General features: G+C 37.2%; 2 protein-coding genes across 2 annotated transcripts; one reads left to right on the top strand and one right to left on the bottom strand.

The window, feature by feature from the left end:
- Window positions 1-5344: 5344 nt before the first annotated feature.
- On the bottom strand, window positions 5345-26655 carry LOC115921075 (nicastrin-like). Its single transcript, XM_030978136.1, has 16 exons — window positions 26552-26655; window positions 21566-21694; window positions 20142-20265; window positions 19655-19785; window positions 16893-17032; window positions 15439-15586; window positions 14740-14846; window positions 14062-14223; window positions 12189-12407; window positions 11439-11605; window positions 10644-10740; window positions 9320-9418; window positions 8873-8954; window positions 8499-8662; window positions 6819-7028; window positions 5345-5629 (listed from the first exon to the last, which is right to left on the bottom strand). Exons 1-16 carry the CDS (start codon window positions 26619-26621, stop codon window positions 5537-5539), a joined length of 2142 nt encoding a protein of 713 aa, XP_030833996.1. The 5' UTR covers window positions 26622-26655; the 3' UTR covers window positions 5345-5536.
- Window positions 26656-29751: 3096 nt separating this feature from the next.
- LOC100893873 (ribosomal RNA processing protein 1 homolog A) lies at window positions 29752-46814 on the top strand. The gene is made up of 12 exons (XM_030978137.1): window positions 29752-29928; window positions 31936-32073; window positions 33866-33951; window positions 34386-34447; window positions 34800-34932; window positions 36279-36343; window positions 37194-37330; window positions 37920-38065; window positions 39221-39318; window positions 41839-42856; window positions 43466-43544; window positions 45812-46814. The coding sequence occupies exons 1-12, from the start codon at window positions 29787-29789 to the stop codon at window positions 46000-46002; spliced, it is 2295 nt and encodes a 764-aa protein (XP_030833997.1). The 5' UTR covers window positions 29752-29786; the 3' UTR covers window positions 46003-46814.
- Window positions 46815-72089: the final 25275 nt, after the last annotated feature.

The raw sequence follows: 72089 nt of genomic DNA on the forward strand, positions 1-72089 counted from the left end.
GCACACAGTATACACTACAAGCAAGAAATATCTTTCTCAGTTTATTAATTGAGCGAGCCCCGAATTCATCAGGCAGGTGCAGAGAAGTCCAGCGGGGAGGCCACGGGCTAACGCCCATATACGGCGGGCTGGCTTGCTGGCTCCTGACCGTACGATAACCCTACACCCTGGCGGCACTAAACTAAACACAATCACACAAATAATCCACTCGGTTTCTTACCAAAATAAATGACTTCTGACTTGAATATTCTTTTCAGTTGATAATCCTTTGAACAATTCCCAGTCTCTGCGTCCTGGTTAGCTTGTCCACTGCTTTCAAAACAATACTTCTTATCGTTAAAACGGAAATTAGTAGCTATTCGGATTTCCTCGATACGAAAATCGGCGAACTCAGTTCAACGCCATAGACGGATGTGACGAATCACGTGACTAACGAGCCCTAAAATTTATGAATCACTAATGACGTCATGCTAGACGACGAACAATCAAAATCATCGATTTTCGACCGAAGTTGTAAAGAAAGCTCATGCTATTGTTGTCATCGTGTCTAGTTATGTTTAAGGTAAATATTCCAAACTTTTCGGGCGGAGCAATAATGTGACCTTTCGACCCGGCGAACAAACATGTGAAACAGAAGTTTGTTTGGATCGAAAGGGAAATTCCCGTTACGATGATAGATTATAAGGAAGCTCCTAGTAACAAGGGAACCCCTAAGTGACGTAATTACAACGCAGAGATAAGGTGGTCCTGCCGTCACGGAAACACATGACGAATAATGTGGGGTGTTTTTTCGGGTTGTAAGTAGTATTTTGAGAGCTAAACAAAATAAACATATTTGACACTATGCTCTTCTTTGGCTCACTATACAACCTAAGTATATAGGCCGGGGCATATTATATATTACATGTATATATTTTATAAAGTCTCCTTTTGTTTTGATTTTGAAATACATTTTGTGAATCTTGAATATGTTATTGGTAGAATGAAAATTTATTCTATGAGAAAAATTGAGGATTTCCTTTTCGCCAGTTGAAACATTTAACGTCACAGACAAATTTATATCTCAATACTCATGCCTAACTTATGGAATTTTATATTCCTAAAGTAAACATTGAAATGTAAATATGTTCAAAGTTTATTTATATGCCACAATGTCAATTTAACTTGGAAAGACAATTCTTCTCTCTTTATCTCTGTTCAGGTTCAGGGGGGTGTTTCACAAAGCTCCTAAGTTGAACTTAACTCTAAGTTGGACTTAAAAGTTATGGAGAGCCATTTGTAGCCTTAAAATGAAATACATTCAAAAGCAAAAATTCAAGTATTTTAGACTTTAAATAAATTCCACATCAACAACATGAAATATCCTTGATGATAGAAAATATGAATGATTTAAAAATCAACATTTTATGCCTTCTAAAATAACTTTTGCAAAATATTTCCTAAGATGCTAACGGCTTTCCATAATTGTTAAGTCTAACTTAGAGTCTTTGTGAAACACCCCCCCCCCCAAGTCTGTTTATTGTTTCTCTTTCTCACTGTCAGCTCTCTTTTTGTCTCTCCCCTTCTTTATCTCCATTTTAGTGTATTGGGAAATATAGATAATAATTATTATGATTATTATTATCATAATTATCATCCTTATTGTAATTATCAGCATTATTATCATCATTATTGTAATTGTTATCCTTATTCTTACAATTATTAATATTACCGGTGTGTTGGCTCAGTCAGTAGAGCGTCCGCCTCACAACCGGGAGGTCGCAAGTTCGAACCCCGGCAGCCTCATACCAAAAGACGTTAAAAGACGGTAGTTGCTGCTACCTTGTTTGGCGTTCAACAATAAGGGATAGAGCAACATCGATCTGGCGCTGCTCTGTGGCTGCCGGGCTCACGATCAATTGGGCAAAAAGAATTTCCATTTTCGGTTTAATAAAATTTGGAGTGAACTTTAAGAGATTATCATTATTATTACTATTATTACTAGGAGTAGTATTATCATTATTATCATCATTACAATAATTAGATTCACCGTTCACATTTCTTTCCCACCATATGTATCACTCTCTCATAACTGAAAGGACAACAATAAAAAAGAGAAGAAAAAAAAAACAGAAAGGGGAGAAAGACTCAATTCAGAATCAGTACAAACAAGTGCATTTGTCAATCTACATTTTATTCCTGAAATTCATTACAATATTTATAAAAAACAGGCTTTCCGAATATTAACATTACCTTATCTACTACAGCTCAAATCCAGTGCATATTTCACGGATGAAAATCACGCAGCATGCTTCCAAAACCATTGTGTAGTCAACGTACTAAATTGCTGATGACCATAACATGCAATAATGGGAGTGTTTAGTATGAGCATTGGAATGACTAACAATTTGTTTTTCACCATTTTTTTCAGAAGTGAAGTTTTTTTCTTGAATGGTATGAAATTCAGTCTGGATTTATAACAATAATAGCAATAGATTCAATTTCATTTTCCAAGCATTTTCCTCAAAGTGCATTGATTTGAAGGCACAATACATGTTGCTAACGACTTTACACCGATGACTGGCATTGAGAAATTAGAAGTATGCATCTTATCACTGAATTTGCCTCAACACTTCTCTGAGCTGTATACTAATTAATCTAATAATAATATCTACATCTTTGAAAATAAATAAATTCAGCTACATACACAATCTTTCATCATGATCAAGTGACTTTTGCATAATACAATCTGTATTGAAACAAAGGGAGAAGGAAGTCGAGTCTATTAAAGCCCCACTGTACTACTCATAGCTACTTGCGCCCTCTATATAGCAAACAATACCTAATCGGTGACCATTGGTCCCCCCATGATCCTCTTTTTCTTTTGTTAACTGAGCTGATTTGATGAGATAACCACCAGTCAGTGACCTTGCAGGTGGTCTAATCCTTCCTGTAAACTAGTACAGATGGGCTTTAAAAGCTTCTATATTACATGAAATTGTCTGTTCAGAGTCAGAAGGGTGTTAACTCTTTGATGAAGTAAATAGGTTAAAGCCCTTCTGGCTTTAGAGAGTTGATGTACAGAGGTGATGGCATAATTCAGAATCAGAAATCCCAAGTCCTGGGGCCCATTTCATAAAACATTTTATCTATAACAAATGCTAAATTTCTATGACAAATTCACTCTCGGCCAACCAGATTGCCTTTATTTCAGTAGCTTATAACAGTAGCTTTTAACTTGTTATTGATATCAAGTTTTATGAAACAGGGTCCAGGGACTTACAAAACTTGTAATCAGTGACAAATGACAGTCTTTGCTATAAGCTACTGAAATCCTTGCTTCTGATTGGTCAGATTTGTCAATGATTTTTGGCATTTGTCATTGAAAAAGGGCTTTGTGAAATGGTTTCCTGAACTTTCATGCAAACTCATTTGGTACATTATGCATACTAATTGCAATAAATTCATTTCCTTGGGCCCCAGAAATGGACCGTGGACAATGAAAAAATTGATTGGTTGAAAGAGAATATGTGAACAAATGGTGACGATTAACCTTTCTTACAATGTGAATTTCTTAAGTAAATATTCTTAGGTTGTATGTGACAAGTGAGCATGATGGCAAGGCAAATGTGCCGGGATGAAAATTCACAAATCCAGCAAACACAAGAACAATGATTAATTTGATTAATTTTGATTAATCTTGATAAAGGATAATAAGCATAACTTTACAGTGTATGTGTCCCTTACATGTGTATCATAGATATGTACTTTAATCATGAAATCACTTCAAATGCATTAAAAAAAGTTTTACTTTATTAAAACGGTTGATTGTTGATAGAGTTGAGATAAATGGCCCATAAACCCAAGTTGTAATAATACAACCGCAATACTACTTATAGCGCTGTTGCATGAGAGAATATTTTGCGCTGGGCAAGAGTACACTTCCATCTGAAAATTCTATTCATAATAAAGGTTTAAAATAATAATTGGCAAAGATGAAGAAAAAAACTGGGAAATACAGTTAACTCTGCATAACTCAAAGTCACACTAGATGTCAAATTTCCCCTAACTGAATTAAAATTATTAGTCCAAACTATGCAAAACATGTGTTAATTTCACTTCTTAAATCAAACTTTGCATAAGTCGATCCATTTTTTTGGCGGTGCCAACAGATTCGACTTATGCATAGTTACCTGTAGAAGATTTAAAGATGCCTTAAGTACATGTAGTAGAAATAATACAACATAAACATTTTGAAAATGAATACAGAAATATAAAATTCACAATCTCTTAACATATTTTTTACCTTAAGTAAACTGGAACAGCATATACACAAACAAAACTTAAATAACGTAAGGCAGAAGCAACCATTTGAGTTGCCACTTGATTTCATAATCTCAAAGAAAAATTGATTCACAAGATAAAGAATTCAAAACCAAAAGATTATCAAAACACAGTTTTTTTTCTCCACAGCACAATAGTATTTTGTTTATTTGTTGGCCTTCGATAAAAAAAAAAAAAAGGAGTCATTTGGCAAAGAGGTAATCAGCTTGCTGGACAACCTTCCCATTGGACTAAAGACAGATTTACATAACAATAATAACATAATATGAACTATAAAACCAGAAATTAGGTGACTTATCAATTATTTTTTTTAATGCTGCAATATGGATTATAACAATGTGTTTTGCAAATCGTGCAAGTTCTTGTTGTGGACACGACCATTACCAATATTTGTGAGAGTTCCTGATTTTACAAAGAGAGTGCTTAATTTTTGTTAGCAGGATTGCAATACAAGGATATTTTAGCACAATATGCCTGAAAGTCGATTCTCTAAATTCATAGGCTTTGCATCTTTTATTATTACATGTATATACAACACTATCCCTTGACAATATAAACATATCAGTATGTTATCAGTATGTTATTGCACTCGAAAAAAGAGATCACGGTAATGTAAAAGAAGTGGCGATTTATACAATATTCAAAGGTAGATTCAAGCTTATCAAGCATGATGCAAATCATTATCAAAGGTACAAAATCAATCTAAATGAAGCTCATCTTTCTCTCTCTCTCACTCTTATCTTCACCATCTCAACTAATCATTTTTATTTCTTCTATTTCTCTCTCTCTCTCTCTCTCTTATTATGCTCCTTTGTTTCTCTTTCTCTAATCACGTTTTTCTCTCTTTCTTCCTCTCATTCACCCTCTCTCATTCTCTCCCTTACCTATCTCGCTCTCTCTCTCTCTCTCCCCCTCCCTATCTCTCTCCCTCTCTCTCATTCTCTCCCTGTTACCCCTCTCTCTCGTTCTCTCTTTCATTCAGCCTCTCTCTCTCATTCTCTCTTTTTCTCTTTCTATCTCTCTTTGTATTTCTTTATTTTTACTTTGTAGATACACAAGAGCATTTATTTATAAATTACCTACAAGCACTAATTTGAGTTCAGTGGAACACTTTAAAAGTGTTTGTTGCCTTCAATCATGTGTGGGGATACGAACAGTTCTGAATATACGAAGTTTGGTCCAGATGAGAACGAAGTGGAAGAGACGGTTGTTACTATGGAAACAGATCATCAGATCTCTTACTCAGGAAAAATGCACCACATAAGGAGATTAGGATCACAATCATTCCAACTGAGAATGCTACCACCTGTGAAGAAAAAACAACAAAGATATCATTATTTAATCTCTCTTCATTAAATATCATTTGGCAGAAATTTGTCTTTGGAAGAGATAAGGTAAACTGATAACCAATGGGAGTTTTGGTAATGGAATTATATTTCAGTAAAAACAATCTAATCTTGAATTTTGATCATGGAATCACGTTTTGAAAAAAAATGGCTCAATTTAATTATAATTTTTTTCTCATGCAGGAGGTGGGGTGGGTTGTTCAGACCAGCAAAATTAAAAAAAGAAAAACTTTTCTAAAGACCACAGCCAATCAAATGCAAGGATTCCAGTAACAATGATCATATCTTGTTACTGTCACTGACTTGCTATGTCACTCACCTCCTCTGCCTCACTACCTTCGACCTCTTTTACTCTCTTGCTCTGTTGGCATCCTCATCGTACAAAACTTATTTCATGTAATTTTGGGGGAGATATCTCGGCAAACTCATTTATTTGGGTTTTTATAACTCCCCTTTTTCCATTATTGTTTAATATTTTAATGTACTTATGTATATTTTAGTGAAACATTTTGCATGTTTTGTATGTGTTTTTTGTAATGTGATTTTTATTGAAAATAATAAACTTAATTGAATTGAACTTGACCAAATAGAGTTGTATATTATTAAGCTGTTAACGATTATTTCTTTTTGTAAATTTATTTGTACACTTTGACCAAAGAAATTTTCCCCCTCTAAATCTTGTCTATGAGCCTGTATAAGCTGTTTATTAAAACTGATAAGTGATAATGCAAGTTTGCACACATTTTTGTCCTTTCCCACTTGTATAACCACTGAAGAAGACATCTACAATCAATGAACAGGCATAGTCGTATAGCATCACTGGATTAAAGTAAAGTAAAGTAAAGTAAGTACATTGATAATAAATGAAGAGTTTAATACCAAAAGGAGCTAAATACATTTTTGTAACTTGAGAGAAAAAAGAATTTGTTTACCAGATTCTGTACAGGCGTCTATGGAAAAGTGATATGAGAAGGTGCATTTTTTCACAATTGCTCCCAAAATTTAGGTAAATACTTTTGTTGAAAGACAGGTACTGTGAAGTAAACAATGTTCTGATATCAATAACTAAATTTTCATCAAAAGTGGATTTAGCTCTTTTTGGAAATAAACTCTTCAAATACTTAATGTTAATTTCTATCTATGTCTCACCTCCTGGCTTCTGCTTGGTTTGAGGAAAGCCCTAATGCGGTAAGAACTCCACTGAGACTCCGTCCACGTGGAATATACCGTCGACCCCCAATCTGGAGTCTCGCTGTCGAAGGCTGGCGAGATGGCCGGGGTGAGATGTCGGGAGCTCTTCACGCAAAGCCCGTGGGTGCCGTTGAAATCAGCGCCAGCCATGAAGTCATAGCTGAATATCTGTGAAGGCGATAAAACATGATTTGCATTGTCAGTGGCAGAAACTTGGAGTCTGGAAAAAATCGTGCTTCGCAAGATATCGCGAGCTTTGATGGAGTAAACCACAGCTTTTTACTTTTTGTGATGCCGTATACTGGTAAAGGACTTCGCTTCACGTTTCTGTATCTTATAACTCAGAGCTAAGTGTATACCAGTGGGACCATTGTTGTGGTCAGTTATCACTCATTTATATCTTTGAAGAAAAAAATGTGGCGCTTTTTGAGGCATATCTGAACGGGTCTTACTTCAGTAGCCAGTAAACGCAGATTAACATTATTTATAAGTTGGAATAATAGGGTATCCTTTCTACCTAAAAAAGTATGGGGAAAGCCTTCTACCTAAAAAAGTATGGGGAAAGCCTTCTACAGAAACTCACATTTCTTTTGGTAATCCACAGGCATTAGTTGATGGGTTTTTTAATTTTGTTTTTTAATTTATAATTGTACTTGTTTTCTTGTATTCTTCATTATTACAATACTCCTCTATGTTCCATGAAATGAAATAAAAATGAAAACATGATATGATTCTTCCAGTCCAAGGGGAATCCTAATTAAATCTCCAAAGACAATACATTGTGCATTGTATTTAACAGCAACTTCAAGAAGAAATCTTTCATTTGGCAGTAAACACATATATTACTGTTTATATTATTGTACTTCTTCTTATTGTATTCTTTGTTAATGCTATACTCCTTTATGCTATGTCCAGTTTTCATTACTACGTATCAATTGAATATTCGTAATTAAAGTAATGTTATTTCATTTCCATAAACTTGTAGAAGTACATGTATAACAGTTACAAAGAATACAAGAAAACAAAGTACAAAACAAAACAAAATCATCAGCTAACTAAGCAGTGGCATGAAGGGGGAGGAGCATCATTCTTCCTTGAAAAATAAAACGCAGATATACAATGCTCCTAATATGAGGGAGGTGGAATGAGGTGGTATAAGCATCTTATTTTCTGGTCCTTTTCCCCTCTTCTTTCCATTTTCTCTCTTTTCTTGCTACATATATCTCTTTCTCTCTTAATACCTTTTTTCTCTATTCTTGCTATCTCTTTCTCCCTTTCCCCTCTCTATTTCTCCCTTTTCGCTGTCCTTTTCCTTTTCTCTCTTTTCTTGCTATCTCTTTCTTCTTACTTTTTCAGCACTTGAAAGGGTGGGGAAATAAAACTCAAATATACAATGCTCCGTTCAGGCATCTTCTTTTCTGCTCCTTTTCCCCTTTTCTTTTCATTTTCTCTCTTTTCTTGCTATCTATAAGCGCATAGGGACATGCTATCCTGTAATGTGTTATGCGCTATAAAAGAGCTGAGTATTATTATTACTATTACTTCTTCTTACTTTTTCAGTACTTGACAGGGTGAGGGGAAATACCCCCCCCCCCTCCCCCTCCAATCCCAAGAAAAGGAAACAGAAAGACTACTTACTTGATCATCCTTCTCCCCTATACAGTTCTCCTTTGCGGTATCTTGGGTCATGGGTTCACTGTTCAGTTCTAGGTAGTAAGCCAACAGTTTACCCACCAGTATGGTGACCTGAGATTGCTGGCTATCGACTCCCACGTAATAGTTATACGTGCTGTTAGATATACCTGTGGTGTTATCAGAGAAGAGAGAATATTCAATGAGAATAAGAAAACGCTTCATCAAGAGGGCGGTATACCTGAAAACAGACAACATTATAACAATTCAAGCCCAAATGTCTTCCATGTCTAGAGTACTTCTTAGCACAAAACAAATTTATGATTTATAGATTTAAAGTTTATCCATCACCTGAATAAATAGGTAGAATATGTACTTACTTTTCCATTCTTCCGGGCTGACTGCTTCCCGTACTCGACTGCAGTTAGGTCTCTGATTGAAGCAGTACAAGAGATCATTCACCTAGAAAGAGTGAAAATATCATTTGAATAGAATTGTGATACAACAGAAGGATAAGGCCTGCTCCCACGTGAGGCAGCTACATGGACCTCTTTTGGGAAGAAGTAAAAATGGCAACAAAACAAAAATAAATTCTAATCATATGCCTTATATATCTGTAAATTAAAATAAAGGGTTAAATAAGTGCACGGTGAGATTTTGTGACGAGTATCTCAAAGTGATCTTGAAGTTGAAGCCTCTGTAAAAATTAACTCTTAACAGAGACGATAAGCACATGGACCTCAATTTAGGTGCAAAACCAATCACACACAAAAAAAGCATCTTTCTTTATTTGGTTAAAGTAGTCTTAGAAGTAGGTTGACACTTACCAAATTTACATCAGCCGTTATGTTATCAGCATCTGTAGCACCTGGTCTGGCATACAGGTATAGACCCCTTGCAATGGTCGTGGCTAGGTTTGCGAGGGTCTGCAGAATTGGGATTTAAGTGAAAAATGACGGTAATTCACAGCATTTCAATAGTGCCATGTATGTAAAAACATTCATAAGAGCAAGATGAGGGATACCGGTTGTTTTCAACCAGTGAGCCTGAAAAGAAACTCTGACTAGTTGGAAAGACGATTTGCCCAGGTTCTGCAAATACCATAAAGCAACAAAAGCGTATCAAGTAGCACATGTCCTGTATATTCAGAACATGACATTGGAGGTGCAAAATGATGACTTTATCTTCTTAGATATCAATACAATTTCAATGTTCAGGGACCTGTTTCACAAAACCTTTTTTCAATGACAAATGACAAATATCAGTGACAAATCTGCTGATAACCAATCAGAAGCAAGGATTTCAGTAGCTTATAACAAAAACTGTCATTTCTCACTGATGACAAATTTTGTGAAATGGGGCCGTGAAACCAGGACATTTTAAGATGACAATCTTTTGGCCTAAATAGCAGATGCGCTTATTTTTCTTCTAACCGTCTATCCTTTTTATTCTCTTCACTTTGTGCAGGTACTGAAAGCAACGATAATATAATAATAGTCACATTATAACCATTGATTATAACTGAAGAATGACAGCAGAGGCCCTGGCTTCAATTAGGGCCCCGTTTAAAACAACTTGACGTCAATAACAAGTTACAATAACTGTTATAAGCTATTGAAATCATGGCATTTGATTGGCTGAGAGCAAATTTGTGATCGAAATTTTTGATTTGATATTGATAACAAGTTTTATGAGACAGGGTCCTGATAAATGTTCCAGTCGATCTAATAGACACAGGAAGTTGTAAGTAGGTTTCCTTATAGTCTTGCAGCTACAAATGAAGTGATATCATTGCAATGAGATCAAGGGAGTATTTTCACAAAGACTAAGGTCGACTTTAAGTTGGACTTAACTATGGCAGGCCATTCATAACTGGTTGCTCTCACCATTGGTCTCTCAAGTATGATATTTAGATACCAAAATTTCCTTCAATTATGCACTATAAAAAATGTAAATTCTGTTGATTTGTGACCATGATTTGTACGTCCCTTGAGAGACCAATGCCAGTAAATGGTGAGAGCAAACAGTGGCATGAACAGCCTGCCATAGTTAAGTCCAACTTAGAAGTCGATCTTAGTCTTTGTGAAACACCCCCTAGAAACAAATAAATGTACGTGTAAGAGTGAGACAGACAGGGTAAATGAGACTTACTTGTGCAACTGGGAATATGGGTAAAAATTCAGTGCTATTATACTGGGTATAGTTGATCCCCCATACTTCAGCAATATCCAGTCGACTGTTGTAATATCTAGAAAACAAGAACAAGAAATGACAAACAAGTTAAAGAACATCTATTCAATATTAAAGTGTTATAAAGCAACTCATTAGTAGAGTATCTCTCTGGTTTTCAGATTCTAAGACAGATATCTAATCACAGAATGTGGAGCAACAGGGTATGAAACGCTGAAACGGATGGCTCAAGACCGAGGAACTTGGAGAGACACTTGATATAGAATTTTGATTGGGTCACTGAACCTGTTATAAACTGACAGATCACTATTGATGAAGACAGATAGTGAGGGTTTAATGAAAGAGAGGAGAACAGCTCATGCACTAGCAGAATGCAAACTGGGCACTTTAAAGAGAAGGTTGAGTTCTGAGAGGTGAAAAATAATTTGTGAGCGTTATCATTGTTATTATGCAAGTGTGGAAGAACATCACTCTACCCATAATGCAAGACACATAAAGAAGCAATATTTCATCGTGTACAATAATTGCATTCTAGTGGCTTTGTCCTCTATTGACATATTTCAACATCCCTAGTTATGCCTGTACAAACTACATGTGCCTCATTACTTAGTTAAACATTTGAGCTGTAAACCATTTCAGTCTAATAAAAGCCACTATGTGAACTGTGAAGTATGTTTCCTACTACTTAGTTGCTGGTATACTTGTCTTTCTGACAACAGCATGCTAGAACACTGCTTAGAACTTAGTCAAACTTACTTATTTGCATATTCCCTCTCATGATCTGTGATGACAACTCCCGGTATGTCTGTCCCGTTTCTCAAGAACTGCTGGAATGAGGCTGGAGGAAGTGGTTGGTCCAGAGACACGTTGTTCATTGTGACGTTGACTGCGGAGGATCTCAGGAGCTGCATAAGTCTCTCCGTCTAAAAGAAGACAGCAAGGTCATTTCAATTAGCTAGTGTGGAAAATCTTGCACTGACTGGAGTGATCGAGGGGAAAAGGAGTAGGGGTAGAAGGAGGATTCGGTGGATGAGTAGCTTAAAGAGTGGGATTTCTGAAAGTGGAATTGATCTCAGGGAAATTGAATTACTTCATAGAATATGGGACAGAGAGTTGTGGCATTCCATGGTCGCCAACGTCTCAGGACACGGCACTTAAAGAGGAAGAAGTGTGAGGTTCCTTCGTCAAGCCATTTAATGCTGGCTTGGATGGGATGGACATTTTTTTTCTACCCTGGCAAGGTAGTTAGGTCCTTTGACATGACATCGATCTACACATTAGCCTCTCTCAACCCAGGGGCACTTTTGGTTACCCAGTACATGCTTATTTTTTTACTCTGTAAAGCACATAGAGAAACTTTTCGTTTATTGTGCGCTTAAAAAATGAATCTTCATTATTATTATAATTAATCAGTAAAGTGCCTTATGAGAAAACGTCAGTGACCTTGCAGGGAGGTCTAATCCCCATGGCCAAACTCATCGGAAAGAGTCTTGAAGAGTCACTCACCCCCTGTTGTGTAGTTGAGTCTGACTGTGACAGGGGGTCGATGTGCATGTAGAAATGATCTCCCTCCGACAAGGCCAGCTGTCGTACCTCTAGGACCGCTGCGACGGTCGACAGGTTGACTTTGGATGGCTGTGTCTTCGTATCGTCAAGCTTGTACGGGAATATCCCTTTGTTCATGTCGTACACCATACGTGATGATCCGATGTAATCGTAGCTTTCCTGTAGAACATACCAGTACATTAATTTGGTGAATAATGTAGTGGTGGTTATTTTACCTGACTGCTAAGAAAGCATAAATGCTTGTTAGTAAGCAGCCAGAGGACCTACAGCTCAAGGTCCTCTCCGAGAGACCTGGTAATGAGGATTAATGCCTTACCAAAGGGCACTAGCGCATCGTCTTGGGTTCGAACCCGGTCCCCGGATTACGAGACCACTGCTCTACCGACTGAGCTATCGCGCTTCATAGAGCTCAAGATGATGTAATACAGTTACGCAAGGACAGTCTTGATAGGTACTCTTGAAAGTTGCAATGTAACAAATTCAGTAAAATATCTTATGGCAGCAAATCTGAAGGGTAAAGACAGATATCATCAATGCAGTCATATTTGCCGGTGTGATTTCTCCCCTATAATAATCCTTTTAAACAAGGGAAACGCTCTCGGCGGTCTCGCCTGCATAACGCAATTCAATATGATAAACCAGAACGTCAATGACGTAGCGCTCATCCGCATCTCGCAACAACAAATATCGTAAATTTTATGTGGTACACTTTTGAACTGGTCAAAAAATAAAAAAATTTGATGCCCTGGAAGGGACATAATTTCATTTCATTTGCATAAAGTACCATAAATAATCAATAGAGCAAAATCTCACAATTCTGTGTAGAAGTTTAGTGTTCCAAATTTAGCTCTACCAGATAAGGCAAACCAAATCAAAATCGGTCGAGAAATGAAGGAGAAGAAGCCTTTTTTGTGATTTCAAATAAATTTGCATAAATTAGCATAATTAATTAATGAAAAACAATTTCAAAATTCTGTGTAGAAGTTTAGTGTACCAAAGTTAGCTCTACGATATAAAGCAAACCAAATCAAAATCGGTCGAGAAATGAAGGAGAAGAAGCCTTTTTTATGATTTCGAATAAATTTGCATAAATTAGCATAGATAATGAATTTCACGATTCTGTGTAGAAATTTTAAATCCCCCTCCTAGCCCTATCATATGAAACAATCAGAATCAAAATCGGTTGAAAAATAACGAAAAGAAGCATTTTGAATATCTTTATGTGGTGCCACAACAAAGTCTAAGTTTGTTGACCTTAAATGACCTTTGACCTTGACTTTGTGATCTGAAATTCTACTCACATGATTGGGGGTACTTGATTACCCTATAGTCAAAGTTTCATTGACTAAGAACTTATACTTTATAAATTATACCAATAATTCAAAAACTTAACCTAAGGTTAAGTTTTTGATGTTGACGCCGTCGCCGTCGCCGCCGCCGTCACCGGAAAAGCGGCGCCTATGTCTCGCTTTTTGCTACGCAGGCGAGACAAAAATCAGATTAAATGCACTGCAACAAATATTCTTTATCAACAGTACCCTTTCATCATTTGTTTTTAAAGGCATGCAATGACACGTTCACATTTTCAAGCCCGTTGACCACAATTTTATGAGAAATGAACGAATATTTTAAGAGTAGCAGAGTAACTTTCTAGATGATTTAATCATAGAATGCGGAGCAACAGGGTATGAAATGGTGAAACGGATGGCTCAAGACCGAGGTACTTTGAGAGAGACTTGATATAGAATTCTGATTGGGTCACTGAATATGTGATAAACTGACAAATCACTATTGATGATGAGAGTAGACTTACCCCTTGGAAGAAAGTGAACATGATGTTCGTCATGGCCTGTTTGGTTGTAAGAGGCAGTGCTCCTATGGCCTGGGCCGCAGCGAGCAGGGCCACAAAACCAGATACTGTGTTCTCTGCACCCTGTGTAGGCAACGCCTGGTAGAATAGGTCAGCTATATCCAACTATATGGTGAGAAATAAAGGGAGGAAGGTTAAAGGAAGATACTGTAGTAATTCGTTTTCATGTGCAGTAGGTCATAATTGGTTGACACCAGACTTGGTGGAAGTACCATTAATGGGTGTACAAGTCTTGCACACAGCAAACCCATCATGTACAAGTCTTGCACACAGCAAACCCATCATGAACAACTCATGAAAAGTTCCAAGTTGTGAATGTTTCCGATTACATGTACACAAACATACAAGCAGAGAAAGGGTTATGCTTCAAGGAATTAAAGCCTGTCTGTACTAGTTTGGCCAGGGGGGATTAGACCTCCCTGCAAGGTCACTGACAGGTGGTTATCTCATCAAATCAGCTCTCAATTAACATAAGAAAAAGGGGATCATGGGGGACCAACACGCACCGATTAGGCATTGCTTGCTATTTAGAGGGCACAAGTAGCTATAAGTAGTGCAGTGGGGCTTTAAATGTAGTTGTTGCCGAGGCATCCAAAATCGACAAAAAGGTTCGATTCTCACCTGAGCTGCGGCTATGATCATTGATTTATCAGGGGGAGGTGTCGATTTATTGGTTGGTAGAAGAGTGGCCCAGACGTTCCAGTCTCCTAACGGATCACAGTAAACACCTGCAAGAATAAAACAATACCAAGGTTTAGCAAGTCTGTGTATAGGGTTTAGCGTTCCCCAAGGCATTACATTTGATACAGACATTAATAGTGTAAACTGCTCAAAGGACACAGGAAGGGAGGATATCTATAACCAGGGCAGCGTTTCATGAAACCGTTATAAATACAAGTTCACCGACATCCCATTGAAACGTGTGTTAAACTTAATACACGCATTTCAATGAGGTGTCGGTGAACTTGTACTTACGGCAGTTTCGTGAAACACTGCCCAGGTTGTCTTTGCATGCTAGGGAGAAAGTTTTATTGGAATAAATGTATTAAAATAATATTAAAAAACATCAACAATATCAACAACTTAAATGCAGTGAAATCACAGTTTACCCCCTGAACTGAGTGATCCAAATCAATCAGGTTTGCAGCCCACTATCTCTTATGTACATATTTACAATTGATATTTACAGAATAGGGCCCTGTATTATTGAAGGAACCTGTACATAAACACCTCCTGCATATAAAGACCGCTTGTCTTATCACCCTTGGAACAGTCTTTATATACAGGTTTGACTGTCTACAGTTGAAAAATGCCACCTACTTGATTCCAGGTTTGTCATCCTCTGTGTTCTCCACATGCAGGTGGGTGTGTCCTTTGCTCCGAACATGAAGTCGTACATCTCACCGGCGCACTGTGGGAAGGGTTGTTCTTTGTCCTCCGCGTCACGATGGTTGTGCTCCTCGTAACACTGGACATAAAACAAAGTATAAATCATTATATACCTCTCTTTAGAAATCTAGCCATCTGATGGTCGAAATTGCAGTCGTGATTTTAACCATTCCCCTCGTACCCGCCTACCAGTCACTATTCTTTTTAAAAATGCTGTCATGCTGCGATCCCCATTGGTTTACGTGTTTAAATTGTCTTTGTGCGAGCGCGGACACCATGCAGTGCTTTTTGTCTGCGATTCCCAAATGATTGAAATTTTCAGTCATTTTTCCAGCGAAGATTAACAGACAGTTTCTCAGATTTTCTGTGATGTTTTAACCAAACTTTACTCAAGAAAAGGATAAGGTGAGAATTCTTAGTAGATTTCTGTTTCAATTCGGCATATAAAAGACGTATCGACTGCTTTAATATTCGAGGTCTGGCTCTCAAAGCAGTCGATATCTCTATGATATTGTGAGGAGTGATTTTGTGCAGTGAGTCTCTAAGAGGTGCTGTGGTCTAGTGGATAAGTCTCCAGACTGTGAACTACAAGGCAAGGGGTTCAAATCCCAGGTGGTACTAATGTCCTTTGGCCAGATATTAATCTACATTTGCCACACTCAACTAAGTGTAGTTAAAGTGGGTACCTGGTAGGATTCATTCTTTGTATGCACTGAGCGCTACAGTTGCCAGAGCTAATTCTGGGGTAACATTATCCAAATACGGTAATAGCATTACCGTATTTGCCGGCGTAAAGGCCACAGTATTTTTATAAAACTTTATATCAATTAAAAATTATGACAAATGAACTATAAGCTACTGAAATCCTGGCATCTGACTGACTGGGAGCAAATCTGTCATAGAAATTTATCATTTGTTATTAATAGCAAGCTAAATGAGCCAGGGCCCAGCTCCAACAATATTGAATCATCAAAACAATGCTACTTTACACGTAAAACTTACTACTAATATTGTTACTAACATCATTGTGATGCTAAATATATTACTAATTGCGGATGAAGTATCAAAAATAATATCGCTAGTGATATTCGTTTGTCTCGCAATGTATGGTCAATAAGGGATCTAAAAGATCACGACGTTTCGTGCGCCGCTGCAACACTTCATCAGGTGATAAAGTATATTGTAAGCAAGCGTGTTATATACTCTACGGGTGGACCGACAGTCAAATAATTTGATCAATCATTCAAACAATAACGGATAAAGCACACAGGTGCTCAACCAACCGGTGCTGGCCAGCTGGACGGGGATTGTCATGACGGCGTATCATACGCATCCAAAATTCTGGGATATCGATCCCGTTGTCTCTGTTGAAATTATGTACTTACATCTTTTACAGTTTGAACATCTTCTGGATCAATGAGAGCAAAGATAGGAATGCCCAAATCCATGAAGGTCATCCCGTTCCCTACACTGTTCCAAGTGACCTTCTTACAGTTAGAATACTCCGGGTTCCCTGCATACATCCCTAGAGAGAAACAAACAACAGAAATACTGCTTTGATGTTTTTATGTAAACATTTATTCATTTTTATATATTTTTCCAATTTGCTATGTTTTCTTTAAATATGTATATATATATATATATTTTTTTTTTAATGCTTTATTATATGATTGTATGTTTGATGTAAACTTTAGACTTTTTGACAAGTCTTGAATAAAACTCATTTGATTTGAAATGAATTGAATTGAATAAATAAATCTTTTTATCAAAAATTTCAAACCTGTCAACTTTCAACCGCAAAAATGATCTCAAAGTATATTGAGGAATACAGTGTAACTTTGCGCACTTGAAAACATGATGATAACAGTACCTATTTTCAGAAAAATGCATCTGTGCCATAAGTATTCAAATAAAGAAAGAAATCTGCAGTACATGCACATAAGGATAGCATGAAGGCAAAAATGTTGTAAGTAAATATATTCAAATACTATTTAATAGAAGAAGAAAAAAGGAAGAAGCAAAAAAATAAGAAGGAATGATTGTCTGCTAATCAATAGCCTATGTGGTCTTTATAGGCAGGTGGTCTTTATGTACATGTACAGGGACCTTCAGTACATGTTTCAATGAAAAAGCATTTTCAAGGGAAACAAAAAATGTGGTATCTGTAGACAGGTGGTCTTTCTATACAAGGTTTGACTATATATTACAGATTACTTATCTCTAGATGACTTCAGGACAACCAAAAAATTACTTTTTTTTTTACGAGGGCTCTTTTCAGATTTTCCCTTAAAAAAATAGCCCCCCTTAATTATTTTGCGGTGGCTATTTTGGAGCTCAGGGGGCTTTTTTTTTTTAAAGGTTGTATTTTTTTTAAACGCGGTTTTACCTAATTAAATTCCAAGCAAAGGCAAATATAGATACAATTGTAGCGTACATATGTCATGTAGAGTATTGCAGACATTCAGATACCCATGATTTATTCACTTTGTGTTAAACGTGTGGCTTTATGATTTACATATACATGTAACTAAAACTTGTCAAAAGGAGTGTTTTGTTTAACTGTTCGTTTTTTATATCCTAAGAAAATATTATCACTGACACGCGGGCTAGGAATTAATTTTTTTATGGGGGCTACTTTTCCCCATTGCCTAAAAAAAAACCAAGGGGCTACTTCCTTAAAGCCATATTGTAAGCTGTAACAATAAGTTGTGTTTTTCCTTAGCCATCATACTACTAGCAACCAAATTGGTAGGTAATATGTTATTTAGTCTTTTTTTCTGTCCCAAATTTAATTGTTATCATGGACAATGCAATCCCATTAAAAAAAAATGTAGACCAACTCCCTTTAAAATTGCGTTATTTAGACCATTTATAACCATTAAATGTGAGTAAATATTTTTACTGTTGTCCCACATACCGATGTAGGGTCTATTTGTTATGCCGAAACATGCAAAATCATGGCCTTATTTTTTTTTTATAGACTCTAATTCTAAAGGCCAAGCCAAAGCTAGTTTCATTTCGTAGACAGAAATTGATGTCATCATCACTCATGACAATTGGCCTGGCATCGATCGTATATAAATAATTTAATTTAATTAAACAGTTGTAAGAAAGATTCTGAGGAGTAGGAACATCCTTTATATATTTATTTACGGTTTTTTTTATAACAAAATTCAATTTCTGTGTACGAAACTTGCTTTATACCGATTTTACAGGAAAAAATCCGGCATTGATTTTGCACGTTTCGTTATTACAAATATATCAGTATGTGGGACAACAGTAAAAATATACTCGCATTTAATGGTTTTAACTTATAAATAACACAATTTTAGACGGAATAACATTTTTTTTAATGGGATTGCATTGTCCATGATAAAAATTAGGGCCAGAAAAAAGACTAAATAAACATATTACGTACCAATTTGGTCGCTAGCAGTTGAGCTCTCGTCACTCGCAAATACTTATTTGCTTCATACAAGGAGCGTGCGGGCGCGCGCTGGAGCTGAGCTAGTACGTTTCTGTGTATTGTGAACGTGTGCGAACTGCGTATGCATTCATGCTGTGCACGAAACTACATCGGGGCCGGTGGCCTGTCCGGCCGCCGGGAGCTTAGGCGCAGGCAGGCGGATACCGCTGTAGATCTAGCTACAGTAGGTACGACCGCCGATCCGCTGCAACTCACAAAACTTTTAAAATGTTGATGGAAGTTTCTAGTTTTGGAGTTGGTAGTTGGAACGGAGATTTCACTCAGACACATCAATAAATTGGTTTATTAATTCATAGGGAATATCAATTTATGGCGGGGGCGATTTTTCAAGATATATTGATTTTTTTTCGCCCTCGTCTTGATTTTTACCGTGGCGATTTCAGAGGTTTAGGGGGCGAATCGCCCGTCGCCACCGTGTATTTTTTTCGTTGCTTCAGGAGGCGCGATAGCTCAGTTGGTAGAGCAGTGGTCTCGTAATCCGGCAACCTGGGTTCGAAACCAAGGCGATGCGCTAGTGCCCTTTGGTAAGGCATTAATCCTCATTACAAGGTCTTTCGGAGAGGACCTAAAGCCGTTGGTCCTCTGGTTGCTTAATACTAACAAGCATTTATGCTTTTTTAGCAGTCAGGTAAAAAAAACACTGCTACACTACACACTTACCATAGTTATCATTAGGACATGACTTGTCTGGTGAGAATGGTGTTGTTTGATTGATCATAGACATTGGGTCCGAGTGGTCCACCATGATACCATTAACCTTCTTAGAATCCAACAGTCTCTGCACATTATCTCTGAAAATAAACAATTAAAGTTTCATCTCTAATTAGGTATTTGTAGATGGTTGGGTTAAAAAATTGATAGAAGATGAGCGAAAAGAGGTGTAAAGTGTATTCATTGAATATCATGTGAAATTGGGACATGCTGTATAGCATGTGGACCATAGTGTGGTATCTATCACCGTCCTTTCACGGTTTCTGCATGATCCACCATGATACCGTTCTCTGAAAATGAACAAGGAATAAATCAGTGTTTTCTTTATCTGATGATGTTTGATGGGACCTGTTTGCTATCAACAAGTTACAATTCACTGATGACAAGTTTTGTGAAACCAGGGCCATTGATAGAACAAAGAGTGTCTTCCACTTACAATGTAAACATTTGAGGTGACATCACTGCTATGTATGGAGAGTAGGTACCATTTTTAAGCAACCAGTCCAGATCAGCTACTTTCTCTATGAGGTGAAGCACTCCATTGTTCCCATTGAATTCACCTGTAATAGAGAAAGGATGACATCAAACGATAATAGAGCGCTTTCACAACACGGGAGAATTACAGCGATACAGCTCTTCCGTCCTGTTTAGGGAACAAATGCTTTAATGGCCCTGTACAGTCGTGAAAATCAACAGGACGGAGAAAATTCTGGTTCGCCCATGCGCAGATTGTTTTTTTGCTCGCGTTACCGTCGTCTTTGCCTTCTGTCGTGTTTGCGAAAACGCGCTAATTATAGGATGAATTGAAAACGGTATTGTAAAGACACAACTGCTCAAATATGTTAGGTGCATGGCTATACAGTGTGTCCCAGAAAAAACAAAACGAAGAGAGAAGACGAAAGACTTGATGCATGGCTGATCGTCAACAAAACGGAGTTAAGTCTTTCGTCAACTCCGTTTGTTGCTATAAGGCAGGCAGCCAGTGAAAAACAAATTTGTTTAACCAAATTATGGAAATGCAAGCATTACTTTAAACAAACAGAACTGTGTTATTCCTGGTTCATTATTCCTGGCTCATTTTTCCTGATCGAGGTGTCGTATGAAAGGGCAGAAAATGAACTTTCTAGAAATGTGATTTTCTCTTTGAAATTCAGATATCACCCGCTAAAAAACTTTTTGGTACCCTCTCTTCGAATTGTTTTTAATCAATCATGCGTGGAAAACGCATCATATGAGTTGTATCAAATGAAAGAGGAGGATCTAAGCTTTGGAAATATGTGTCATTTATTAATTATAATTGTGATTAAGTTATGATAAAACATCGATAATTCTCGGTTTCGTTTTTTCTGGGACGCACTGAACATTACAATATTAAAAGGCAATTCAACATTCAACAACTTGAATTGGCTGATAACAGATACATCACAGATACAGGTTGGTGGCAGACCGAAATATATTTGACAAAATAATATATTGCATGAACATTTTAAAGTTTAGAATGGAGGTCATTACATTGCACGTACATGTACATGTACTTCAATCACATATTGGTTGATATGTTGATTACCATGTAACTTATAATGTGACCAGGATCAAATCTCCAATTTGCTGTCATCTAAAATATCAAATATTTCCACTCCTCTCCCGAGTTCATTTTCCCTCTACAGCATTAATCAATACTTGAACTTGATACCAGTAGTGCATTGTTGTACTGTATGTCCCCTAAATATCAAAAGGGCCTACTCAATAGTGAACATCAGAAAAAAGATGTTTTAACCATTTTGTGTGATGATGAATTGAATGGGGGAGTTGTAAAAAAAAAAGGGTACTTCCAAGCAAAAGGCCTGTAGATATACTTACTGGTGCATCCAATCTGATGAGTGGCATTGAATCTCCTAACACAGGGGCCAAAGTTCTTGATATCATAATAGATCATATTATGGGTTTTTCTGCTCGTTGTTTGTTGAGCGCCATGGATATGGTCCACAACTGTTGGGAGAAAAGAGAATTGATAACATGAGGCATGATTGCAATAACTGCAATCCAGTAGTATTGCTACCAGCCATACTTAAACCGTTACAGATACTGATTTGGTCAACATGTCATGGAGATAATAACAATAATAAAAATAGTGGCCTGTGGCCTCATGTCACACATTGCAGACGCAGTTAGTGACTCTGACAAATAACAAACATGCAATTTCTTCTTCTTCTTTTCTTCTTCCCTTCCCTTCCCCCTTATTCTTGTTCTTCTTCTTTTTCTTCCTTCTTGTTCTTCTTCTTTTTCTTCTTGTTCTTCCTTCTTGTTCTTCTTCTTTTTCTTCATGTTATTCCTTCTTGTTCTTCTTCTTTTTCTTCTTGTTGTTCCTTCTTGTTCTCCTTTTTCTTCTTGTTCCTTCTTGTTCTTCTTCTTTTTCTTCTTGTTCTTCCTTCTTGTTCTTCTTCTTTTTCTTCTTGTTCTTCCTTCTTGTTCTTCTTCTTTTTCTTCTTGTTCTTCCTTCTTGTTCTTCTTCTTTTTCTTCTTGTTCTTCCTTCTTGTTCTTCTTCTTTTTCTTCTTGTTCTTCCTTCTTGTTCTTCTTCTTTTTCTTCTTGTTCTTCCTTCTTGTTCTTCTTCTTTTTCTTCTTGTTCTTCCTTCTTGTTCTTCTTCTTTTTCTTCTTGTTCTTCCTTCTTGTTCTTCTTCTTTTTCTTCTTGTTCTTCCTTCTTGTTCTTCTCCTTTTTCTTCTTGTTCTTCCTTCTTGTTCTTCTTCTTTTTCTTCTTGTTCTTCCTTCTTGTTCTTCTTCTTTTTCTTCTTGTTCTTCCTTCTTGTTCTTCTCCTTTTTCTTCTTGTTCTTCCTTCTTGTTCTTGTTCTTCTTGTTCTTCCTTCTTGTTCTTGTTCTTTTTCTTCTTGTTCTTCCTTCTTGTTCTTCTTCTTTTTCTTCTTGTTCTTCCTTCTTGTTCTTCTTCTTTTTCTTCTTGTTCTTCCTTCTTGTTCTTCTTCTTTTTCTTCTTGTTCTTCCTTCTTGTTCTTCTTCTTTTTCTTCTTGTTGTTCCTTCTTGTTCTTCTTCTTGTTCTTCCTTCTTGTTCTTCTTCTTTTTCTTCTTGTTCTTCCTTCTTGTTCTTGTTCTTCTTGTTCTTCCTTCTTGTTCTTCTTCTTTTTCTTCTTGTTCTTCCTTCTTGTTCTTCTCCTTTTTCTTCTTGTTCTTCCTTCTTGTTCTTCTTCTTTTTCTTCTTGTTCTTCCTTCTTGTTCTTCCTTCTTGTTCTTCTTCTTTTTCTTCTTGTTCTTCCTTCTTGTTCTTCTTCTTTTTCTTGTTCTTCCTTCTTGTTCTTCTTCTTTTTCTTCTTGTTCTTCCTTCTTGTTCTTCTTCTTTTTCTTCTTGTTCTTCCTTCTTGTTCTTCTTCTTTTTCTTCTTGTTCTTCCTTCTTGTTCTTCTTCTTTTTCTTCTTGTTCTTCCTTCTTGTTCTTCTTCTTTTTCTTCTTGTTCTTCCTTCTTGTTCTTCTTCTTTTTCTTCTTGTTCTTCCTTCTTGTTCTTCTTCTTTTTCTTCTTGTTGTTCCTTCTTGTTCTTCTTCTTTTTCTTCTTGTTCTTCCTTCTTGTTCTTCCTTCTTGTTCTTCTTCTTTTTCTTCTTGTTCTTCCTTCTTGTTCTTCTTCTTTTTCTTCTTCTTGTTCTTCTCTTGTTCTTCCTTCTTGTTCTTCTTCTTTTTCTTCTTGTTCTTCCTTCTTGTTCTTCCTTCTTGTTCTTCTTCTTTTTCTTCTTGTTCTTCCTTCTTGTTCTTCTTCTTTTTCTTCTTGTTCTTCCTTCTTGTTCTTCTTCTTTTTCTTCTTGTTCTTCCTTCTTGTTCTTCTTCTTTTTCTTCTTGTTCTTCCTTCTTGTTCTTCTTCTTTTTCTTCTTGTTCTTCCTTCTTGTTCTTCTTCTTTTTCTTCTTGTTCTTCCTTCTTGTTCTTCTTCTTTTTCTTCTTGTTGTTCCTTCTTGTTCTTCTTCTTTTTCTTCTTGTTGTTCCTTCTTGTTCTTCCTTCTTGTTCTTCTTCTTTTTCTTCTTGTTCTTCCTTCTTGTTCTTCTTGTTCTTCCTTCTTGTTCTTCTTCTTTTTCTTCTTGTTCTTCCTTCTTGTTCTTCTTCTTTTTCTTCTTCTTGTTCTTCTCTTGTTCTTCCTTCTTGTTTTTCTTCTCAGGAGTGGTTTTAGAACTTTGAAGAATACTTTTTGTGGGGATGGGGGGGGGGGGCTTGGGATTTTTGCATTTACTTTCTGCATGTGCATACCTGCCAACATTTGATAATAACAATTAGGAATTTTTAGCACGGTATGCCTTCAAAAATAAGAAATCGCACTTGCAGCGGCAGTGAAACTGGCAATACTCGGTAAATCTGTACGAAAAAGCGATTAAAAATTTGCTGCTTGATCATGCAGCCATTCAACGCACGCAATACATGAACTCTCAAATCGCGGCACATGATAAAAAAAGCTTAATTTGTCTTCGAAATTTTGGAAAAATCTGAATAATCAGAATTTTCAGGTCCTAAAGATCCAGAAAATCTGAATATTCTGGATTATTTGAAGGGTTAGCAGGTATGCATGTGCCTTGCAACTACATGAGCATGGGCTTGAGCCCCCTCCCCCCACTACCCTAGTAGAACTGCTACTTTTTCAGCCATCATTGTTTCAGTCAGTGTTCTTCTTTTTCTCATGACCGATACTTCTTGAACTTGACGTTTTTCTTCTTCCTCCTCAAGTATTACCCCTCTTCATCCACATTTCTTTCTTTTTATTTCAACTCAAACTTCAGGCTTAGCTCATTCTTACGTGTTACGTTCCTTTGGCAGTAGGAGCGCTGGTCCGAGAATAAGGATCGTCTGCATAAACGAGGACAGATGTGTCCTCCAAAATAAGGACCGTCCGCATTTCACAGACATTTCATATTTTTGATTGGCGCGTTGGCGATGCGAAAAACGCATTCTGCAATGGTTTTCTTGATGCATTTTACATTAACTTTGAACAGAGACTTTTACATTATGAGCGATAAATCCTTGGGAAGACGGACAACTCATAAAAGTAGACGGTAAACAGTCTAGCCTCTAGTCTAGGGTTATTTTCTTATGTGGAATCCATTTTCGCATCGCCAGTGGGCGAATTCGGTAACCCAAAACCTGCAGAGCACTGATGAAAAAAAAAAGTCTGCGAAAATGCAGACGATCCTTATTTTTTAGGACGCATTTTGTCCGCATTTATGAGGATGATCCTCATTCTCGGACCAGCGCCCCTTCACTTCGAAGTCGCAGCAGAAGTCTTCTCAATTTCAATTTGAAATAATCTACTGTAAATAGGCACATTCATGGGGCACTAGAGGGCGCTTCGGTCGCGTACGAAAATCTGAATGGCCTTGCTGCGGTGGGTCGGCAATAATCAGCCCAAAACTTGGATATGGGAGGTTGGAAGGATATATCTTTTTTATAATGTTATCCGGTCTTACCCTTAACCATCCTATGTTTAATCTATGTAGGAATAACATGCGAGTATGATAAGAGAAACATCGGGACCATTACTGAAGTAACTTTTAAAATATTAGCCTAGAAATGACCACCAAACGACAAATCTTCATAAAATCTGAGTTATAAACAATTCACATCTAGGTACACTAATACAAATACGATTTTCTGAAAATTCAGGTACGATTTTTTACGTTTCTTTCAAGTATATTTCTGCGCATTGCAGCGCCAATATTCTTCACTGCTTCAAAATCACCCTTGATTTTTTTTTTTTGCAACAAATTTGATACGAGGTCCGCGAGTGTTCCCCGTTCCTTGCGTGTTGAAAGTTTGGTAATACATAGTTTGCATTGACTTGCGCACGAAAAAATGGTCAAAAACAAAATGTCAAATGAAGAAATAAACAAGCTTTTGTATAGTTACATGTATAAGAGTTCTACCGAGGTTTCTTTGTCAATTTAATTTATTATATAGTCTCAATTAGAATTTAGAATTATCTCACTGAAAAGTTAAGAAACCGACGATGTTCCCGATCGTAGTTAGGTCTATTTTCATTTTGCCAGCAGCCTATCTAGCGTTGTTTGGGCAAAAAGCTAGGCCGCTGCCTTCCCACCGCGAACCTTTCCGAGTCCCGCTAAAATGGCGCGCTGCGGAGCTCCGAAGCTGCGTTGGTATCGCTGCAAACTCTCAGCCGGCTAGCTCCCCACGACGGACCATTCGCGGTATGGTGAGAGTGTGTGTGTGAGGTATGATTTTGGATTCGAGAACGCACGTAACGCAACCGTGCGCGTCATTTAGAGCTGTCGAATGTGTACGACCAATTTTACATGTACGATTTTTAGTACAGATACTTGGTCAGTTTTCTTCTTATAGACCTATCTTTGGTTTTACAACATTTAAAAATATAATTTCTTCAAATCTGCTCCTGACTCGGTTCAGACTAATTGTCTGATGTGTTTTCAAGTCAATTTTTTTAATATATTTTTTGCATGAATTTGCCTACTGTAAATCTAAGAATAAGATAATGTAGAACAGACAAACAAAAAGGGCTAGGGCCTACATACATCACGTTTTGCGACAAAGATTATCATGATCAAAAACATTTGTACGCGTGGGCCTACATGTAATGTAATGGTGTATCCAAGTGCAAGTTGCACATGCATGCAGCTGCATAAACTATAGCGTTGGCATAGCCGTGGCGTTTGGCAATGGCAGCAATAGGCGATCTGTGTTGAACGAATGAAACATGATTCGCTCCTGCTCATCAACACAAATTTAAGACTAGAACTACACGAAATTCGCATCAATAACAAATAGATAAGGAGTGTCATACAGAACTTAGCCATCTAGACATATTTCACCTCAAAAGACTTACCAGAATGGACGAAAAGAAGGGTAAATATTAATGACCGGATATGAGTTTCAAGTGCCATGATAGCTGCCATTTTGGATAGACTCGTTTAAGTTTTGTTGTCATCATCTTAACTCACTTCCGGGTAAGCAGGCTCGCCGTACTCGTGGGGGGGGTACTCAGACTTGGTTTGGACGGAGTGTGCCGCTCAAGCTTTGAAACTCCTTCACAATTGGGGGCATTTTTCTCGAAAACAAGACGAATTTTTCACAATTTTGGGGTGTTTTTCGGGTGTTTTGCAAAATTTGGAAATTTTGAAAACACGGAATCATTTTTAATCGTATTTTTGTTAAAAGTAGGAGTCCAAGGGTGTATCCGTGGTTCGGGGGGGGGGGGGGGTGATAGGTGCCAAAATATTTTCGGCAATGGATCAAAGCAACCAAGAGGTAGAAGCATGTGGCAAGTTGCAATTAAAACGTAAAAATTATATCACCAGAAATGATATTAAAGTAATAATTTATTAATTGTTATTGATAACGTGCATTACCTTTTTGTTTTTGCTATGTTTGATTATTCAATATAAATGTCAGCATTTCACATTCTCTCCCTCCCCCCTCTCCTCTCTTCTATTTTTCTTTTTCTTTACACCAAATACCATTTCCCCTATATACAGGCGCGTAGCCACGGGGGGGGGGGGGGCACGTGCCCCCTAAAATTTCTAAGTTCGGTTGAACTTTTTTAGACCCCCCTTTTTTTTTTACCTCGATCGATTACATGTATGTGCCCCCCCCCCCCAAACGTCGAACTCTGGCTACGCACCTGCCTATATATATATATATAACTTTCTTCTTTCTCTGTTTTTCTCTGTTTTGTTGTTTTTCTCGTTCCAGTTTGCTTTTTTCCTCTCGATCCTTTTGTATATATTTTCATCCTCTCCTTTTCAAATTTCAAGCTATCCCTTTTGTAAATATTTCCCCCATATTTAATCATGTGTAGTTTTGATAACTTTGAAACATTTTAAAAAGTGAAACTTTGATGGATTATGTTATATGGGAACCTTGCTCTTACAAGCCCAGCATTTCTATAGGTCTCCACTTTCTTTCATTTGGATTATATATCGACTTAAAATTGCACTTAAATTGTTTTTTCTTATGCTGTTTTTTGTTCTATTATTATATGTAAAAATGTTGTGAAATAAATAAATAAAATGATCCTTGAACCTTGAACCTTGAAGTTATTAACTTTTTCAAGTCACCCTCAATAAAGATAGCATTTCAGATAATATAAGAGTGGTAATAAAATTAATAACATGCTAAATGTTAGTCCTGACTCTTGCCTGCAGTGTAGGCCTACCAGACTGATATCATCTATTCTTAAACGAAATTTAGACATTACCACAAAAAAATCCAATGGTGAGGGATATAAACTTGTGAAAGTATTATGTTATCAGTTGGCGAATGCATTAATAAGCAACCGGGAAAGGTTCATGTAGACAGAAAATTCTTTATTTTCTGGTGATATTATAGAAACATACACTTTATAAATATTGATATCTCCAAACAACATTCATCGTGAAAAAACCCATTCCAATATCTGTGTAAGGAGATCTAAAAAAAACATAGTTCTCATTAGTAACTAAAAAACATATTGCTTTTGGTTCTTCATTTGACTCTCTTCCTTCTTTAATTAAACCAACTGAATCCTCTCTGCGGGAAACTCAATTAAAATAAACAGAATATCACTGATGCAAAATTTGGTTCTCAAAATGACAGAAAATTTCCACTCCTGATCTCATACAAACTGTCTGTTCCAGGGGCGGCCGAGCGACTTCCAAAGTGGGGGGGGGGGGGGGCACTAAGAATAAAGGGCACCTACAAAGGGAAATCTCTAAGCGAAAATATGCAATTTTTTAGACATTGGTATATACCCTAACATTACAATATTTGCTTCACTTTATACACCATTGCTTAATCATCATGCTTTGCAGTTGGGTGTGATGGTCTTGAGATTTGTGAAGTCGCAGTGCGAAAAATACAAAGAGTAATTGTCAGAGGTGAAAATAGAGCACTTCTTACACCTTCAAAAAGAGGCACTCACCAGGGGAAACAAAAATCAGCCATGAAAATAGGGAATGGGCATTTGTCGACCGAAAATTTTGATAGGGACATTTATAAAAGGTGAAAAAGGGGCATTTATGAAAAGAGAATAGGTCATCCCCTATTAGAAACGAAAGTGGGCACGTATCATTGTTAAATGGAAAATTATCAGAGGTGAAAAGAGGCACTTATCACACCTGAAAAGGGGCATTGACCACATATGAAAAGGGCCACTTATGTGAATGAAAAAGGGGCACTAAGAAAAATGTTTACTAGATGAAAGAAAATGATTTTAAAGGGGCATTTATAGGAGGTGAAGGGGGCACTTATCTGAAGTGAAAAAGGGTAACTTCCCGTGCCTGAACAGAGATGAAAAGGGACACTTTTCATAGGGGCCTTTAATTATGAGAAGGGGAGAGGGTCTCTTTTTGTTAATGGTGGCACTTATTACATATAAGCTAGGAAAAGGGGCAATTATTAGAAAGGAAAAGGCCGGGGCACACGTGAAAATAAAAGGTGTGCGACTAATTATCCGAGTTAAAAAAAATGGGTAGTTATTAATCATAGAGGAAGGGCAGAGGTAAAGGGGCCACTTATCAAAATTTAAAAGGGGCCCTTCTCGTACCTGCAAAGGGGCACTTAGGCACTTAGGCCTACTATAGAGATTACTATAGAGTATAGGGAATATGGAAAATGGACACAATAATAATTGTTGCAAAGGGAACTTGTCGAAGGAAAAGGAGCACGTGTCAAAATAAAAGGGGCACTTATCAGAGGTGAAAAGGGTAGGGCGCTTTTACAAAGTAATAGAGACACTTTACCTTTGTAAAAAGGGTCACTTCTTATTTCTTATAAATTTAAAGGGAACTTTTTCTATGTAAAAAGGGGCACTAGCTTTTGGGGTACGAGAAAAACTCCCCCCCCCCCTGCCCACCCCGCGGAAGGCAACCTCTGATTGAGCCAATTAAAGGCCCAGAACCGCTAGCGCTAGAGTAATTATACTAAGCTTAAAAGGGACAATAAGAAAAGATGATATTTTTTGAGCTTTTGTTCTTTGTCTGCACGCGCACGTTTACGAAGTTGCCTTGCATGGATCGAATCTATCGGATTATTATAGCTGTTCACTTTACGTCTGAATTGTAAGACTAGACTATATATTCAAGATGGCAGCGCCATGTGGGCAGTCACAGTACGGTGTAGAAATACATTTTGCTCAAAGATTGGCATCGAATGTAACAAAAATACGTGACAGGGCAGTAAAACGGTTAAGACACTGGATAGCTGCAAGATCGCAAAAGGATGGAAGTAAGTATCGAGTGTTTGAAGGATATTTTATCAAATAGATAATTGACACGATTTCTTACACGGTCCCGTTCATGCTTTTTCATGTAGGTGGATGCACACATAGCAGCAATAGTATACTTTTTGACTTTTGTGTATTAAAAACTGTTTAGACGACCTCTATTGATTCTCAACATTTCAAACACCACTGTACAATACTCGGCGCTAATTCAGAATCATATCCATACTTTGACCCATGGCATAACTCTGGCGTGGAGCTAACCTAGCACGTTATGATTTAAAATTTGTTATGTTTTTTACCTGTTTCGTGTCAATTTTGTTATCTTTTTAGAGTATTTTTCCTAAAAACAAAGACTTATATAATATCAGGGCTGTCGACCCTCCCGCATTTGGAGGGAGTCTCACGATCACTCCACCATGCTCGTTCTCCCGCCGTCCCACCAGCTCGTAGCGGGAGGCTCCCGCCACCACGGCACGCCCTAATAAATTTCTCATGGGATTCACAGCAAACTGCTGCACCGACGGTGGGGCGGGCACGCGCCTGTGTTAAGTTAGCGACTGTAATCTAAGCAATTCATCATTACGGTTGCTAAATTAACACACGCATGCACGCGCCTGCACCACACCCCAGTGTCGGTACAGTATGCAATTGTATTGTGCAGCAGTTTGCCATGAATCCTGTGAGAAAGTGTATTATAAGTCTTTGTTTTCAGGAAAAATACTCCAAAAAAGATAGGAAAATTGACATGAAACAGGTAGAAACATAACAAATCATGACCATTATTTGAACAATTAGTGAAGATTTTGTTGATTTTTTAATGTTTTAGTAGGGTATCTCCACACCGGTGTTACGGGTCAAAGTCTGGATAGACTTCTGAACTAGCGACGGTCATTCTTTAATAAAACTGACATTTGTTGACATTCTCCATACACAGACGGTAACCTGTACACCTTGTACCATGGGGAGGGATTAAGCCAATTCTGTACCAATTTGGCTGCAGAATTTTCTCCCCCAATTTTCTTTATTTACCGGTAGATCTAATTTTCTTATTTATAAATCAGATAAACGAAAAATATATTTATTTTTTCCTATGTACAATTATCTATTTTGATTACCTTTTTCCACATGAGAAATTTACGGATGTACTTTATATGAGTTATCCAATTTGTATTGAAACGGTACGTTCATGCATTCAAACGGTCGAACTGGAAATCTATGACATGACCCTTCCGATATATTTCCAGGTCGACTTACAAAGATAAAGCCAATGGCCAATCAGAGCACTCGTTTTAATATTGGATTTATGACTATTCATATATCACTGGCTCAAGTTGGGCTGACTCGTACGTAGCTATTGGACGTTTGAAAAGAAAAAAATGATTATAATTTATTAATCAAACCAAGATGGCTAAAAACAAATCATGTTGACTACAAGACTTTCTCAGATTTATCATTAATTTAGGATGTAAATGAGCAAGCTATCGTAAGTCAAAGTAGATATCTCCCTGTTATTTTTGATTTTTAATTAGTGTAATATTGCAGCCAAAGTGGATATATGAAGACGTAAAGAGTGAAAAACTTGATGCATATCTCATTCAGCGCGGTCTGGCCGAACCGAACCATTCCTTCCACACAGTCCACATAGGACTAACTTCAGTCTATGAGGTCAGTGGAGCCAGATGCAATCTCAGCGGAACAAATGTCGATATCAGATACTGAAGCTTTCGGTCTAGTTTGGGTCCTGAAATCTCAGCGTGCGGGGTATTCTGCAGTTGTTCCGTATTTTAACAGATGATAGTCTAGACTAGGATCAAGACCGTACTCCCTAGGTCTATTTGTGATTTTTACATTTTTGTTGGTTGTTTAAAGTTACACAAGTTTACCCTTCTCCCCCTCCTCGAGGTTGTTGTATTGTTTTTACTCATATTGTTAAAGTTATACTCACAACTATTATTGTTATTGTAATCTTAAAATCTAACCATCTTAATCTATTTATACGTTCTTTTCAGATATTGGTAATGAGGAATTGATGAAGCTATGGAAAGGTCTCTTCTACTGTATGTGGATGTGTGACAAACCAGTCATCCAAGAGGAGCTAGCAGATCAAATATCAGATATGGCCCACTGCTTCAGACGTCCAGAAGAAGGTAAAGGTCAAAGGTCAAATTGTCTTGCCTCAGGCAGAAGGTTGTTGGTCCGTGCGCATGCCACAAAGCAAATTTCCAATAATCACTGCCAAGGATTTGACTGCACTGTCTGTAGTCTGTAAATGTATCATTTTTTAAGAGGGATTTCTCATTTTATTAGCTAATAAAGAAGAGAAAATATAATGTAACTCTCAAATTTCAGTAGACTTGTACCACAAAGTAACCCTGTAAGTTGGGGCTCTGATCGGATCGGAAGATCGGAGCGACACCCTCGCACCTTTGATCGGTATCGGATCGGAAGAGCGACAAAAAAAATCGGCCGATTTTTTTTTTTTTTTTTTTTTTTTTTTTTTTAATGACGAAAATTTTCAAGTTTTTGGCTATCAAATGCTTAAAAAACTTCATGGCTGGGATTATTTTGTCATTTAGAGTTGTTGTAGACCATGTTTGTTGATATTTTGTGCCTTTTCATGACTTTGAAATTAATAATGTTGGTCTAAGAGCAGAGGCAAAACATGCGGGCCGCCATCTTGGATTATTAATGTAGGTATTTTTTTTTTTTTAATGACGAAAATTTTCAAGTTTTTGGCTATCAAATGCTTAAAAAAAATTCATGGCTGGGATTATTTTGTCATTTAGAGTTGTTGTAGACCAGGTTTGTTGATATTTTGTGCCTTTTCATGACCTTGAAATTAATAATTATTGGTCTAAAAGCAGAGGCAAAACATGTGGGCCGCCATCTTGGATTATAATGCATACCTACATTATAATCCAAGATCCAATCGCATGTTTTGCCTCTGCTCTTAGACCAATAATTATTAATTTCAAAGTCATGAAAAGGCACAAAATATCAACAAACATGGTCTACAACAACTCCAAATGACAAAATAATCCCAGCCATGAATTTTTTTTGAGCATTTGATAGCCAAAAACTTGAAAATTTTCGTCATAAAAAAAAAAAAAAAAAAAAATTGCCGATTTTTTCCGATCTTTTTAATTGATCGGCGATCGGAAATTATTGTCCGATCACCCCTGATCGGATCGGTATCGGCGGCCGATCCGATGATCGTTTACAGGGTTACCACAAAGTACTAATGACCTTCTGCTTAAAGGCATCGTTTAACAATGTTTAATCTGAGATGCATAGCCCTACGTGTTATCAGTGTCTGTGATATGGTGTGATATTGAAACCCTATAAAAAATTGTGCTTCAAAATGATCATAAAGTGCCTCAAAAAATTCAAAATCTTCGAATGACCAGATTTACCATACTCATTTTCCCCAATAGACTGTAGTGTTTTAAAAACCGTTAGGAAAACAGAAAAATGAAATTTTGATTTCCAATCCTAAATATCTTGATAATCAGACAGGCGATCGGCTTGTAAAAGTCATGGGGTTCCTGACTGTCCTAAAGGTTTATAATTATCATTGCAGCATGAGCTAAATCCAGAATTTTGTTTCAGAATCTGAGACAAAGTTACCGGATCCTTTTAAAGTGACTCGGTAACATGGCCTCAGATTTTTTTCATTATACATTTAATGTAAATTGCTTATTTGTTTCCCCCATGGGATTATACAATGCCTACTCATGGACAATTTCCAACACTAACCAAATTTCTCACTTTTACCTTTCACCATTATAATCCCTAAATCTTAACCTAACAACCCAATTGTAACCATAACCAGAACCCTATACTTATGATGAAATAAAGCCCAGAGCAATTTTTGCGGGACAAAAGTCGCATCACCGTCTAATTATAAGCTATAATTGAGAATTTTCCCTCGTTTTTCAGCTTGCCTCTTCTTTGAAACATTCCTTGCTACCATGCGTCGGGAGTGGATGGGCATCGATCATCTTCGCATGGACAAGTATCTCATGGTAACAGAATTGAAACAAATTATTCTTACTGTAAAGTACCCATGATAATGTTTGCAAAATATGAAATGTGGTTATATAATAGTAATTGTGAATGAAATAGGACAACTGTAATCACTTTGCTTGGAAACGAATGGCACTGTAAAAGGATGGAATGAAATTGAAAACAAATGATTGGGCAATATAAAACAAATGAAAGTTTACAAGCTCTGCAACATTTTATTAGTTATTTCAGTTTGGAAATACATAAACTGCTACATAATTTACAGAAAGCAGGGGAAATTAAGAACAATAAATATGAAAAGTATGATCTTTTTGTACAAAGCCAAAGTGTCTTTGAAAAGGGAAATGTAAACATACTTGAACACTATAATTATCTTCTAAAAGTCTTGTCTTAATTATTCATCATATATTTTTTTTATCCCAAACATGGACAGCTTATAAGACGCAGTTTCCGTCAGATGCTGGTCGTACTTCACAACAATGAATGGGAAGAAGAGTAAGTTTCAAGTTCTCTACGAAGAATAGAAAACATGTTTTGTAATGCTAGAAATAATTTGCATTTAAAAAAATACTTTATCTTAAAATTGTTTACATTTTGCTTCATGAATATTCTGTATATTAATTATCTGTCGTTCAGAAACGCATATGCCCAGATTATTGGAATATACATGTATATGTTATCTATATACACATGTGTAATTCAGTTCATTTCATTTAAATTAAAGCATGTTTGTTATTATTTGGTTTCTCTGTAATCTTAGAACACCAACATATTTATATTTAATTTATATTTAATCAAGATTATTATTATTATTACAAATCCTCCTCATATTCAATTCACGTTACAGATTGGTGAAGTGTTTTCTGACTTCCTTAAGTCGCTGTGCCCTGAATCCTACCACCGATGCATGTCCAGATGGTCTGAGATACCAGCTTGCTAATGTCTACTTAGATGAGCTTGCAAGGGAAGGCACAGAAGATGTAAGTCTATATAGGAAGGTCTACACATTCTCTGTTCCATGTCTGTGATTCTTTGGTGTTTGGTGCTTGGTATTTTTTGTTTGGTGTTTGGTGTTTGGTGTTCGGTGTGGAGTCTTGACAGTTTGCATGTCCTGATGGTCTGAGATACCAGCTTGCTAATGTCTACTTAGATAAGCTCGCAAGGGAAGGCACAGAAGATGTAAGTTTACATAGGAAGCTCTACACATTATCTGTTACATTTTTGTGTTTCTTTGTTGCTTGGTGTCTTTTGTTTTGTGTTTGGTGTTCAGTGTGCAGTCTGGACAGTTTGCATGTCCAGAGGGGTGTTTCACAAAGACAAGATCGACTTTAAGTTGGACTTAACTATGGCAGGCATTTCATGCCACTAGTTCCTCTAACCATTCCTGGCATTGGTTTCTCAAGGGATGTACAAATCGTGGTCACAAATCTACAGAATTTACCTTTTTTGATAGTTCATTATTGAAGGGGAAAATCTTATCTAAAGATCATAATTGAAAGACCAATAGTGAGAGCAACCAGTGGCATGAATGGTCTGTCATTGGTAAGTCCAACTTAAAGTCGATCTTAGTCTTTGTGAAACACTCCCCTGATGTTATAAGGTACCAGCTAGCTAACATCTATGGGTACTTAGACGAGCTCGCAAGGGAAGGCACAAAAGATGTAAGTTTGCAGAGCAATACATGCAGGTCTATGCCTTCTCTGAACATCTTTATTATATACGTAGGCCTATATGTTTGTTTGGTGTCTTGTATCTATTTTGGTGTACAAAGTGGTTAGTGTTTGGTGTCGGTGTACTGTCTTGTGTCGGTGTATAATGAATAGTTTTTGCCTTTTTTGGTGCTCCGAAGAGTATTTGATCACCATGATGGTTGTGACATTACCAACCTTGTAATGTCTACTTAAGTGTTTTCACAGCGGAAAGCACGGAATATGTTAGTTTACAGTGGGGAATTTGTCTTTATGATTACTACGTACACTACACGTATTCTACATGATCAAAGAAATCTTTTTGTAAGATATTGGGATATTTAAACTACATGTACATGTTGAGGGGTCAAGGACACAAAGACGTAACTCCATTTTATGAAATGAAGTGATTTATGTGTCACTGAGCCCTTGGGCCTTATATTAGGAGTTAAGCCTATGTTTCACTAGCCATTGGGTGGAGTTCAGTCTTTGTGTTTCCTGGAAAGCCCACATTTTCAGAACATTTTGGTATCAAATACTCATTTAGGCAAAATATGGAGTTATGTCTTTGTGTCACTGAACCCTTGATGTACTAGATCCCAAAGTAAATTTGATCTGATTTCTTCCATCCTTTGCAGCTGAGTCCACAGCAGGCCTCTACTTTCTTATTCCCTTTTGCGGAGTTGGTCACCAAAACTCTCAAGTAAGTTTATATATTTTCTTCAATTTATAATCAGTAGTATATGAAGTGATGTAATCAATGTTTGTTGGAAAGGAGAAAGATTCCCTTTCGTTTTTTGTACGAAGGGAATTTAAAAACTTTTCAACCTTGGTTACAGTATGAAGCTTTACTGTCTCCCTTTTTATGGATCCTTCAATAAGCTTCTGTAAAAGTAGAAATATTCAAGGGTACAATAATTTTTCGCAGATTTCGCGCTAAGATCGGCAAGCACAAATTTTAGAACTCACAAAAATATAATCATGACTTCTTATGCGTGTTTTGAACGGGCTAAATTGCATGCAACGCCAATTAAGAACATGCAAATATGTTTTGGGGTCGCTCAGCGCGAAAAATTAATAGCGCAAAAATAACAGTGTTTACAGTATACTGTATAGTGGTATTGGTAGTGCCTGCATGGTACAAATAATCTGTAGTTAGGAGTAGACTGAGAGCCTTAATTGTCAAGAAAGCAAGCAACCATTCATCCCTTAATCGATTTCACATCATTGATGGTGTGTCAGGTTATTTGTGTATATATCACATTCCTATGTGTATTTCTCTTTGATTTTCTGATCTTGACATGTTCATTGATTTTTAGTTAATATATATTTTTTTAAATCTGTATTTGTTTTTAATGCAAGCAGATCGCTATGATTAACAGCTCTCGTGCTGATCAGGGTGTTCCATCCCACAAGTGGTCAATAAATTAATAAAATAAATTAGTAAAATCCAAGAACTGTGTACTTGTTTGATGGCACATAATATAAAGACTGGATTTTTCTATCTCATTTTTCATCTCATTTTTCTATCTCAATTTTCTTGTGCATTGCAGTAAGAAGCTGCGTGATGTGATGCTTCAAGATATCTTCCAGGACGTGGTTGAAAGGTCAGACGTAGGAGAGGCGGGAGAAGAAGAAGAGGATGAAGGGATAGCATCGGATGAGGATAGAACGAAGAGTTCCAAGAATGGTGAGAAGGAATTTGTTTACATTATCTCCCCTCCCCCTCCACCGAAAAAAAAGAAAGAAAAAAAAAGCACACTAAAAATACAGGAGAGTCTTAAAGACAGGAGATTTTTAAAGTTAGATTAACAAAGTAACAAAGTGAAGGTACAGTTTTTATGAGTGTCCTCGGTACCCACCCGGCCACACACCTACATATATACACATGCTTGCACAACGTCCACACACTGATTATTCCAAAATATTCTTTGGATAAGCAATCACATCACAACTAAAGCATTGTCAATATTCATTGCATGGACTTGGGTAGAGATGTAACTTGTTGTCTGTGATAGAGGAGGCACGATAGCTCAGTTGGTAGAGCAGTAGTCAGGTAATCTGGTGACCAGGGTTCGAAACCAAGGCGATGCGCTAGTGCCCTTTGGTAAGGCATTAATCCTCACTACCAGGTCTTTCGGAGAGGACCTAAAGCCGTCAGTCCTCTGGTTGCTTACTGCATGCATTTATGCTTTCTTAGCCGTCAGATAAAATAGCCACCACTAAATCATTTTCAATTTTCAAATTTTCAAATGTGTGTGTTCTAAAATTCTTGACAGCTGAAAAGCAGAGAAAGAGGAAGAGGAAAGGAAAGGCTGACGAGGAGGATGATGAGGAAGAAGAGGAGGAGGAGGAGGAGAAAGAAGATGATGTCGATATCTTGGCAAAAGTCATGTTTCCGGAGGAGATGGTACCACCTCTTCAGGTAAATCATACTCTTTCAGATTCTCAGAAGTTCAAAAAGTATAAACAATACACCCTTTCACAGTTACAAGAATGTCCATGCGCTGACATTGGCGCCATTTTAAATTATGAGTAAACAAAGTTTTTTACTCGTAATTTAAAATAGTGCCCGTGTCAATATGACGTGAGAGCATAGCGCAGGCAGTAACGCAACAATAAAAATGGCGGCCTTAATCATGAAACGGTGCATTTTGTAACATGTTCGCTGCCAGTGCATGTGTCACAAGAAATTAAATAAAAGGCTTGAATTTTTCTAACATTTTGAACATCTTTGTAGCATGAGGGAATTTTTGTCGTTGAAATAGAGTGTACAATCTTGAACATGAATGAGTTGGGGGAGGTATAGCGATTTAAGCTAGTGCTGCTGAATAAACTCATCTATCTTGGTTTAGGTTTTTAAGTTGGTGTGCGTTGCATGGAGCTTTTCTCTCCCCTGGAAATCCATGTTCAGCACCTGGGCCCTGTTTCATAAAACTGATTATCAATAACAAGAAACAATAACCGTTATAAGCTACTGAAATAGTGACATTTGATTGGCTGAGAGCAGATTTGTCATAGAAATTTATCATCTGTTATTGATTACAAGTTTTATGAAACAGGGTCCTGGATAGAGAGGAACAGCTGAAATTAAATCCCCTGTTACAGGACATTAAGAACATGTGTAGGAATTGAAACCATCAACTGATTGTAAGATAACAAGCCTTATGTGAATCTGATACTTAATAGACCATTTTCGTCATGTAACCATATTTAATGGAAAGGTCTTTGTGAAGTGCCTCAATACTTATACAAATATTTCATTCACCTGTAATGAATAATTGTATTTCAATAGTCAGAATGCCAAATGCTGTTAGGTAGGGCAAGCTATTGCAACAACTAATATATACAGTTCACATTCTGACTATTGAAATATAATTACTTGTAACAGATGAATGAAGTAATTCGTACCGGGGCACCGCACAAAGATTTATGCATTAGTGAGTGTTCTGTCTACCCATGTCCTGTGTACTCCCCCCAATAGCCATTTAAAAGTAGGTGTTTGAGCTACTGTGATACAGATTAGAACATAATTGGTTAATTTAAAGTGCTCTTTTTGTATTTGTCTCTGGTGTTTTAGTACGACTATGGGATGATTGCAGACAAGTTGTTTGATCTAGCCAGTGAGAAGAACATTCCAACACGCAACAGAAAACCAATCTATAGAATGGTTGAAAGGTAAGTTTTAATTTCTATGATTATACAATGTGGTGGTGGTTAGTTTATCTGACTGCTAAGAGTGTTAGTAAGCAACCAGACGGCCGACGGCTTTAGGTCCTCTCTGAGGGACTTGGTAATGAGGATTAAATGCCGTACCAAAGGGCACTAGTGCATCGACTTGGTTTCGAACCCGGGACACCGGATTACGAGACAACTGCTCTACCGACTGAGCTATCGCGCCTCATTACAATCACACCTGCTCTAGTGACCACCTGTATAGAAAGACCACCAGTCTACAAAGAACACATTTTTTGTTTCCCTTGAAAAAGGTTTCTCATTAAAACATGTACTAAAGGAACCTGTACTTAAATACCACCTGCCTATAAAGACCACTTTTCTTGTCTATCTTGGGTGGTCTTTACAGAGAGTTTGCACTGCACTTAACTTACTGAGCCCGAGTATACACTGTAGTCTATTTTGCATCCTACTGGAATATTCTTCTCTATTAGATTGTGCAATACAGTCAAATCTTTGTTAGTGGCCACCTCTCTAGACAGGCCACCTGTCGACAGTGTCCACTTTCTGTGTTTCCTTCGGTTGACCTTTATACATACCTGCCAACCCTCCCGCATTTTCCGGGATATTCCGCATTTCTGGAATTTTAGGACCTTAAAATGCGGGAGATTCCGCATTTTGGAAATTTAAGCCAAATTGGGCTTGTATTACCATTTGCCGCGATTTGTGTGAGAGCTCTCGTATAGTATACTGTGTGTGTGTTGATGGCCGCGGAAGCTCATTTGGCTTGTAATGACGGTTTTGCAGCGTATTTGTGCCACTGATCTATAGTGTAGAGATCAGCATTATGTGTGTGTGTGTGTAGCATCTGGCCTGGCATGTACTCTCCATACACGTACACACACACACACATGCATACAAGCGATGCACAAGAACATGCACGCTTGACGTGCGATAAATTTTGAGCGAACGGGTTAGCTTCGACGTGTGATCGTGAATGGTTACTAAACTTGCATAAGTTTGTCAGTTTTACTTATAATGTCTTCCAATCCCAAGGAATACGCTTGCTTGATGGATTCATGGAGTTTACCGTACCATACTAACTTTTCAATTGTCTAATCCAGTATTTGGAAGGAGTGTGTCGGGACTATGGTATACAGAGTGAACGCACGCTGCAGTGCGGTACCGGAGGTGAGTCAGTGCCAGTGGAGTGGGGCAGCGATGGCGAGGCGTACCGTACATGTACTGTGTATAGTTTGATCGATGCATGTCAAATGTTGCCGTAACTGAGCTGTGTTGGACAATCGCTACACCGAATTGAATTCAGCGTACCTGCCAACCCTTCCGAATAATCCAGAATATTCCATTTTTCTGGATATTTAGGACCCCAAAATCCGGAATATTCTGTTTTTTTCCAATTTTTTTTAATTTAATTTTTTTTTTTTTTTTTTTGGGTGTTGCTTAAGCCAAATTGAGCTTGTTTTATCCTTTGACGCGATGTTAGAGTTAACGTATTGCGTGCGTTGAAGGGCTGCATGATTAAATTCGCTTTTTTTGCACAGATTTACCGCGCGTTGCCAGTTACACTGCCGCTAGCTGCATGTGCGAACGCCTGTTAAGTGTACAGATTTCTTATTTTCGAAGACATACCGCGCTAAAAATTCTTAATTCTCATTTTCAAATGTTGGCAGGTATGCTTTATAGACAGGCTTGACTGTATGCCTGTACGCAATATATTCTATGATTTTGGAGCACATGTCATTAAATTGTGTTTGATGTAGTAGGATTTATGAACACTTACCTCTTTTTGGAGGAGGTGCGATGACTCAACGGTAGAGCAGTGGTCTCCTATTAAACCTGGATGTCCTGGGTTTGAAACCAAATCAAAACGCTAGACCCCTTTGGTAAGGCATTAATCCTCATTATCACGTCCCTCGGAGAGGACTTGAAACCATCTGTCCCCTAGTTGCTTACTGACAAGCTTGCACATGCTTTCTTAGCAGTCAGGTAAAACAAATATAACTGAATCTGCCCCCCCCCCCCCCATACATTCACTTCAAAAATTTTGAGGATGAATGACCCCTTCCCAAGCAGGTTTCACTGCTCTACCACTGAACCATACATTGATTGTATGTGCTGATTAGACGCAATAAACTTCAAGGTAACCCCAGCTTGAAGTTAATGTACAGCGACTGCTTGCCCTGTTTGTAGTTTACAATTTTGATACAATAATCAATAATCAGGTTTCATATAGCTAGCAGGACTGCATCTTTTTCATTTCTTGATTGTGTATTAATTCTTAGTAGTTTGTTCATTGCCTAGGTTTAAACGTTTGAGGACATGTTCGATATCCTTTGATGTGTCTGTATGATGTTTAACTGTGATTCACTCCTTTTTGTTGTTGTTGTAGATTCCAAATCTTAACTAGGAAGCTGGCTTAAGATGGCTCTCTTAAGAGTCTAATGTGAAATAGTCTTAACCATAGATATATATTTTTCTCTTCTTTGTTGTTTGATTTGTCAGATTCCAAAGCTTAGCCAAGGGGGTGTACCCGATGCCTGATCTCCTGAAGCAGATTCGGGAGGAGAAGGACAACCAATACCTCAAGGATGAACTACCTTGGTGGAAGAAACTACAGGAGAGGGAGAAAAAGAAGAACAGGAGGAGGAAAAGGAGGAGAGGAAAGAAAGGTGGAAACGATGAAGATGGCGAAGATGATAGTGAAGATGATGGTGATGATGGATCTGAGGATGAGAAGGAGGAAGAAGAGGAAGAGGTGGTTCCGAAGAAGAAAAAGAAGGTACAGCAGGAGGAAGGAGATGAGACGGAGACGGTCAGCAAGAAGAAGAAGAAGAAGAAGCAGAAAAAGACAACCTCGATTGAAGAACAGACAGAGGAAAAAGCAGCCACTGTTGAACAAACAACTGATGTTGACAATGAATTCACAGAGTTAAAATCCGCCAAAGCAAACGGAAAGAAAAAGAAAGGAAAAAAGAGAGGAGATACCGATGACGAAGCACTTGTAGAAGAATCTGTCCAATCAGAAGCCGCCGTTCCTGAAGGGGATGTTGAAGCGGAAACCTTCCCTAGTCCTACGGGGGCAGGCAAGAGAAAAAAAAAGAAGAAGGGAAAAGCAAAAATGAGTGATGAATCATCTGAAGATGCTAAAAGCAACAGGGACAGTGATTCTGGTTTGAGCGTAAATGAATCAAGCACGGAAATAGTTGGAGATTCCCCAGGTGACGTGGATGGTGCGACTGTAGAGGGCGCTGCACCTGTCGAGCCACAAACTCCTAGGACAAAATCTAAAAAGAAAGGGAAAAAGAAGAAATCCCCAACAGGCGATGACACTAATGATACCAATAAAATGGAGTTGAACACTGTTGATGTTGCGTCGAAAGGGTCAAAGGTCAAATCATCTCAACAGGAGGGGTCGCCCAAACCATTTGCAGCTTTCGAGAAGGTCTCTACTCCTCCAGCGTACGTGAAGAAGTCCAAGAAGATGATGGAACCCAGTACACTACCAAGAGCAAAGGCACATGTGAGTAACTGGCATTGCACTGCTACATACATGCCTTAAGGCGATGATAATACTTTCTAGGTGCCTTCAATATCCCCTGGGATGGATATTTGCGCAATGTAAATGTAGCTGTTATTATCATTATCCATTTAAAATTGTAGGCCTAGACTATTCCTTCTATTGGTTCTAATTACAGGATAAATGCTTGTTGTAGATCAGTGACTGTAACATAAATGATGATGTAGAACCGTGATGAAACCCAGTTCTTACCGCTGACTCATATATGTCTTTCTTTTTTTAAATTAAATTCAATTTTGGTTTATTGTAAATAAAAAAATGCTAAATATAAAGTCTGGAGACTCCTACGATTAAGTCTACAAATTATAAATACATACATGTTGAAGAATATAAGAAATCAATACTTTTAGCAATATTTATATTAATTACTGATTCTAATTAACTAAACAATTAATATCAAATAATCATAAAATGATACATGTAATTATTCAGTTATAACATTTAAATAGTAAAAATATGTGTTGTCTCCATTTTCTAAATGTCATATGCCATTTTTTCACTTTTTACACTTTCAAATAAATATTCATTATTTTCTTATTTTATGATATGTAGAGCCGTGTTGAAACCCAGTTCTCACCGCCGATGACAAGGAAGAGGGTAAAGATCGCGCTATCCATGAACCAATTCCAAGGTGAGTTTACCAAATACTTTTTATTTCTAAGAGCTATCTAAATCACTTGAATTCAGAACGATTTTCACTGTCAACGTGTCAATGTATAATCTTTCTCAATGTTGACACTGTGTTGATAACAGTTTTGATTATTTCATTTTTATGCCTCCGCCACCGAAGGTGGTGCCGGAGGCATCATGTTTTCGGGTTGTCCGTCCGTACGTCCGTCCGTCCGTACGTCCGTCCGTCCGTCCGTCCGTCCGTACGTCCGTCCGTCCGTACGTCCGTCCCGTTTGACCGTTATCACAATATCTCAAGAACCATTTAAGATTTAAACTTAAGACTCGGGAATAGTATTTATCACCATAGGAAGACGATCTGATTAGATTTTGGAGTACGTAGGTCAAAGGTCACAGGTCACAGAGGTCAACTTATGAAATTCCTTGTATTGAGTTTGTTAGCGCGATATCTCAAGAACCATTTGAGATTTAAACTTCAAACTTAAGGATAGTATGTATCACCATAGGAAGACGATCTGATTAGATTTTGGAGCACGTATGTCAAAGGTCAAGGGTCACAGAGGTCAACTTATGAAATTCCATACATTGAGATTGTTATCATGATATCTCAAGAACCACTGGAGATTTAAACTTCAAACTTAGTGATAGTGTGTATCACTATAGGAAAACAATCTGATTAGATTTTGGAGCACGTATGTCAAAGGTCAAGGGTCACAGAGGTCAACTTATGAAATTCCATACATTGAGATTGTTATGATATCTCAAGAACCACTGGAGATTTAAACTTCAAACTTAGTGATAGTGTGTATCACTATAGGAAAACAATCTGATTAGATTTTGGAGCACGTAGGTCAAAGGTCAAGGGTCACAGAGGTCAACTTATGAAATTCCATACATTGAGATTGTTATCATGATATCTCAAGAACCATTTGAGATTTAAACTTCAAACTTAAGGATAGTATGTATCACCATAGGAAGACGATCTGATTAGATTTTGGAGCACGTAGGTCAAAGGTCAAGGGTCACAGAGGTCAACTTATGAAATTCCATACATTGAGATTGTTATCATAATATCTCAAGAACCACTGGAGATTTAAACTTCAAACTTAAGGATAGTATATATATCACCATAGGAAAACGATCAGATTAGATTTTGGAGTACATGTATGTCAAAGGTCATAGAGGTCAACTTGAAAATTTCAGACTACATGTATAGGACTTGTCATGATATGTCAAGAACCACTTGAAATATGTTCCGTTACTTAACCCGTACTTAACTGGGCTATTTTGAGCACCTCCCTGACTGGGGGGGGGGGGGGGGGAGGGGCCGATTGCCTCGAAATTTGGCACGCGTCTTGAGAAATTGCGCAAAGCAAGAGACCTCACTATTATTTAAATTGCTCTATGGCGGAGGCATCATTTTCGACTGCGCGCAGTCAAAATTCCATCTAGTTTTCTTCTTCGTTTTAAGTATCGTCAATTAAAGATGCACTGTAATTTCATTTGACGTCTGTTTGTTGGTTAATTTAATTTGTTACTAAGCCATTGCAATTGGTAATACTCTAAGAGGGCTGAAAAACCATACATTTTTGTGACAAGACTCTTTTGCAATTCGTTACTAATAACCAATGAATCTAGAAACTTGAAAACAATCCAATGCTGTTACCAATTGATTTGTGGCATGAATCGTGTGAAAATCTTCACAACTCACAGAACTTATTTAATGATAATAAGAAGAAGAAATAATGTCTCTAAGTGCTTTACACATGTTATTACCCTGGTCATCGGTTTCATCCGCGTACAATGTGCACCATCTCCACTCCCTGGGGAGTATTCCTACCATATGGTCACCATGAGGGCGTATGGCAATTACTTACACAAAGACTTTTGTCCCCATTTAATGATAATAATTTAAGGCATTTCTATAGCGCCGTCTATCTAGAAATTCTATTCCGAGGCGCATTAATTATTACCCCGGCTTTAGCCTAGCTGCCATTATAGCGCTCTGGCATTTCAAAGAATTAATTCCTGCCAGGTACCCATTTACGTCACCTGGATTGAGTGGCGCAAATGAAGTTTAATAAAATGCCGAAAGACATTAGTGCCGTATCGGGGATCGAACCACGACCTTTGAATTGCAAGTCAAGTGCTTAAACCACTCAACCATGACACTTCTGAAGTTTGCTGTGTGCGAAAGTTTGTTATTTTACAGTAGCTTGCTCCTTGTGTGCAGATCATGTAATTTCTTTCTCTTTCTCTTCTCTTTAGCTGCGAGTGAATACAAGCAGAGGATCAAAATGAGTCCCGGTGTGCCTTTCGATGGATCTAAGAAACCAGCATTCTCTGTCCTGAAGCAGACACCCCCAAGGTCAGAGGTCAAGAGTGCAAAGGTCAAAGGGTCATCAAAGAAGTCTGGAAAGGTAGAGAAGAAGAGGGCAAGGGCAACAGACTTCTTCTAATCTATCTGATTTGGATGGAATTTTGTTCTTGATATTCTACTAGGAAGTCCATTTTTGTTAGAAGAACTGTTGATTGCATAATTCATATTGCAGTCTAATCGAGGGCCTTACTAGCCCCCTTGTGCACTGAATATTGAGGAAGAAATTATGACTAAAGTATTAAAATATTCTCTCTTTTAGATTAGAAAATACTGTTGTCAAGAAATATAGCATTTGTAATTCTTTTTAGTTTCAAAATTTCACCCAATTTATTTTGTGACCCAAGTTTTTATGGCTAGTATTTTGCCAATTTGCAATCATGAGACCCTTATTTTTAATCAGAAAGTATCAGCCATAGTTCTGCAAAATATAAATGATAAAGATAATGACTTGTCTTCCATTACTTTTTTATTTTGTAGAATCATGTAGTTTGAAACCTTATTTGTTTTTATTTTATGTTCTAATGAATACACTTCCTAAAGCACTCTTGTTTTGACTGAATGATTGCAACCGATGGTCTTCTTTGAGGTATACCAAAACGAATTGTCATGGTAATCAATAATAATCAAATTAATTTCACCGTTCGATGATACGATGCAACAAGGATCGTTTCAAAAAGCAAAGGAGATTTGATTGATAGATTTTAAGTGGTGCTAGTCTTTGAAGTTTGAGCCTGAAGCCATGCATTATACTGAGTCCAACTTTTCAACGCCTAATCCATGGTATTTTGACATTATCATGTTATATACTGAACCCTTTTGCATTAAAAAAAAAGTTCTGTGAAGATGAGTGTCCTTTACTCTTCATTTATTCATATTCCACATATTATTCAAGCTTATGATAAGTATTTACATTAATTTGAAGAGAAAGAAATGCAGAGCATCATGACAATATTGAGAATGAGAACAATAGAGTAATGGGAAAATGTGGATTGGTCTACTGAGAAGCTTATAACTTTTTTTAGAAGCCCAGACTATTGAAGAAAAAAAGAAGAGAAAGTTGTCATAGACCTTATATGATTTAGCTACCGGTAAGTAAATTAACAAAAATAATAGAAAATAAAACAACAAATGCCACGATATATGTGTACAACAGATGCAATTAACAGAACAGTTGACACACAATAATTGTTTTTATGTAGAGTCAAAAATTTGAAAAAAGAAGAAGTTTAGAGTCAATTATACCAGTAGGAATTCACTATTACCTGAGTAATAATTGATACGAATTATGTTCTTTTATAAGTGATTTAATAAGTTAAAATATGATCTGTGAATAACATAATCTGTACAGAGCTAGAAGGGCATTAAGCCTGTGTTCAATTATAGGACTGATGTTCTTCTGGCTCCAAACAATATGGCAGTTTAGGGCTTCGATGTAATGGCGAATAAAGAGTTAAGAGCCAGTCGCATATCACCCGTAATGATAATTACACAATAACTACTGTATGTTCACTGTATTGTTTGTATACAAAGTAGTGGATCAAAGAAACTCAAATCATTACTTAAAATCAGTGAGTACCACAGGCATTCAATACTGTTTTTACAGATAGCACAAAGCACAGTTTTGAGTGATCACGCTTCAGTGTCTCTGTAGGCTTGTCCTCATTAGCTCCAGATTGCCAAATAACCCGCTATTTGAGCTATCCTGATCGCAAATTATCCAGTTAATTTGCGTCTTCATCAGCCCAAAGTTGCAATTAGCGGGATATTTGGTCGAGATAATCATCCCAAGATATCTTGAGCTAGTTTGCAAAATATCCCGCTAGTTGTCCGCTGCGTCTTCACCAGCCTGAAGACTCGCACCATGCGCGAACGCCGAGCAAAATATCTTGAGCCAATTTCTTGAGCTTGAGTTTCAAGTTTCGAGCTCAAGTCTTGAGCTGATGAAGACCGATCTGTAACTTTGGGATTATTTCCCAAATCAGAAATAGTGGGGTATTTGGCAATCTCGAGCTGATGAAGACAGGCCTTGTGAGGCTCTTTCGCACCTTCCAAGAATCCAATGTCACTCTGTGAACTCACCTTACAACATTTTGTAAAATTGTTAACCAACTACAATGTACACCTTTTATGAATAAACAACTGAAACATGGAATAAAACCTGGATGGACTGTATTATATTGTACAGTAAAACCTCGGTTTAATAGGCTCTGATATAATGAGGTATCTATCATAACAAGGTGATTTTGCTGGTCCCAGTTCTTTATATTCTTTTGGTTTTTTTACTCTGATATATCAAGATTCCTGATATAACAAGGTAATTTCCTTAGTCCCAAAGACCTTGTTATAGCGAGTTTCCACTGTATTGTTTATAGCTGATATTTCGTCTAGAGCCAGAGGCCATTACCGATAAGTCTGTGTAAAATGATATTTCTTAACTCCAAACAGACAGTTTTTTTCATGTGTTATATAGAAACAACTCTGTATTTAAAAAAATGCATATTAGTAGAACTTTACATTTCTCTCACTTAACTGGGAAATGAATTTAAAGAAATGCAAAAGGCGAAATCTATGAGGCTTGTGTTTGAACAGGGATGGTATATGGTTCAGAATCTTGAAATGCAAAGACAGTGGAAGGTATCTTGAGGAGAACAGAAAGAGTCAGGGTACAAAAGATGTGTGATGTGAAACTATGACAAAAAGAACACAAAGGTTCGGTCTGGAAGAGACTATGGTGGAAGTGGTAAAGAGTTTTGGATCGATCGAGGTGGATGGGTCATGTGTTGAGAAGGGGAGATGATGGACCTGTGAAAAGAGAAGTGAATTAAGATGGATGGGTCATGTGTTGAGAAGGGAAGATGATGGACCTGTGAAAAGAGCTTAGGATCTTGAAGATATGGATGGCAAAAGAGGGAAAGGAAAACCGAAGATATCATGAAAAGATATGGTGAAGAAACAAAGCAGCGAGTAAGGATGGTCTAAATGAGGAGGATGCTCGAGACAAGAAGTTGAGGGAGGGATTTTCATCATGGCGCGAAAGTCGATGACCCCTCGTAAGAGGGAAAATGCTGACTTTAATAAATGATGATGATGATGAAGAGTTGCTTAGTAAATACATGTAATGCCATTACATATAGTGCAATTACATGTAGTACGAGACACATGCAGTACTTGGAAGAGTATATACTTCGAGAGGTCCGTGACACAATGACGTAACTCCATTTTGGCCATTTCGAGAAAAAGTGGTTTATGTGTCACTGAGCACTTGGGCCTTAAGTCTATGTTTCACTAGCAATTGACTTCAATGGGATGTTGGGTGGAGTTAAATTTTTGTGTGTTCTGGAAAGCCCACATGTTTCTGAACATTTTGATATCAAATAATCATTTTGGAAAAATATGGAGTTACGCCTTTGTGTCACTGAACACTCAACTTGTAGAAGTACTTCTCCACTATGGCAGGGACAGTATAACGTGTTATACCCAGGGCCTAGGGCACCTTCAGTACTAGCTGATACAAGCATAGTAAAATAATATAAAGTGCCACATAAGTGCTTTACATGCCCTTTTGACAATAGTATACATCAATATTCATCCAATGGGACAAGAGCGAGGAACTTAAAGAACTATATACATATGTATATATGCTTAATGATATCCAATTCCCATCCATTTCCGCAGCATTTCAGCTTCACCAATTTCAGCTTGCCAACCACTTTCAAATATACTTTTCAGAATTGTTTGTGGTGATACAAAAAAAAAATCAAGGGATTCCAGATAAGGAGTGCAATAGCTAGAACTAAGTCCTGGAACCACATTACACGAAAAGAAACTGTCCATGCTCGTTAGGTCGATTACAGGTGGTCAACATAATTAAGATGTATGAAAGGTTGATGGCATGGCCCTGGGAAGCGGGGGTGCTGGGGGTGCTGCAGCACCCCCGGAATTTTTCCAGGAGGGGCATAGCACCCCCTGCAAATTTTTTCGGTATGATATATATTAACTGTACATATACGAAATTATAACGTTTCTTTCACAAAATCATATACAATTACCCCTCGAAGCTTTTATTAAATTTTTTTTAATACAAAAATAAAGAAATTGTGGTAATTGGTGACCAAAAATGACAGACCTTACCCCACCCCAATACCGATCGACCAAGTTTTCAAATTATGGAGATATTTTGCGAGAAAAAAGAAATTACCTCCCCCCCCCCCCCGCTTATTCAACGGCTGGCTGAGTCGTTGCGAGATTTTCGGGACCAAAACAAAAAAAAACAAAAAAAATGTCCTCTTACCCCCCCCCCCCCCCCCCCCCCCCCCCCCGCTTATTCAACGGCTGGCTGAGTCGTTGCGAGATTTTTGGGACCAAAAAAAAAAAAAAAAAAAATTCCTCTTACCTGTGCTTTACGTCCAAGATAATACCTTATTGTACACTTAAAAATACAAAACAATATCGATACCTTATTCTACACTTAAGATACATAACAATATTAACAACAACAATACTTATCTGAAAGTAATCTACGAAACATGGTTTAATTGAATGCATCATTGAATTATTCAACTGTCCATGTTCATCTGTAACTGCACAACGCCAAATTCAAGAGTAACCCATTAGCAGACACCGAGGGGCAAATAAGTTTTGTATAACTTTATGCCTACTTCCAAGGTATGATATCCTCCAAGGTATGAAAAGACATATTTTGAGTTGTTTCTTGTAGAGTTCAGGGTTATTCTGAGAACGAAGAGCACTTGGTAGAGATACAAGAGACCTTTCACCGTACGTCATAATATTGTTCTATAGCTGCCGTGGTACTTGCAGAAGTTGTTGTGTGGAGGACCTAAGTAATCTTAATGGGTTATTGTTATGAGGATATTAGTTCAGAAATGTAGTGAATCTTGCTATGCTCTATAATGTCACAGTACTCTATTTAAAAAAGGGGCAAATTGTCATGGACTAGATCAAACATGAAAGTAGATATTGATAAATCATGTAAATTATGCACATTTAGAATTTGCAATCTTTTAAATAATGGATCTGTAGGAGTTCTCCATTTACTAAATATTAAAGCACGAACCGCCGCCTGTGAATACAATATGTATTTTAGGATATCTTATAAGTGCTACCCACACCTCTTTTCCGTAAGAAATGTGTGTTTTTATAAATGCTCTATGAAATAATATCAGAGTACGGCTAGGAATGAAATGTCGCAATCTAAATAGCAATCAACTAATTTCTCAATCACTGATTTACACAACGAATATGAATATTCCAAGACAAATGTCTATCAATGTAAACTCCAACAAAAGTGACAACATCAACCTCTTTAATATCCTCGCCAGCGATTTTCAGCTAGTTTACCATTCATACCTATTTCCCCCTCCTACTACTTATCAACATTTCATTGAATTAATTGTGAGTTTGTTAGCAATGCACCACTCATGTATCTTCTGTGTGCTGTTGTTCACTTCCTTTACATCAATTTCACCCTGGTCAGCAGGAAAAGTATGAAATAGGTTGGAATCATCGGCAAATACCGGCAGCCGAAAATTGAAATAATCAGTAACAGTTGGCAAACCATTAATATAGATCAAAAGCAGCGTTGGCCCTAATAATGATCCTTGTGGAACACAACATCTTATCAACTTTCATTCAGATAACGTTTGACCACTCTGAACAAACTGAAATCAGTTACTGAGATAATCCTTAAACCATTCAAGAGGTAACCCTTGGATGCCATAACCAGATAGTTTATCTAGTAATATATTATGATTAATTGTGTCAAATGTTTTTAAAAATCGATGAAGATACCAAGAGTTACTTTCCCCTGATCTATAGATTTCAAAGATGAATTTATCAAGTTGATTAGTGATAATTGAGTACTATATTTGTTCTGGAACCCATATTTATGGTAGTAGAATTATTTTTCTAGAAATCGTTTTTATCTGATATTTATAGTTTTTTTCAAAAACTTTACCTATGACAGGTAGAACCGATATTGATCTATAGTTACCTGGATCTTCTTTTGGCCCTTTTTTGTGAAGAGGAGTGACCTTTGCAATCTTTATTTCATCTGGAACATTGCCAGTTTCTAATGACACGTTTAATATGTATGTCAGTGGATATGAAATATATGGAGCACTATCTTTAATTAATTGCACTGGAATGTTATCGTGGCCACAAGCCATCCTGGTATCAAGTAGCAAAACTCGACTTTTAACTGCAGTTATAGATTTTCAAAATAGATATTGCTCTTTATTCTGCCCCCCCCCCCGAAATACCCATATGCTATACATGTATCTTCATTCGGCAATTAATTTGCTACATTCGGTCCAAAAATTACAAGTCATTAAATTCAGTAACATTACCCCCGGACTTTGAATCACATGGTTGGCAGTTTGAGTCTGACTTCAGCAGTAATATCTGTTGTCAAGTCGTTAATATACATGTGCCACTCTCCACCCAGGTGATAATTGTGTAACCGGTAGGATTGGCAATCGTACAGGTGCTTGTAAAATGGTGCCTTGTCGGAATATTCCCCGGGAAGCGTCATTTTTTTCTGCGGCACAGATTGGGGCTTTAAACAAAAAAGAGGTCTTGCTTTAACCCTAACCCTTACCCTTACCCTAAACTTCCCCATAGGCTCAACATGCACCTAACCCAATCTGTGCCGCAGAAAAAAATAACGCCCGAGAAGCCGAGCGTGTGGATTAGCAACTGAATCTGATGACCATGGTAATAATAATTGATATGTTAAGCGCTTAGAAATGTAGTATTAATCGCTGTACAAATGTTTTTCTCATTATTATTATTATTTTCATTATTATTGTACAGCAGACTTTCGGTCTCTTGCACGTACGCTCTTCGTCCTCATCAAATCCTTAGCGGTTATTGTCATCTGCAATTTCAACAGGTGATGGTCATGGCATTTCAAATTGTCCTGGGGTTCATTTATTGATCGTGTAAAATGTAGGCGCAATTGAGACCGATTAGGCTTTAATTATTGCCTCCACAACAAGCAGCTTTAATCTTCAATATCACTTTCAGCGAAGCAATCCGAAAAGGCTTGTTGGCAATACACAAGATTATAGGGTTCCAGATTGCATTACATAATATGAGAGAAGCACTTATATATTGAAGCCTATTTGCAGTATGATTTCTGGTCAAAAAGCTGACAGAAGGCACTAGCCATGCGATGATATATGAGATGCTAATGGCGCCGATGGATCTCAGACCCATTAGTGCACTAGCAGCAACGGCTTGCTGATTTCCTTGAGGGTTGTTCTGATCGGGTTGTCCATTGTGTTGAAGGAAATTACGTCGTATTTGGGCGATCTTTCTGGCCTGTTGTCTGGACTTGTATAAAATACCACTGCTGGTGATGACGATGACTATTAGACCCACCAAATAGCAGATTCGAAGCTAAATCTGATATTTTGTTTCTTCCTGAAGAACCATGTGGACATGAACTTTGCCGTAAGATAGTATCCATGCCTAGAAAATAAGCCACCATTATCAAGACAAACGCACTCAGAATTCCCACCAATAAAGCAAAATATAGTCTCCTTGACGTCACTGAGCGTATATGATGGAAAGGCCACATGATCATCCAGAATCGATTGATGTTCACGAAGACTATAATAACGACATAAATATAGATTACAAACAGAGTATAGAGATATACCAGTATGCATCCTGTAGCAATTCGTAATATAATTATTATAGACAAGCTTGCCCGACCTGCAGCAGTGTTGATGTCGCTTATAGCAAGACGTACGTGGTAAAGGTATTTGTCATGACCGATAGAGCAACAACTAGAATTGACATGGATACATATACTGGATGATCCAGTTTCGCTTCAAACATATGACCGGGATCATACGAGGCCGTTAAGTTTGTAGGCGGAGAAAGAGTAGAACCAAGTGAAGATATATTGGTCATAGTTACGAATCAGTGTGAGATGCGAAAGAGAATTTAAAGATAACTGAAGTCTAAATCCGGATTGAAAAAAAACGAAGTAAAGCACATTTGCATCTGAAACTTGTAGCAAATTGTAAAATGAATTTTGCTTGACAAGATGCGTTCGAGTATATCTACACGTTATGAGCCCCTGTTTAACAAAAAGATGCTGGGAATATCTTATCGACAAGTAATTTCTTGCAGTCCATTCTGTTTCCTTGCACGTAGGACAGATCTTGCCGTGTTTGGTTTGGGAGTTTCTCTTCCCTATATGGACACTTCACCAAATTATGTTCAGTTCTTTCATGCCGCGGTCTTGAATGAAGATACATACTGGCAAAATGTCAACTTTAATTAGCTTTACATATTTACAGCAGACCCATCTGCCAGGGATGAAAACTGAATTGATTTTAATCTTGCCAAATACATCAGCTTTCCTAAGCTTTGATTGACCCAAATTAATGAAGAGCGAAAAAGTCTAATTTCAAGAGCAAAGCACACAAGTCAAAGAGGAAAAAAGGAGAAGAGTTTTATATTTTAGTATGGATTTTGCAATATCCTGAACACATGTCTATTGAAAGTTTTTGGTAACGATTCAGAGCAAACAAAACGGATTAGTTAATGCAACATTTTTTTCAGTTGTAACTTTGTTTGTGGCTATCCATCTCTTGCCTATAAGATTGGCGTAGCTAGGTAGGGTGAATCGAAACATTGAACAAGGAATTGTGGGTCTGGAAAGAGAGAATGAAAGAAAGAGAGAGAAAGAGAGAGATAGAATGTCTCATTAAGTAGAGATTATAATGACATGCGGTAAAACCAGGGAGGTGAGACTATGCCCTGGTAAAACAGTGCCTCCGAGTTATAGGAGGGTATGGGACGGAGCCGTATGACTTGCTTTAGTCACTATCTTTACCCTTTTCTTTCCCAGTGCCTAATTCACTCGGCCATGACTACCACCTAGTAAATCACAATAATAATGATTATAATAAAAATGATAATAATGATAATAATAATGATTATAAGGATAATGATATTAATGATGATAATAATAACTATGATGGTCATTTTAAATAATAACAAAACTGAACATTTGTATTGGGCCTAATGTCTCTCAACATTTACACTCCTGGCGCAACTGTGAGAAGATGACATATTCATAGGCGAACATCTATATATTAATTTAAGCAAAGAAAGAAAATAAACATAATTTTATCATACTTCACGACATAATTTCGCAATGAAAGAGTTAAAACGTCATATTGACCATAACAGCAACTTAAAATCCGCTTAATATAAAGGTCCGAAGTTAACTCCACTACCACCAGGGGAGCAGACCGTGTGCGCTATCAAGTGTGGTTTAGCAATGGACTCTAATAACCAGGGTAATGATAACAGCAATAATAAAGTGCTTTAAAACATAGCGTTAAACGTTATACAAGTCTGATTATAAATATTATCATTAATATTATTATTGTACAGCAGACGTTCGGTATCCTGCAAGTACGCTCTCTGCTCATCGTTTTTTTTGTCATATGCTACTTCAAAGGGAGATGAACATGGCAATTAAAATTGGATAAGGGTTCTTTAATTTATTAGAAGTCTTTTCGATCGTGTTATATATGTAGGCTCAATTTAGAACGATAAAGCTTTAATCACAGCTTCCACAACAAGCAGCTTTGATCTTCAATATCACTTTCAGAGAAGCAATCCGAAAACGCTTGTTGGCAATACACAAGATTATAGGGTTCCAGATTGTATTACAAGATATGAGAGAAAAACTAATAATTTGAAGCCAATTTCTAGCATCTATTCTTGTCCATAAGCCGACAAAAGGTAATATCCACACGATGATATATGAGATGGTAATGGCGCTGACGGTTCTGAGACCCTTCAGTGCACTTGCAGCAATGGCTTGATGATTTCCTTGAGGGTTGTTCTGATCGGGTTGTCCACTGTGTTGAAGGGCATTATGTCGTATTTGGGCAATCTTTCTGGCCTGTTGTCTAGACTTGTATAGAATACCACTGCTGGTGAAGGGAATTACAATTAGGCCCAGCCACATCGGCGCACTAAGTAGCAGATTCGAAGCTAAATCTGATATTTTGTTTCTTACTAGAGAACCATCCATACATACAATTTGCTGTATGCTAGTAGCCACACCTAGATGATAAACCACAATAATCAAGACAACCGTACTCAGTATGCTCACCAATAAAGCAAAATAGAGTCTCCTTGACGTCACTGAGCGCATATGATGGAAGGGCCACATGATCATCCAGAAGCGATTGATATTCACGAATACTATAATAACGATGGATATATAGATTACAAACACAGTGTAAAGATATATTAGTATACATCCTTTTGTAATTTGTAATATTCCTTTTATAGTGAAGCTTGCCTGACTTACAGCAGCGTTGATGTCACTTATAGCAAGTGCTTTGTAAAGGAGACTTTCAGTTTCGTGTAAAGAGTCAGTTCTGTTCAACACGTACATGGTGAAGATATTTGTCATGACCGATAGAGGAACAGCTAAAATCGACATGTATATAAAAACAGGATAATTCAGTTCTGCTTCAGACATTTTACCGAAATCATAAGAGGCCGTTACGTTTACAGGCGGAGAAAGAGTAGTTCCAAGTGAAGATATAGTGGCCATCGTCATGAATCAGTTAATGATGCTAAGTTACAGCTTAGCGAAGTTCAGTCTATAAATTCCGGATGGGAAAGACGAAGTAGAGTATCTTTTTATCTGAAACTTTGATGCGTACTCGTAGCAATTTCCCAGTGGGTGAAGGATTTAAGCTTGACAAGGGGATTTTGTGTTTATCTAAACGCTATGAGCCCTTGATAAAAATAACATGCTGTGAATCTCTGATCGACGAGTACTTTCTTGATGTCCATTCTGTTTCCTGGCATGTAGGACAGCTAGCAACGAAGGTCTTTCCGTGTTTGGTTTGGGAGGTTCTCTGTCTCTGGCCACTTCATTAGATTATATTACTATTCGTGACGTGGTGTAGAATGAAGAGCGAAACTGTCATATTGGCAAAATGTCTACTTTAATTACCTCTACCTATTGAAAGCAAACTTATCGGCCTGGGATAAAAACTGAATTGATATAAAATTTTACCAAACATGTCAACTTCCCCGAGCTTTGATTGATGCACATTAGTAAAAAGTGAACAAGTCTAATATCAAGAGCAAACACAGATGACACAAGTCAGAGGGATTGAAAGAAGAAACGTTTGATCGTTTAATATGGCTTGGCATTATATACCGGACACATGTCAATAGAAAGCTTTTGATAACGATTCAGAGCAAACAAAACGGATTAGTTCTTGCAACATTACTTATTTGCAACTTTTAATATTGGCTATCCGCCTCTTGCCTATAACATTGGCGTACCTCGGGAGGGTGAACGGAAACATTGATCAATCAATTGTGGGTCAGGACAAAGAGAAAGAAGGAGAGATAGAGGTATAGGATGTCTCATTTAGTATAGGTGATTATGACAAAAAATAATGATTATCAAGATCGTGATAATGATAATAATAATAATAATAATAATATTGATGATGATCAATTTAATTCATAACAATAATGAACATTTGTATTGGGCCATATTGTCTCTCAACATAACTCCTGGCACAACGGTGAGAAAATGGCACATTTGTAGGCAAACATTTATATATTGATTTAAGAAAAGAAAGCAAATAAACATATTTTTATCTCACTTCACGACACAATTTTGCAATGAAAGAATTAAAACGTCATATTGACCATAAAAGCAAGATTTATCCGCTTAATATAAGGGTAAGAATTTAACTCCACTACCACCAGGGGAGCAGAGCGTGTGCGCTATCACATGTGGTTTAACACTTGAATCTGATAACCAGGGTAACAATAACTGCAATGTAAAGTGCTTTGAAACATAGTGTTAAACGTTTTACAAGTGTGATTGTTATTATTATTATGATGAAGATGATTATTATGATCATTGTTAGTATTGTACAGCAGACTTTTAGTATCCTGCACATGCTATTCGTCCTCATCAAGTCCTCATCGGTTTGCGTCATATGCTACTTCAAAGGGTGATCAACATGGCACATGAAAAATGCATAAGGGTTCACTATTTTCTTTTCGATCGTGTTATATATGTAGAAGCAATTTAGACCGATTAAGCTTTAATAATTGCTTCCACTACAAGCAGCTTTAATCTTCAATATCACATTTAGAGAAGCAATCCGGAAAGGCCTGTTGGCAATACACAAGATCATAGGTTTCCAGATTGTATTACAAAGTAAGAGAAAAATACTAATATATTGAAGCCATTTTTGAATATGTACTCTGGTCAATGGGCTGACAACAGGTAGTAACCACGCGATGATGTATGAGATGGTAATAGCGCTGATGGTTCTGAGACCCTTTAGTGCACTTGCAGCAAGGGCTTGATGATTTTCTTGACGGTTGTTCTGATCGGGTCGTCCATTGTGTTGAAAGACATTACGTCTTATTTGGGCGATCCTTCTAGCCTGTTGTCTGGATTTGGATAAAATCCCGCCGCTGGTCGAGACAATGACAATGAGGCCAAGCGAAATAGGCGCACTAAGTAGCAGAATTTCAATTCAATTCTGGTTTTATTGTTAATAAAAACATACTGAATAAAAAGTCCGGAGACTCATACAATTCAGTTTACAAATTATAAATACATACAAGAATAAAGAAATCAATACTTTTAGCAATCTTTTTTATATTAATTACTGATTCTAATGAACTAAACAACTAATTTCAACCAATCTTGAAATAATTCATGTTCTAATTATGCAGTTGTAACGTTTTGAGGCACTTAAACGAAGAGAGAACATGTCTAATTCAAGAGCAAAGCACACATGACACAAGTCATAGAGGTAAAAAGGAGAAAAATTTGATCTTCTAGTATTGATGTTGCAATATCTTGGACACAATCATGTCAATTGAAAGTTTTTTAATAACGATTCACAGCAAACTTTAATAACGGATTGGTTAATGCAACATTTTTTTATTTGCAACTTTTATTTTTGGCTATCCATCTCTTGCCTATAACATTGGCGTAGCCAGGTAGCGTGAATGGAAACATTTAACAATGAATTGTGGGTCAGAAAAGAGAGAAAGAAAGAGGGAGAGAGAGAGAGAGAGAGAGAGAGAAAGAGAGAGATGGAGAGAGACAGGATGTACAGATGACAATGAAATGTGGTAAAACAGTGTTTCCTAGTTAGAGGAGAGTATGGGATGCATCCGTATTATTTGTTTTCGTCATTATCTTTACCCTTTTCTTCTCAAGTGCCTATTTCACTCGGCCATGACTATACGCTGCCTCCACAACAAGCAGCTTTGATCTTCAATATCACTTTCAGCGAAGCGATTCGAAAAGGCTTGTTGGCAATACACAATATTATAGGGTTCAAGATTGTATTACATGATATGAGAGAAATCCTGATGTATTGAAGCCAGTTTATAGTATGTTTTCTGGTCAATACGCTGATAAAAGGTACTAGCCATACGATTATGTAAGAGATGGTAATGGCGCCGATTGTTCTTAGACCCTTTAGTGCACTTGCAGCAATGGCTTGATGATTTTCTTGAGGGTTGTTCTGATCGGGTTGTCCATTATGTTGAAGGACGTTACGTCGTATTTGGGCGATCTTTCTGGCCTGTTGTCTGGACTTGTATACAATACCACCGCTGGTGAAGACAATGATAATTAGACCTAGCGACATTGGTGCACTAAATAGCAGATTCGAAGCTAAATCTGATATTTTGTTTCTTCGTTGAGAATCACCCGGACATGCAGCCTGCCGTAAGCTAGTAGCCATGCCTAGATCATAAACCAACATTATCAATACAAACGTACTCAGTATGCCCACCAATAAAGCAAAATATAGTCTCTTTGACGTTACTGAACGCATATGATAAAAAGGGCCACATGATCATCCAGAAGCGATTGATATTCACGAAGACTATAATAACGACGGAAATATAGATCACAAACACCGTATAAAGATAAATTAAGATGCATCCTTTTGTAATTCGTAGTATAATTATTATAGAGAAGCTTGCCTGACTTGCAGCAGCGTTGATGTCACTTATAGCAAGTGCTTTATAAAGGAGATTTTCGGTTTCGTGTAAAGAGTCAGTTTTGTTCAAGACGTATACGGTAAAGGTATTTGTCATGACCGATAGAGCAACAGCTATAATCGACATGCATAAATTAAATGGATGATTCAGTCCCTCTTCATACATATGATCAAAATCATTAGAGGCCGTTATGTTTGTAAGCGGAGAAAGAGTAGAACCTGGTGAAGATAAAGTTGCCATCGTCATGAATCAGTTAATGATGCCAAGTTACAGCTTTAAGCGAAGTTCAGTCTAAATCCGGATGCGAAAGACGAAGTAGAGTATATTTTTATCCGAAACTTTGATGCGTATTCGTTTCAATTTCCTAGTGGTAGAAGGATTTTAGCTTGACAAGATTAGTTTGTGTTTATCTAAACGTTATGAGCCCCTGTTACAAATAACATGCTGTGAATCTCTGATCGACGAGTACTTTCTTGATGTCTATTCAGTTTCCTGGCATGTGGGAAAGCTAGCAACGAAGGTCTTCTCGTGTTTGGTTTGGGAGGTTCTCTGTCTCTGGATACCTCACCAGATTATGGTCTGTTCCTTCATGTCGTGGTCTAGAATGAAGAGTGAATCTCTCATAATTGCAAATGTCATCTTAAATTGCTGTAACTATAGACAGCAGACTCATCTGCCTGGGATGAAAACTGAATTGATATTAATTTTGCCAAACATGTTAGCTTTCCTAAGCCTTGATTGACGCACATTCATGAAGAGAGAGAAAATTCAAATTTTAAGAGCAAACACACATGACACAAGTCAAATGGATTACAAGAAGAAGCGTTTGATCTTTGAGTTTGGCTTGGCAATATCCTGGACACATGTCATTTGAAAGTTTTTTAATAACGATTCACAGCAAACTCAAAGGATTAGTTCATACATCAGCCATTTTTATTGTTAGCCATCCGCCTCTTGCCTATAATATTGGCGTAGCTAGGTAGCGTGTTTGGAAACATTGAATTACCAATTGTGGGTCAGGAACGAGAGAAGGAAAAAGAAAGAGAGGAAATGACAATAAGTATAGATCGATGAAAATGAAATGCGGTAAAATGGTGACTCCGAGAGAATGGATGGTATTCCAGTAGCGCGTACTAAGTTAGCGCGTACTAAGTTAGTCCACACTTTTATGGAGTGCCTCTTGCCAACTCATTTACCCTGTACAGATTATTTTAATCCTTCAATGAAAAGTGTCCAAAAAATTAATTTTGCAATGAAATGGGAAGAAAAAGATAATATGACTATGAACTGAATTTTAACAAAGCCTTTGGTATATTATCTTTGTCATGAATATTGAAAGAGGAAGATGAAACCTAGCATTCCATAGAAGTGTGAACTAAAATTCTTGTTTAGTCTGGACTTAGTCCCGGCTTAACTTATGAGAATACCAACCAATGGGTTTATTGGAAGGAGTTGTATTATTCGCTTTCGTCATTATCTTTAACTTTTTTCTTCTTCAGCGCCAGCACACCGCCATGACTACACATAGTCAATGACAATAATAATGATAATGATTATAATGATAATAATAATAACACAATTGATGATAACACTTTTTACTAATGATTTTAATGAACATATATTGCGCCATATTTTAAGTCACAATTTACACTCCTGGCGCAACTATGAGAAAAAGGTATATTTATAGGCATACATCTAATTCGTATACAGTAATTTAAGAAACGAAGCAAAAGACACACAATTTCCCTATCAAAGAATTTTAAGGAAAAAAAATCCTAGCATCACAAAAAAGCATTCAGTGACGACAGTGTTCATTGATCGATTGATATTATTTACTCCCTTGGAAACGCAAAACAAAAGATAAGAATCTTGTTTTATTTGACGAGACTTTTATTGTGATCCGACATTAATTGCTGAGAACGTTTCAAAAAATTTGAAATGGGAATGCAATAGTGCAGGCTCCTTGGATCATAGCGATGATGCTATCGCTAACAGGAACTGCTTTGTAGAGCCAGTTGCCAAGATCTAGTAAATATATGTCCCTGAACTTTGAATCGCATGGTTTGCAGATGGAGTCCCACTTCAGCAGTAATGTCCATTGGCAAGTCGTTAATAAACATGTGCCACTCTCCATCTTTTTTATGGGTTCCCGATAGGATTAGCCAGAGAACAGGGGCTTGTAAAATGGTGCCTAGCTTGTGCGGAGTACGTGTGGATTAGCAATTGAATCTGATAACCAGGGTATGATAATAACTGTTATATAAAGCGCTCAGAAACGTAGTATAAAATAATGCTTTACAAATGTCAATATTATTATTATTATTATTATTATTGTAGTCGTTTTTGTTTGTTCTCATCAAGTCCTTATCGGTTTGTGTCATATACTACTTTAAAGGTGACTGTCATGGCAATTAAAATTACTTTAGGGTTCATCTTTTCTGAGAATTTTTGACCGTGTGATAATTGTAAGAGAAATTTAGACCGATTAATATCTAATTATTGCCTCCAAAACAAGCAGCTTTGATTTTCAATATAACTTTAAGAGAAGCAATCCGGAAAGGCTTGTTGGCAATACACAATATTATAGGGTTCCAGATCGTATTACATGATATGAGAGAAGAACTAATATATTGAAGCCAATTTGTAGTCTGTCTTCTGTTCAATAAGCTGACAAAAGGTACCATCCATGCGATGAAGTATGAGATGGTAATGGCACTGATGGTTCTGAGACCCGTTAACGCACTTGCAGCAACGGCTTGATGATTTCCTTGAGGGTTGTTCGGATTGGGTTGTCCATTGTGTTGAAAGACATTACGTCGTATTTGGGCGATCTTCCTGGCCTGATGTCTGGACTTGTATAAAATACCACCGCTGGTGAAGACAATGACAATGAGGCCAAGCGACATTGGCGCACTTAGTAGCAGATTCGAAGCTAAACCTGAAATGTTGTTTGTTCCTGGAGATCTATGTGGACATAAACGTTGCCGTAAGCTAGAAGCCATGCCTAGATTATATACCACCATCATCCATACAAATACGATCAGCATGCCCAGCAATAAAGCAAAATAGAGTCTCCTTGACGTCACTGAGCGTGTATGATGGAAGGGCCACATGATCATCCAGAAGCGATTGATATTCACGAAGACTACAATAACGACAGAAATATAGATTACAAATAGAGTATACAGATATATTAGTATACATCCTTCTGCGATTCGTAATATAATGATTACATATAAGCTTGCCTGACTTGCAGCAGCGTTGATATCACTTAGAGCAAGTGCTTTGTAAAGGAGACTTTCGGTTTCATGCAAAGAGTCAGTTCTGTTCAAGACGTACACGGTAAAGGTATTTGTCATGACCGATAGAGCAAAAGCTAGAATCGACATGCATGTATAAAATGTCCATACAGCCACATTTATATGTTCAAGATCATGAGATGCCGTTATGTTTGTAGGCGGAGAATGAGTAGAACCAGGTGAAGATATATTGATCATCGTTACGAATCAGTGAATAATGCAAAGGAGAAGTTGGAGCTTACTTAAGTTCAGTCTAAATCACGATAAAAAAGACAAAGTAGAGGATATTTACATCTGAAACGTTGGTGCGTTTTCGTAGCAATTAGCCGGTGATAGAAGCATTTTGATTTACAAGATGATTTTTAAATCATCAGAACGTTACGAACCCCTATTAAATAAAACATGCTATTCAATAACAGATCGACGAGTACTCCATTGCTGACAATTCTATTTCCTTGCACGTAGGGCAGCTAGCAAAGAAGTTCTTCTCGTGTTTGGTTTGGAAGGTTCTCTGCCTCTGGCCACTTCACCAGATTATGTTCAGCTCTTTCGTGACGTGGTCTAGAATGAAGAGCGAAACTCTCATATTGGCAAAATGTCATCTTCAATTAGCTGTACCTTTAGACAGCAAACTCAACTGCCAGAGATATAAACTAAATCGATACTACTCATGCCAAATACGTCAGCTTCCCTGAGCTTTAATTGAACCACATTAACGAAGGTGGAAAAAGTCTAATTTTGAGAGCAAATATAAATGACACAAGTCATAGAGGTAAAAAGGAGAAACGTTTGATATTTTGCTCGGCGATATCCTGGACACATGTCAATAGAAAACAAACAACACGGATTAGTTGATGGAACAGCCACTTAAATATTAGCTATCCGCCTCTTTCCTTTAACATTGGCGTAGCCAAGTAGTGTCGATGCAACTATGGAACAAGCAATTGTGGGTCCGGAAAGAGAGAAAGAACCAGAGAGAGAGAGAGAGAGAGAGTGAGAGTGAGTATGTCTCTCTAAAGTATATATGAACAGGAAACGCGGTAAAACGGTGTCTCCGAATGAGGGGTGTGTAGGAAGGAAATGTGTTATTTGCTTTTGTCATTCACTCCGCCATGACTAACCCCTAGTCAATAAAATTAATAATGATTTTAATAATAATGATAATTATGAAATAATAATAATAATGATGATAATTGTAATATTAACTAGACAATGAATTCGTCACGGAGACGATTTAGGTGACCTGCCGCTTTGATCGAGACATAGCACATGTAGAAACACAATGGGAGATGTTGTTAACAAAAGTTCAACCCTCAATTTATATAACACGCTTATTTTCAAGCATATTTAGTAATCAATGAAGTAGAAACAGAAACAGACTATTGTTCAATACAACCCTGTTATCAGTACAGTAATGGCAGTAGTAGGCGAGCAAAAATACAAATAACACATCGTCCATAAAGTTAAAGTTCTGATTATTGATTATACGAATATGTCGGATCATAAATAGCAACAAGCAATGCGAAGTGTACGGACGAGATTCTGACCACGATTCCGTTTTATGATAAAAAATGGCATCATTGCACAATTCTAGAGTAACGACTCAACTACGACATAATTACATATGTGACACATCAATAGGGACAGACGAGATACATGTATATTCAAAACAGCGACGGCAAATATTACCTAATCGAAATAAAAGTTAATTGTTTTTCTTTAAGTGGTACAATGTTGACGTCAAAGCGTTTTAAGAGAAAACATGATACATGAAATCTCATTTCCGAATCATAGCCTATCAGAACAAGAAAAAAAAATTGGGGATAACCAGCCATTCTGAAGAGTTATAGCGAGCTCAAAATAGGTACTCTTTTTTTAACCACTTTTGGCAATTTTTGCATTCGCGCGCGTGTGTCTATTTTGAGGTTTAATGTATATGAGCTAAATTTACTTCAATAATGGCTAAAAGTGATTTTCAATTGTTAATAATAGTATCAGCAACACAATACAAGTGAACAATAGTGGATGTGACCATAAGTTTACCAATGACGTCATGTTCTTGCATATCAAATATCATTCAGAAATGATAATGTATGACGGAGATAGAGTCAATATTATAGGAATTACCAAAATGGTGCCTAGATGACGTCACGCATCAGTTATAAACAAATTATTATCGTTAGGATAAAAAAATCATGCATGTGTCACCAATCATGAAAGTTTCATTTTCATTAACCATGCCATTTATGAGATATGAAGCGATATATATTCTATAAAGAAAGAAAGGAAGGAAAAAGGAGAAATATATCAATAGGTGCTCTGCCAAGCTACGCGGCAGATCAATCATGAACATTTGTATTGCACCATTTTGTCTGTCAAAATGTACAACCTGGGAAAAATTGTTAGAAATGGTATATTTCTTTTTTTTATAAAGGTATTTAATTCCTTATTCAATGAACCAAATTTAACATAATCGAGACAAAAAGAAAGCAATTTTTGTTACATATAAAATCATCGGTTTTGATAACAAAATAATTACAAACAATATATTAAAAAAGCAACAATAACAAATTTATTACAATTCATGACATTGAATAAGATTAAAAATAAAAATGTTCCCTCTGATCCCCCCGTGCACAATGCACAAGAAACCTAGTCTCCCTCCCTACCCCCTTCGTACCCCACCCTCCTCCCCTCCTAATCCCTCCTCTCTCCTGGAACTACCTGATTTGCGACGGGGAAAACACAAATATTGCCTTTAAGCTTTTGGCATTTGAATTTGAATTCATTAACAACAACACGTCACAATAATGACAATATATGAACAATCATACAATGGAAAGAATGATACTGATACATTTATACATAATACAAAAGTAATGTCGATTGAACAGTAATGGTTTTAAAACGAAACATGTATTTAGACATAGATCTGCATACTATTAAACGTACAAAGATATACACCTACATAATGTGTATTACTTAAATTTAGGTGAAGTTGTTTATGGGAAATAGAAGTTAGCACAAGTGCTAGTCGAGCGTAGTTCATTCTTTGGCAAGATTTTTGTTCATTTGTTAATATATATGAATGTTAAACTTGTTTTCTTTTTGTATTTACGTATATTACAAAATAACAATACAGTCTCACGTTACTTTTTTACATTATTTAAAAAACAAAATCCAAGAGCATTACCGTGATATTACAAGTCTATGACCAAATACAATTATCACTATGTTCATGAAATAAAAGGGATGTATCAATAAAAAATAAAATCATACAGATGTGTACATGCCGTATCCGTAAAAGTAATACATCAAAACAAAAATAATACCAAGCTTCATTCACAAAACTTATTCCGAAACTGCTACATGACAACCACTATACATGCCAATTTTCCCACTTTTCTAAGTGAATCACTAAGGAATAACGTAAAAGCGCTAACTCGTTTTCTGCTACTTTATCTTGTCCAATCTGGTTTATAATATTATATTCGGTTGGCGGTATTTTCATCTCTTATTTAGCTAAAGTAAATATTTTGCTAAGATTTATACATGATTCACTAACTGTCCTTTTCCTCTATTGGGTAAATCTATTCCGAATTGTATCTTTTCCCATTTTAATTTTCGCCAAAAAACCCAACAAAATGAAATAAAGTACTGCACCTTTCCCATACATTCCCAGTAAATTTAAATGTATGAAAAATGCTTATAAGTTTCTTCTTAAATTCACTTAAATTTACTTAAGTGAGAATTTGTAAACTCAATTCCATGCAATAATTCAAATTGGAATTTCCCCGAAATACCGCTCAAAGTTATCCATCTGTATGTCTGTTTGTAGGAATAAAGCGAGCTATACAGTGCGTCCCAGAAAAAACGAAACCGAGAATTATCGATGTTTTATCATAACTTAATCACAATTATGATCAATAAATGACACGTATTTGTAAAGCTCAGATCCTCTTCTTTCATTTGATGCAACTCACATGATGCATATTTCACACATGAACGATTAAAATTAATTTGAAGGAAAGGTACAACAAAGTCATTTGGCGGACGGTATCTGAATTTCGAAGAGAAAATCACGTTTCTAGAAGATTCATTTTCTGTCCGTTTATATGAGACCTCAACCAGGACAAATGAGCTAGGAATAACAAAAATCTGTGTGTTTAAAGAAATGCTTGCATTTCCATAATTTCACGAAACGAATTCGTTTGTACTGGCTGCCTGGCGTAGCAACAAACATAATTGAACAAAAGACTTAACACCGTTTCGTTGAAAACCAGCCATGCATGAAGTCTTTCGTCTATGGTTGATCTATAATGTGCCGATTAGCAATTGAATCTGACGACCAGGGTTTTAATAACTGCAACGTAAAGTGCTTTGAAATGTAGTATTAAACGTTATACAAGTATGATGAATATAATTGTTATTATTATGATGACTATTTATAATTATCATTATTAATTTATTATTATTGTACAGCAGACTTTCAGTGTCTTTCACGGTGACGTACACTCTTCGTCCCCATCAAGTCCTTGTCAGTTTGTGTCATATGCTACTTCAAAGGGTGATGAACATGGCAATTAAATCTACATAAGGGTTCATTATTTTATCAGAAGGCTTTTCGATCGTGGTATATGTAGGCGCAATTTAGACCGAATAAGCTTCAGTCACTGCCTCTACAACAAGCAGTTTTGATCTTCAATATAGCTTTCAGAGAAGCAATTCGGAAAGGCTTGTTGGCAATACACAAGATCATAGGGTTCCAGATTGTATTACAAGATATGAGAGAAATACTAATATATTGAAGCCAATTTGTAGTATGTATTGGGGTTAATAAGCTGACACAAGGTACTAGCCATGCGATGATGTATGAGATGGTAATTGCGCTGATGGTTCTGAGACCCTTCAGTGCACTTGCAGCAACTGCTTGATGATTTTCTTGAGGGTTGTTCTGATCGGGTTGTCCATTGTGTTGAAGGAAATTACGTCGTATTTGGGCGATCCTTCTAGCCTGTTGTCTGGACTTGGATAAAATACCACTGCTGGTGAAGACAATGACAATGAGGCCAAGCGAAATTGGCGCACCAAGTAGCAGATTCGAAGCTAAATCTGATATTTTGTTTTTTCCCGCAGAATCATTCGGACATAAAATTTGCCGTAAGGTAATAGACATGCCTAGATCATAAACCACCATTATTAAAGCAAATGCGCTCAGCATGCTCACCAATAAAGCAAAATAGAGTCTCCTTGACGTCACTGAGCGTGTATGATGGAAGGGCCACATGATCATCCAGAAGCGATTGATATTCACGAAGACTATAATAACGACGGAAATATAGTTTACGAATAGATTATAAAGATATATCAGTATGCATCCTTTAGCAATTTGTAATATCATTATTATAGATAAGCTTGCTCGACTTGCAGCAGTGTTGATGTCACTTATAGCAAGTGCTTTATAAAGGAGATTTTCGGTTTCGTGTAAAGAGTCAGTTTTGTTCAAGACGTATACGGTAAAGGTATTTGTCATGACCGATAGAGCAACAGCTATAATCGACATGTATAAATTAAATGGATGATTCAGTCCCTCTTCATACATATGATCAAAATCATTAGAGGCCGTTATGTTTGTAAGCGGAGAAAGAGTAGAACCTGGTGAAGATAAAGTTGCCATCGTCATGAATCAGTTAATGATGCTAAGTTACAGCTTTAAGCGAAGTTCAGTCTAAATCCGGATGCGAAAGACGAAGTAGAGTATATTTTTATCCGAAACTTTGATGCGTATTCGTATTAATTTCCCAGTGGTAGAAGGATTTTAGCTTGACAAGATGAGTTTGTGTTCATCTAAATGTTATGAGCCCCTGTTACAAATAACATGCTGTGAATCTCTGATCGACGAGTACTTTCTTGATGTCTATTCAGTTTCCTGGCATGTGGGACAGCTAGCAACGAAGGTCTTCCCGTGTTTGGTTTGGGAGATTCTCTGTCTCTGGATACCTCACCAGATTATGGTCAGTTCCTTTATGTCGTGGTCTAGAATGAAGAATGAATCTCTCATAATTGCAAATGTCATCTTAATTTGCTGTACCTATAGACAGCAAACTCATCTGCCTGGGATGAAAAGTAAATTGATATTAAATCTGCCAAGTACGTCAGCTTTTATGCGCTTTAATTGACCTAGCTTAATGAAGAGTGAAAAGTCTAATTTCAAGAGCAAACACACATGACACAAGTCAAAGGGATTACAAGAAGAAGCGTTTGATCTTTGAGTTTGGCTTGGCAATATCCTGGACACATGTCATTTGAAAGTTTTTTAATAACGATTCACAGCAAACTCAACGGATTAGTTCATACATCAGCCATTTTTATTGTTGGCCATCCGCCTCTTGCCTATAATATTGGCGTAGCTAGGCAGCGTGTTTGGAAACATTGAACAACCAATTGTAGGTCAGGAACGAGAGAAAGAAAAAGAAAGACAGGAAATGTCAATAAGTAGAGATGAAAATGAAATGCGGTAAAATGGTGACTCCGAGAGAGTGGGTTTATAGGAAGGAGTTGCGTTATTTGCTTTCGCCATTATCTTTAACCTTTTTTTCTTCAGCGCCAGCACACCGCCATGACTACACATAGTCAATGACAATAATAATGATAATGATTATAATGATAATAAAAATAATACAATTGATGATAACACTTTTTACTAATGATTTTAATGAACATTTATATTGCGCCATATTGTAAGTTACAATTTACACTCCTGGCGCAACTACGAGAAAAAGGTATATTTATAGGCATACATCTAATTCGTATACAGTAATTTAAGAAACGAAGCAATAGACACACAATTTTGCTATCAAAGAATTTTAAGAAAAAAAATTCCTAGCATCACAAAAAAGCATTCAGTGACGACAGTGTTCATTGATCGATTGATATTATTGCCTCCCTTAGAACCACAAAACAAAAGATAAGAATCAAGAATATTGTTTTATTTGACGAGTCTTTTATTGTGATTCGACATTAATTGCTGAGAACGTTTCAAAATAATTTGAAATGGGAATGCAATAGTGCAGGCTCCTTGGATCATAACGTTGATGCTATCGCTTACAGGAACTGCTTTGTAGAGCCAGTTGCCAAGAGCTAGTAAATATGTTCCTGAACTTTGAATCGCATGGTTTACAGCTTGGTTCTCACTTCAGCAGTAATGTTCATTGGCAAGTCGTTAATATACATGTGCCACTCTCCATCCTTTTTTATGGCTACCCGATAGGATTAGGCAGAGTACCGGGGCGTGTAAAATGGTGCCAACTGGTACGGAGTACGTGTGGATTAGCAATTGCATCTGATAACCAGGGTAATAATAACTATTATGTAAAGCGCTCAGAAACGTATACATCGCTATACAAATGTCAATATTATTATTACTATTATCATTATTGTAGTCGTTGTTGTTGTTGTTGTTGTACAAGCAGACTTACGGTTTCCTTCACGAACGCTCTTTGCTCTCATCAAGTCCTTATCGGTTTGTGTCATATGCTACTTTAAAGGTGATTGGCATGGCAATTAAAATTACTTTAGGGTTCATCTATTCGGAGTATTTTTGACCGTGTGATATTTGTAAGAGAAATTTAGGCCGATTAATGTCTAATCATTGACTCCACAACAAGCAGCTTTGATTTTCAATATAACTTTAAGAGAAGCAATCCGGAAAGGCTTGTTGGCAATACACAATATTATAGGGTTCCAGATCGTATTACATGATATGAGAGAAGAACTAATATATTGAAGCCAATTTGTAGTCTGTCTTCTGTTCAATAAGCTGACAAAAGGTACTATCCATGCGATGAAGTATGAGATGGTAATGGCACTGATGGTTTTGAGACCCGTTAACGCACTTGCAGCAACGGCTTGATGATTTCCTTGAGGGTTGTTCTGATTGGGTTGTCCATTGTGTTGAAAGACATTACGTCGTATTTGGGCGATCTTTCTGGCCTGATGTCTGGACTTGTATAAAATATCACCGCTGGTGAAGACAATGACAATGAGGCCAAGCGACATTGGCGCACTTAGTAGCAGGTTCGAAGCTAAATCTGAAATGTTGTCTGTTTCTGGAGATCTATGTGGACATAAACGTTGCCGTAAGCTAGAAGCCATGCCTAGATTATAAACCACCATCATCCATACAAATGTGATCAGCATGCCCAGCAATAAAGCAAAATAGAGTCTCCTTGACGTCACTGAGCGTGTATGATGGAAGGGCCACATGATCATCCAGAAGCGATTGATATTCACGAAGACTACAATAACGACAGAAATATAGATTACAAATAGAGTATACAGATATATAAGTATACATCCTTCTGCGATTCGTAATATAATTATTACATATAAGCTTGCCTGACTTGCTGCAGCGTTGATGTCACTTAGAGCAAGTGCTTTGTAAAGGAGACTTTCAGTTTCGTGTAAAGTGTCAGTTCTGTTCAAGACGTACACGGTAAAGGTATTTGTCATGACCGATAGAGCAAAAGCTAGAATCGATATGCATGTATAAAATGTCCATACAGCCATATTTATATCTTCATGATCATGAGATGCCGTTATGTTTGTAGGTGTAGAAAGGGTAGAATCAAGTGAAGATATATTAATCATCGTTAGGAATCAGTGAATAATGCAAAGGAGAAGTTGGAGCGTACTTAAGTTCAGTCTAAATCACGATAGAAAAGACAAAGTAGAGGATATTTACATCTGAAACGTTGATGCATTTTCGTAGCAATTAGCCGGTGGTAGAAGCATTTTG

The sequence above is a fragment of the Strongylocentrotus purpuratus genome, unplaced genomic scaffold (assembly GCF_000002235.5).
Source record: "Strongylocentrotus purpuratus isolate Spur 01 unplaced genomic scaffold, Spur_5.0 spur5_scaffold_1, whole genome shotgun sequence".
In the NCBI taxonomy this organism is placed as follows: Eukaryota; Metazoa; Echinodermata; class Echinoidea; order Camarodonta; family Strongylocentrotidae; genus Strongylocentrotus; species Strongylocentrotus purpuratus.

Coding starts and splice junctions, on each gene's coding strand:
- LOC115921075 (XM_030978136.1), bottom strand. CDS start 26,621: ATGGCAGCTATCATGGCACTTGAAACTCATATCCGGTCATTAATATTT. Junction 12,408..14,061: donor TGTTCACTTTCTTCCAAGGG/GTAAGTCTACTC, acceptor TATGTTCTACAG/GAAAGCTACGATTACATCGG. Junction 11,606..12,188: donor ACTCAACTACACAACAGGGG/GTGAGTGACTCT, acceptor GTCTTCTTTTAG/ACGGAGAGACTTATGCAGCT.
- LOC100893873 (XM_030978137.1), top strand. CDS start 29,787: ATGGCAGCGCCATGTGGGCAGTCACAGTACGGTGTAGAAATACATTTT. Junction 32,074..33,865: donor CTTCAGACGTCCAGAAGAAG/GTAAAGGTCAAA, acceptor CTCGTTTTTCAG/CTTGCCTCTTCTTTGAAACA. Junction 39,319..41,838: donor ATCTATAGAATGGTTGAAAG/GTAAGTTTTAAT, acceptor TTGATTTGTCAG/ATTCCAAAGCTTAGCCAAGG.